General features: G+C 40.0%; 2 protein-coding genes across 3 annotated transcripts; one reads left to right on the top strand and one right to left on the bottom strand.

The window, feature by feature from the left end:
* Positions 1-30,972: 30,972 nt before the first annotated feature.
* MRPL36 (mitochondrial ribosomal protein L36) lies at positions 30,973-31,674 on the bottom strand. Its single transcript, XM_042798233.1, has 2 exons — positions 31,602-31,674; positions 30,973-31,486 (listed from the first exon to the last, which is right to left on the bottom strand). The coding sequence occupies exons 1-2, from the start codon at positions 31,661-31,663 to the stop codon at positions 31,186-31,188; spliced, it is 363 nt and encodes a 120-aa protein (XP_042654167.1). The 5' UTR covers positions 31,664-31,674; the 3' UTR covers positions 30,973-31,185.
* Positions 31,675-31,739: 65 nt separating this feature from the next.
* Positions 31,740-39,010, top strand: NDUFS6 (NADH:ubiquinone oxidoreductase subunit S6). 2 transcript variants are annotated; one of them, XM_042798231.1, is made up of 4 exons: positions 31,740-31,877; positions 32,741-32,794; positions 36,791-36,913; positions 38,864-39,010. In XM_042798231.1, the coding sequence occupies exons 1-4, from the start codon at positions 31,740-31,742 to the stop codon at positions 38,927-38,929; spliced, it is 381 nt and encodes a 126-aa protein (XP_042654165.1). In that variant the 3' UTR covers positions 38,930-39,010. The 2 variants fall into 2 exon arrangements, with proteins under 2 accessions (XP_042654165.1, XP_042654166.1); XM_042798232.1 differs by lacking the exon at positions 32,741-32,794.
* The last annotated feature ends 33,079 nt before the right edge of the window (positions 39,011-72,089 follow it).

Here is a 72,089-nt window from a genome sequence, read left to right as displayed (position 1 = left end):
GCTGATAGAGTTGAGAACGCCCGGTTGTTCCTATGCAACTGGAGTGGGAATCTTTTAAAAAACAGTAGTGGTTACATTTGTAAATTAAGCATGTGCTTACATTTTAATAAGAGTAAATTAAAATGTGCTTACATTTTAATAAGATTTTCTTACTGAACTACAGTACCAACACGCATCTGCTACAGTGTAAATCCTAGTGCAACATCACAGGAGTGATTTCCGTCAGGAACAAGAACATGCAATATAGACATGGGATGAAATAGAGAAACAGAAGGAAAACAACGAGAATGTAGAAATAGCTAAATAAACAGTAGTAAGTATGGTATGATAAAGATATTCCACGTTACATGGAAGCAAACAATATCTTCTACCAAAGTGTCACTGCTAAAACAGGAGATGATGCCTTTTTCAGCTTCATTTCGGTTACTGATAAGGACATTTAAGCAAAATAGAAAACAGAAAGAAAACTTAGTTTAGTGATCACAAGTCAATTCAGTTTTAGCTAAACACAAGGCTAAATATGAACAGATCTGTAGCTAAGTAGGAAGGTAAACCTGAATAAATAAAGGGAACTGGATAGTAAATCCAGGTAGAATGAAGTTTCAGTGTCTTCAACATCAAACCCAAGGTACCAACGTTATTAAAATTTGTTTGAGACAAATGAGAAAGAACTCCAGAGCTAACTGGATGAATAGTAATTTCAAGAAGGTTGTTAAGAACAAGCAGAGACTCAACATGAAGTAGACCTTGCAAAGAATGATAAAACAAAGGACGATAGACTAAATCAGAAGTAAAGTTGCTACACAGTGACTATTTAACCTCTAGATGTAAGACATTTTCAGTTTAGCCTCAAAACTAAGTGAATACTTTGATTCAGTTTCAAATAATGTGATGTTTTAGTGGGAGCAAAGGGAAAATGGAAAATGTTAATAAAATTATTGAAACATTAACAGCTTCAGCTGAGACAGAAATAGCACTTGAGAAACATTATTGCATTCAAGCTGGGGGAGATCAAATAATCTCAAAGAACTGGCAAAGGAAACTTCAGTTAAAGCATCACAAGAGAGATTTTTCAACCATCTTGCAATTAGATGAGGACAAGAATATTGGGGTGTGAACTGGTGTTGGGATGACTGAGAATATGATTGAAAAATAGTGAATGTAGTGCCTGTTTTACAGAATGAAAAAAATGTGACCTAAACCAATTGCTGGCCTGGAAAGCTCATCTCAAGGGTATATTATACTTTATAGGAATTTCTGAAAGAACAGATGAAAAATATAGAAAGAAAATAGAAAATTATATGAAGTGCAATAAGAATGAATCAAAACAATGTGTTGTGGGACTGACTTGTTGCAGTTGATATACAAACAAATGGAGGGAGTAGATTTTGTCAGTTTGATTTGCATTAGTGGACCTGAAGTAGTGCCATGTGAGAAACCTCAAGCAAAATTGAGAAAATGGGAGTTATTGGAGAAAGTGTAAGGGAGATAGAAAGCAAGGAAAATAGGTAAGAAAAGACTGGAATGGGGCAGGGGCAGGTTGAAATATAAGGCTGAGATGTTACTAGTCAGGATCATGAACTTTGGAGTCAACCTTATTTAGTAATAATAGTAATAATATTATTCTGATGACACTGGTACAAAGTCGAAAGTTCCATCAATACTGATGATTTCTGGAATACTACAGGGATGGGCAGTAGACATGGAGAAGGGCTAGTGACATTGCATGTGGACAGACTTTGCAAGACTTTACTTAACGTACTGCAGGTGATTCTTTTCACCTACACCCAGAAGAAACAAACTGAAACTGGATTGGGTGCAGAGAGAGGCTACCAAGAAGACTAGAAAAACAGAAAACTCATCTTTATGGAAAGGACATTGCAGAAGGTTGACTTGTTTATCTAAGTAGATTATAATGCAGAGGAGGTTATGATTGCGATCTATAAAAATATCAAGGGTGTAAACACAGAGAGGGGAAATAAGTATTTAAATTAAAAGGCAATGTTGGCATAAGAAGAAATAGACATAAAAAGATTATAAATGCATTTAGACCTGAAATTAGAAGAAGGTTTCTAAGCATTATCCTAGTTCTTCCAGAGAAGTCATTGCAGTTAAAAAGATCTAACTTTGAAATGAAACCGAATACATTTATTAAATCAGTTTTAGGATACAGTTGTTTACGATATCAAGGGCCAGGGCTCAAGGAAGTTCCTAGTCCTATGTTCCAGTGAATCGTATTTAAATTCTTTTGCAGTTACAGGAACAGTTATGGCTACATTACAGTGTTTATATGCACCTTCCTCTGTGTTTCTAGGAGTATAAGCAGCTGCAACTATTGAGGGACAAAAGTGAACTTTTTTTCCCAGGGTGGGAATAAGACTAAGAAAAAATGCTTTTATTACCAAAGGCATGCAGTCTCTGCCATGCTTTCTGCCGCTGCAGTTTACGAATGTATTTCTTTACCTATGGAATTATTTGTAGTAGAAGTTCGTTCCACATGAAGAAAAAAATGTCTACAAAGTTAAGACTGGACTGGAGAGCACAAATGTAATGTCAGACAGAGACATTTAGTACAGACACACATTTGGTAGAAAGAAGGAACTTCGGGGCCAGTTGTGGATGACGATTCAGTTCCTGTATCTTTTATAGCTAGACCTGTGACACACATAGTATAACAGCCTGTGGAAAAGCACCAGAATGAACTACAGACTCAGGATTATTTGTAGGACCCTGTGTTTGCCTTTCACGCAGTGAAGGTATTGTGAGAAGTTGTGGGGACTATAAAGTCAATATTGGTGGTAAAGGACTATTGAGATGGGTAATCAGTGCATCCTCTGAGATCCAAAGAATAATGGAACAAGAAATGCAAGGGGTAAATTATATCTGTTATCTGGATGACCTTAATTACAGGGAGGAAATCAGAAATATCCTTAAAGAAAACATGGAGAAAGTTCTGAAGAGATTTCAAAATTTACTGGGGAGATTGTATAAATTCAGAATAAGTCCATGACAGCTCAACAGGGTATCTCAGAACCTAGAGAGTTTCTAAGTGGCTATTTTAAGCCACTTTTCAAAATTAATTTCAAATGTATCAGCTTTAATCACTCCAAAATCTGGCTTAATTCCAATACCTCTGGTGCAGACTCACATGGAAGTCAGAGCAATGCAGCACATGTCATTGCCTCCAGAGATGTGGCTTCTACATGTATCTCCTGTGCTGGGGAACCAGCAAGGCTCATCCATCACACAGGGACAAAATTTCAGTTTGCATTTTGGCTTTCTCTTTGGGATAGCAGCTGGGATGTTGTGCCCTTAGCAGTTGTGTGAAGAATTAATTCCAAATTCAGAATTGACCTTAGATTAAGTAGAGTGTTGTTGTTCTGCATTGCAGAAGAAACACCATATCTTTAATCCTTACCTGGCATCAATGTTATATAGCAAGAGCAAGAAATTGAGAGTCTAGGGAATAAAAATGCATAGACTTTCTTTCTTAATTTAGCTATATGGACTTCTGTTGAAATTAATATGCCCACACATGGATACACACAAATCTAGTGTTCTTGCCTACCAGCTTAAATACAAAGATAACTTTACAATGGTATGTTTAGACAACTCATATGATATGATTCTTCCTCTTTCACACTGTTAGGATTTAGGATTTGAAATCAGATTTTCTTCAAAAATCTTAAACAATAATCAGAGATTGACTGGAATTTGTCAATCAATCACACAACACCAAGTGGCAGTTTCCTTCCAAAATAGATAATACAGTTCTTATATATGTAATAGATATTAGAGGGAGAGGATTAATTTGGTAATCCCAAAATGTAAAAAGAAACATTTGGTTAAATGAAAGGTATTGTGGAAGAAGAAAATAAGTAGAAGGAAGTTTTGGTGGATTAATTAATTGAGATTCTATTGCTTGTGTTCATATTATTTTCCTCTTCATATAACTCTTTCTTGAAGAAATAGTTAATCTGAAGATGTTAGTATTGAAAAGATTATGGGGAAGAAATTATAATATGGGGGAATGTGTGATTTTACCACTTGAAAACTGTTTTGGTGTTGTTTCTCCACAGACACCACATCTGTATTTTAATTTCTAGCTGAACTTTCTGGTTAAATTGTTAACGTAGTCCAAGTATGTCTTTGAGGACATCTGAATCATCAGTAATTTTAAAGCCATGTTACTTATTTCAGTATTGAAACTACCTGTGGGCAAATATGAAGAAGAACAGGAATAACCTCCTCTTATACCAATCACAAACTATTGATTCTGCTCAAAATATTTCAGGCACTATTCTTCTAAAGCTTCCATCTCTCAGGGCTACTGTACCTCCCTCCCCCTAAACCATACGCCATGCATTCCCTTCCACTCCTTTGCACGTGCAGAGGTGATCCTTTTTGCAAGCTGATCTGCCAAAAACTGCATCACTGTTTTTGTAAGGTTTTGGCTGGAACTGGATATTCACCTATTTGCATCAGTGCAAGGCACAGGGCAGGAAGGTGCTCTCAGTTCTGCATCAGCACCAGATCTGTTGAAATGTCCATGGTTCAGTTTTTTACTTCAGCAACTGGTCACATTCACACAATTCCCTTCTCTTACTGTGGGGAGTACAGACAAATCTTACACTTAAACACTGTCCTAATCACTAAGAGCAGGAAAAATATTTGGAAAAAGGAGAAAGAACAAATTCTTGATTTCTTTTCTTTACAGCATTTCCTCTTATAGCATAATCAAACATTTTTAAAAGCAAGTGAGAGTGCTGTGAACACTATATATAGTTCCAGTATGGAGGCAAGCACCCTCAATACCAGGCAGTGGAGTCATTCTCGCAGGCTTACTCTTTATCACAGTGATTTCCAGCAAAGTGGAACTGCTCCAATGGGGGACACTGGGAAAGTGGTGCCTCAAAGTGAATTGTTGGCTAATGGTTAAGATGATCTTCAGTCAAGCACAAAACTCAAGCCTGCCTACCTCACACATGTACTACAGCAGCTGGTAATATAAAATGCCTCTTACCTTTCTAAACAGTGCAAATATAACAACTCTTTTTGTTTAGCACCCAAATCCAATGAACAATAGATTATTTGTGAAATCATGGTTGTAATAAGTCTAGGTGGGGAAAAAAGCGTCATGTGACTTTCAACAAAATCAGCAGTGAGCTTTTTTTCTTAAAATGCCTCTTCTTTGTTCTGTTTCTGCTTTAGTGAAAAAGTGGCCGAATAGTGAAAAATTATCAGCTCAAAGGCAACAAAATTAGACGATTAGAAGATTAAAAGATAAAAGCATATCTTTATGTTGGAAATGAATGCAAGTATTTCCAAGGCATAGTCAGAAAAAAAGGATGCAAACTATGAAGAACAGAACACCTATTCCAATTTAAAAGAAAGAATGAGAAACATAGAATATTTTTCCCATTATTACCAAGGGAAGTACCAAAGAAGGTTATCTCAAAACTGGTTCCTTAGAATAACAGGGAGATGTATGAGGTTTTTGCATTCTTCATCGTGTCCTGTGATAGTCAGATTGTGTAGACGTGTTTAGGAGATGGTCTAAATTGATTCCTGCCATCTCAATTATACAGAGGTTAAGAAGGAACTGGTAAGAAGCCAACTCACATCAGTGGAAAGACTTCCACTGACTGCAGTGGTCTTCAGATAAACTCCAAATATTTATTTTAGATAACAAAAAAAAAAAAAAAAAAAAAAAAAAAAAGCTTATTTGGTAGGTGTTTTTGTCAATTTAGGACTATAATGTGTAACATAATGTGTGTAATTTTTTGCACAGTTATACTAATGAAATATTTCCCAAGCTGCGTGCAACCTACCCAAATAAAGACAAGACTCTTGTGTACTCTGTGTGTATAGTGTTTCTCCTGCATGCCCTGCCCTCAGGATGTAAAATCGGTCCCAGGTGTCCAAAATGGCTGCCTGTAACTCTTCACATGGCAGTCACAGTGACCAAGAATAACTGCACTGCTGCTCTTGAGACAAGTATTGGATCTCCCTGGTAAGACAGGTAGTGGTGCAGTTCCATTGCTAGAACTTGGGACCATACAGTACAGATTGATGAAGTAACTGGCGTTTATTCTCAACAAAATTCTAGTGAAAAATAAAATCAGTTACTAGTTCTGCACCATTCACTGTGATCCAAATTGATCTTTTTTTTACTACTTCTTACTGAAAGATGAGAATAAATAAAAACTTTGTTGAATAAATGCAGATTCCAGTAAATAATTCAGTAAGCCATGTTTCAGTCTCATGTGCAACTGCTGTAAGTATCAATATAGGGCCAAATCCTTTTGGCTTTATCTAAGTGAAGCCAATTTCAGTTAGCTTGCTAGAGCTATTTCTCCCAAATTTGCCTCAGAATATACAATAAATGCAAAGTGCAATCTGATTTGAATAAGACATTCTTACTTGGAACTGAAAAACATGAGAAAAAGTGAAAATTCAATTCTTTGAGGGAAGAAAACAAAAATTTTATTTTTAAATTATATTCTTTGATTTAAATTATAGAGTTGTAATTGAGAATTACATTCTTTTACTCTGAAAATGAGTCTCTTTGTCAATTATATAAAGTGGTGCATGTTTTAAAGTGTGTGCTAAGACTTTGTTTCATTGCATTGTATATTTTAAAACCATATCATGTGAGTCTGTTTACGTCACATTTGTTCTCTTTCTCCTGCCTTTTTTGCATAATATATTGGTAAGTAATAAGAAGCAGCACTGTTTATTGAACCAGATACCCATTATTAATTTAACAACTGAATACAAACGCTTCTGGCAATCAGTGCAATAATTCCGTTTCCTTGATTACTTAAGGTTTCCCAGTGGCTTCAGTGGAAGCTTAATCCAACTCTCAGAGGGGAGAAGTGCTGCTTTCTAACACTTGTAAAAAAAAGGAACAAGTATCAGCCTAATTCGATTATCCTGCATGCATTTGCTCCGTCATCTTTTACAGACACACACATCTTTCATGTGGTTTTAGGAAGAGATTAAAACTATTCTCTTTGTCATAATTTTCCTAATATTTTATGACCCAATTGGAATGAGAAATAGATGCAGTAAAGAGGCTACAAGTAATTTTTTTGTAATGAGTTATCAGAGCTCATAGTAAGAGAAAAAAATTCCCATCTTTGTCTTGAAATTATATTACCTACTTTTCAAGCAAGCATTGTATCATTCAAATTGGAGCACTGCATAATGGGGCCTGTAAAGATGTGTACATTTCAAAGCTAACCTGGAGGAGAGGAGTTACACCATAGATTAGTTTGGCCCAATGAGACTCTAGAGGGCAGTCTTGGTATAGTAAAAGAAATATATATTTTTCAGTTATTAGAAACGTCAATCGTGTAGAGTCAGTACAAAATGTTATAACGTAGTTTTAAAAGCACAACTATTTTTAAAGAGGACTTTAACAGAGTTATTTAATTTTATATGAAATGTGAATATTTTTAATGTAAAATAACAACTCACAATGATATAATGTAATAAAAAATTTAGTATATTTTTTATATTGTTAAGTAGGATATCCAGTGGGTATAATGAATGCATCAGAATCAAAAGTAAAAAATATGGTTTGCCTCTCAGTTTTAGCTGGTTCAAGCACTAGTCAATGTATACAATGCATTTCCATCAGCAGTTTAAAACTACAAAGAGTCCACCAGAAGTCCTTCGCTTAAGGAGAGTAGAATAAAATCCAACATACAGTGTAGATGCAAATTTAATGTTGGTTTTTAAAAGATGTGTTTTACTTTATAAGTAATTAATCTTTATACACAAGTTTTGACTATTGTCGGCAGAAATCAAAATTCCGTGCCTTGTAAATTTTTAATTGAGCAATTCTTAGATTGAAAAAATGCATTAGTCACTTTGACTATGTTTAATATTTTAGAAGAAGTTGTTCCGCAAGAAAACAAATCATTGGTAATGAAAAACAACGTGCAGCTTGTAAGTACTTACTGTGCAAACTTTTGAAACGTGTAACCTTTGTTTCTTTGCAGGTAAACAATATTGCAGACTAGTTTTAAAATAGGAACTTACTTCCTGTGTAAGACTTTCATCTGTATATTTCAACACATGTGGAAGGGAAAAGAGCATCATTTTCCCCATTTCATAGAGGGGCATTGCTTTCTCTGTTGGCTACAGTAGTCTGCTCCAAACTAGTCGGTGTAAGAAGGTTAGTCAGGTGGCCGTAGCTCGGCTGCTCCGGGTCGGGCACACGAGGAGGATGAAGGATTGGAAGAGGTGCCAGACAGACGACAAGCCAAGCTGCAATTCCGTAAGCTCCTGCTCATCTGTCCTTCACTCCTCGAGCAATTAAGCTTCCTAGATGCTCCCATCTTTGACCTTGAAAATTTTGAGGAGCAGAGTCTTACTTCTGCCCATTCTCCAAGCAGGTGGGGCTTTTACTGCTCCAGCTCTGCTTCTTTATGTTCATGCTTGAGCTCAGCGGTGAAACTATCTGCTTCTCTGGCCAAGTCACATGGGAGGTTGATCAGCCGTAGTCTGCGGGCCTCTACAGATGGGATTTGGTAGCCAAAACCACAGCTGCATCCAATTAAAACACAGTCAGACAAAAGAAGCCACATTTAAGAAAAAAATATCACCTGGGTACAGACCTTTTTTTAATCTGGAAAGAAGAGCATTCACCTGGTACATGGAAGTTGGATTCAGTTCCCTCTCTGGCCCAGGAGGCTTCAAACCAACATTTTGTGCAAGTTTATTCTTCCTTTTCCAGTGGGATGTCAACCTACACTTAAAAAAAAAAAAAAAAAAAGAGAGAGAAGATTCATAGGGCTAGTTGGAAAAATAGGGAGGAGCTTGAAGAAGGACACAGTGTAGGGATCTCCGTGTTAACCATAGGCAGGCTGGGCTGCTGCACCTGTTAGACCAGGTAAGAAGTATTTGCTGAACAATTCTGCCTTTTCTATGGTGTTATTACAATTTTTAACATTGTAAATCTACCCTTGGCCTATACTGATGCAGTGCACTAAAATAACAGTAATAATGATTTGTTATAGTGGAAGTACAATTCTTTTTCTGCTTGTGGATTTGTCTTTCACCTCTCCCTGAAGGTATGCAGAGAAGCTTTCTCAAGGTATGGGTATTTTTGGTTTGGTATTTGACTTTCAAAACTGGATCCACAGTTCCTGGTGATCAGTGCTAATGGTGTTTTGCAGTCTCTCTGAAACTAGGATTCTTTTTCTCAGAAATTAAAAATATATTAAAAAATCCACCAAACAAACAACTATGCCATTCTTTGCCTACTAGAAAAAGCCTTCAGATTCCTATTGGTGAAAAGGACCCTTACAGAGATTTTCTTCTGATACCCAATTTCTTAATTCAAATTGTCATTGATTTTGTGTAATGCTTGATTAAGATTAATATAAAAGATCAAAATGTTTAAAATAAAAACAAACTTGCAAAGTCTTCTCTGTTCTCAATTTCCTGCAAAGTTTGCTAAAGCATAAACTGTAAGTGTAAGTAACTTCATATATACTTATGGTTTTGAAATACATATATCACATAAAGCTACTAATGCTTCTTTTAAAATGTAATGACTTAAAAAATAATGTAAGTAAGCCTTTTATGTGCAAGTCTGCTCCAGTGAATAAAGAAAAAGATCTGTAGGAATATTTATAATTTCTTCTTAGATAACTAATTGAATTTTTAAAAAATAAAATCCAGGAAAGCAATCTGTGTTTCATGAAAATTTACTTTTCTGTTACAATTCATATAACTATTACTAGTGCTAATAACCCTAACTCTCACAGAAATTTAAATAGTTGAATACTAAAAGCAGCGCTTATTCTAGAGAAATATAGCAGACTGTAGAGTATATGGAAAACGGTTTCCTTTAAACAAAAACTACATTCTCATTATGTAAGTCTGCATTCTTAAAGAATGATAAAAGAGAGCAACTTTGTTCAAATAATAAAAAATATTACTCTAAAAAGATGATGCCTTTATCCAAACCAGAGCTCCTTGCCTTACTCAGTTCACATAACATTTTTGTGAACCACACTATGAATTTTTTACTGACAGTCTCAGTAGCAGTACTACCCGAATTGCACTGCCGTGAAAATTCAAGTGGAAGAATATAAAAATCAGAAGTTATTTTATTTCCTTTTGCGGGGAAACGGCCAACATAGTAAAATGACTGCATTTATCATTCTCAGCCTTAAAATACAGACTTAGAAAGATAGACTGTTGTTGCCTCCCACAAGCTTCCTGTTGATCTTTCCCTGACAAAGGGAGCTCATGGACGGTAAGCAAAACCAGCTGGGGTGATGAGATGGCGGGATAGCATATGGCAAGGGAGGGAAGAGGGGGAGATCCCGAAGCCGGTACCATTGCTGGGCACTTCCAGTGGAGGCACCAAAGCAGAACAGCCATCGTGTCTCACCTGGAGTTTGTTGGGGCTTTCTTGCTGCTCCTCAGACCTGGGTAGAGGGTTTGAGTCAGATGTCAGTCGTCTCCAATTGTTTCAGCTCCTCTGTTAAGACATATCACCTTTATTTATCAGTCTTGGTGGTAGATCTATACCAGCAGCTTAGACACCCAAAACCACCCCAAGAAATATATGTAGTTTGCCTTAGATATACATATAATAATGAGGTTCATAAAATTATTTCACTCGGATGTATCCTCAGTTCTTGTATGTATTTGGTAGGACACACTAATTTCTAATGACAAACTTAATGGAAGTCTCCAGGCCTCTGGGTGCCATAAATCCCTATAGATGGAAACTGAAATGCCCAAATCCTTATCATTCACAGTTTGGGCCTCTCTAGGTGTTCTCCTACCACCTGTCAAAGCACGTGGAAAGGAAAAGCGTATACTCCAATAGTCCCTTAAAGTGGGGGAAAAAAAAAAAAAAAATAGATACACTGGATTAAGGATAAAAATGTGAAAGATATTAATCATGTCTGAAGTAACAGTAGCATTTCTTGAAAGTTTTCAATATTGTAGTAGATCACATCATCTAACAAGCTTCAGATTGCTTAGAATAAAAGCATGTTAAATATATGACAGGGTTTGGCTACCTCATCCTAAAACAGCAGATGCTGTGACATTTTTTTTTTTTTGGTGCTGCATTCCAAACCTTTTGAAGAAGAGTTAGCTATTTGTAGCAAGTGAGACACGATTTCTGATAAGAACATCAGTATCAAACTAAATTAGTACAACAGTAGTAAAAAAATTTATTACAGTGTGTTGATACCAAATGGTAATTGTAAAAGACAATACATAATCAAATGGGTATATTGTCCATTACACATGTTATCTCAATATTGATGGAACTGTAAATAATAAGGTGCCTACATGAAACAACTGGACTTCTTACAAATTTGGGCACAAATTATAATTATATTTTTTGGTTCAGAGAAGTATAATATACTTCATTTGTCATACAATATGTTGGGGAGGGTACAGTGTTGTTTTAAGGGAAAGGGACATGCTCTGTATTAGGAAGCAGCAACTGAGAAGAATTTATATTCAGCTATGAATGACCAATTGAACTTGAACCCTCCTATCCAATGCTGAGGCTAAGAGTATAAATTTTACAGTCCTTCACAGACAGATGTTATCCATATCACTTAGCCCATGTTCCAAACCAAGCAAAAATCAGTTAGCAGCATTAATGCACTGCTGAGACAAAGTCAATACATTTTGTCTTGCTCAAGGCTTTTTGTCTGCTCTTAACAAAGTATGAACTAGACCCATCTAGCCATGAGATGCATTGGAAAGTGGAGCAAAGCTTGCTCATCCTTGTCTAAAAAAATAGAATGTAATGGTACCCTACAGACAGTTAATCTAATTTTGGAGGAGAGATCTACTATTTCAATATTTGTAAAAGAGGAAGAGATACTCAGTAAGTTTAAGAAGGTGCAATATTGAGACCACCCTCCAGCAGACAGCATCTGTTTGCTAGTGTTCCACGGTCTCGGAAGGTATGTTGATAAACCTAAGAGCAGAAATTTCCTCAAACATTGCTTTTGTAAAATCGATGGTGCCCTACGAGGCGGTCAGTCCCTGATTTAGCCTTTTCTCCAATATGAAGCACAGTTCAGCAAAGGCTGCAGCAGTTGCAGATGTTTTTGCAGCTTGCTGGGTTAGGAGCCAGTTCTTCCAAAGACACTGTCAGTATCTCCAGGTTAAGGGCAGGTACAGCTTTGCAGAATTGAGGTGCTGAATGTTGCTTGTGCACACTGTCAGAGTACACTGAATAATTTTAACCACAGTTGTAACTGCTTCAGCCTTTGCAAGAATTTCATCAGGCATAACCTTGAACTCCCAACTTTTTTTCTAGTCTTTATACAAAAATCACATGAATATAGATATGAACACTGTTGACTGTCTCATCTGCCTGTACATATTTACTTCTCTAGGAAGAGGGATCCTGTTTCTTCTCCTTTCAGAGAGGAACAGAAAGATTTCAGAGACCTAGGTCTTGAGAGACAAATGGAAACAGAATATACAATGCACCTGACTTCTATTATACACACACTTGGATACTAACATGGGCTGAAAAAATGGGTGCTTTTAATCAAGGTCATTTATGCAGTTGGGTGTGCAACCTTGTGTTGTGGCAGTGAGTCTAGGATTTCCTCTCCTGAGTGGAATAACTAACAAATAGCTACAGCTGAAAATATTCCAGTATGAATTAAGAGAGATGTAAATCACTGTCAAATTAACAAGGTTGACAAAGTGGTTCAGAAGTTCAGCACTGCTCTCTGAAAGTGTGAAAACACAGTGCAGAGAATACAAATGAAACCTGCAGGACTCCTCTTAAGGGTCATTAATCTTCATACCATGCTAAAGCTCTACTCAAAGATTGTTTACAAAAACTGCAAACAGACATTAGCTTTGATCTGTAGAAAATCTCAAAAATATTTAGATATGTTTTTCTTTAAGATACTGGGGCAAGGGCACCCCCCAGCCATTTAAGGGGCATTTGGGCCTGGGCAAATACAACATGCTAGATCTAAAATGCAAGGGTTACTGCTGGAGCAAAGTTAAGAGACCTCTAGCCAGCTCTGTACAAGGGGAACCTTAGCTGGCAAAGGGCTAAGGACTAATCTTTTCAAGTATAAGGGAACTGTCTCAGGTAATGATTAATTGGGAAGGAGCGGCAATTCTTCTATCATGAACATGCTAGAGGATTAGGTGTCTTGCTCTTCCCTGCAAGGATGGAAGATTATTCGCGGTTGAAAAGACTTGAGTGCTAGCAAGGTCAGCATTATTACTTTTGTTAATCTTGATGTGGTGTGATGTTTCTTATTTAATGCTTGTTATTTGTATATCTTTATGCTGTGTAAAAAAGAGCTGCTGCCTTAACTTCCAATTATGATGTATGACTGAGATAATGTGAATGGGACAACGGGAGTGGGAGTACGGCAGCGCTGATGAGTTCTTCCTTTCTGCCTTCTGCAGCTAAGCAGTTGTCATCTTGTTTATTCTCTAAAATTACTAATTGCCACACTGCAATCACATAAAAGCCAAATGAAAACACCACCCAAGCACTTCCACAATTTTCTTTTGATAGTGCATTCAACATATGCGTGAGTTAGGGCTCAAAGTATTTTAGGGTTTCCCAACAGAGAGTACAGTGCCTCCAAAGGAAGAGGTATTTTTAGAGCCACCAACAGATGATGCTCGTCAGTGGGCATTTATTGGTGACACTCACCACTGTAAACTGTGCCACACCTTAGCGTGTTGGTCCAAGCAGAAATAGTAAAGTATACCTTTCAGGTTTTTTTACAAACAACAGAAGTGTCATAACAAGGCTCACAGCCCTTTTAATAAGGGAAAGTAACTGTCGTTTTGTCACCAAAATGGGTGATATCTTTCCTGTCAAAGTGAACTAAAATGTCTGGACAGGAGACAGTGGTGTAGCCCATAACAAAACATGAAGAAATTAACTTGATAAATTCTATTTTTCTAAAAGCAGCCATAATTATAAGTAACAGTTCACTTCAGTTTCTTAGTTGCTGTCCCAAAATAGTGGACAACCACTGTCATCCTAAACAAATTCTTGTCTTTTTATGTATAAGAGTTTTCAAGCATGTGTACAGGAAATAAAGTGTGCTAAATGGAGAAGTTCTGACCTAGTAATTTTTGAAAGTATATACATATATGTGTATGTATATATGTACACAAATGACGTTTTTTGAACCTGCCCAGAAATCAGCTTTGTTAATTGACAAATTAATCAGCTTTTTAATGCACAAACACGGCTGTTGAACAGTAAAAAAGACACCTGTGGGTATTCCTCATGTTGGTGCCATAGAGAAGCCGGAGGCCTCAAGTACGCAGCAATCAGCACTTCAAGCCTACTGACTGTAAGTGGGATCACAACCTGTTTGATATTCCATTAAATCAAAGAAGGAGCAGCTGATATGTTAATGAGGCCACCTATTATAGACAGAAAAATTTTTCCTTTCCTCTTTGTTTTTAATTACTACTATGGGATCATGATCAGGGAAAATACATGTGCTTCTTTCTGTTCTATCCTGGTACAATCAGTAAGATAATACCTTCTTTTAAGTCTGAAGCAATCAGTTCACCAGGCAAAATAAAGATCTAAATTTTTTACAGTCTTGTTCGAAGCATTTCAACTAAGTACTATATAGGTGGTTGGTTTGCTTTTTTATTCTGCTGTATTAAAATTGTTGCATTTTAGGTTTTAAATGCTGCTATTTTTAGCTCTACTTCTGTTACTTCTACTTTTTCTCTATTTTTAAGTTGTTACTTGTCAGGAATCTTGGTGTTTATCTCTTTGTTTAGCTGCTCTTTGTTATTCTTTTCCAGCATGTTCTCCAAAACCCAGTTGAACTCAAGACTTAGACAACATTTCAATAATAACTGCTGGAATTTTACATTTAATTAAAATATATCTGTGTCAAATACATTCAGAAATTTCTTGCAGTTCCACTCTAGGCAGAAAATCTGCTGAATGCTAGTTGAGGATAATTTAATTGTTGTAGGGAAAAAAGATGCTATGGAACAGGCAAAGGGGACAAAACAGATGAAAGCATCCTGTGTGTATTTTATCCTCTGCATTGGAGAAGTGCCAGCACATCATACAGCAGATACTAGAGAGAGAATAGGGAGATACAGCTACAGAAATCATTCTGTTCACAGGCAGGCCCATGCAGATACCACCTGTGCTGAGGGATGCTGTGCTGTTCCTCTTGGCAGCTCCTCAGCTAGGGCCAGCACAGAGGAGTGCTCGGCTCCCAAAACACACAGAAGGGCATTGGTCCATGGATGTCCACCCTGCTGACACGAGGGTGCCAGTGATGGCTGGAAGAGGCTATAAGAAATTAAGAGAGCAGGCTGGCTGAAGTGGGAAGACCATTTTGCGCTGCATGCTGCTGCCGGCTGACCGCTTCCAGACCCTCTCATAACAAATGCAGAGACTTCATCTTCCAGGCAAAAGAAGGAAAGCACAAACCAGGGCTTAGTTTCCCTCCATTTTGGGGAAGGAGTTATTCTGCACAACAGTTGAGGCAGCTACTGGGCTTTCTGCTGCACACCTTGATGATATCCGCCAGGTCAAGCTGGCCAAGCCATTGCTGTAGTTCCCCTGCTGAAGTCCGGTGGAGAGGGCACTTTGAAGAAGGACTCTCACTGATGGCTCTTGGTTTCCCAGTGACTCAGTGTGACCAGGACTGCCTGAAGGGACTACTTCCCTCTCGGGCCGAGCCCTTGGAGGTGCTCTCTTGGGTGGTCACTAGGAAATCCCTGGGTACTGACCGTGGATCTTCAGCCCAGGGCACGTCATATTCCTGACCAAGTCCTCGGGAAACTGTGTGCCCCTTCTCCCGGGTAGTTGGGCTGTGCTCACTCTGCAGCTGAAGGCCAGCCTTCATGAGCCGATCAGGTGCCAGATATGACTTCTCAGCATGATTTTTAAGAGTATATAGAAGTCATTTCACTACAGCATGGATCCAGTTTGGGGAATGTGGTCCATTCAGACCAAACCTGTACTTTCTCGACCACAACTGTTTTGATGATCTGTGCTGCTTCCAAGATCTTCTCTAATTGACGCATCAGGATCATTTGTCATTTGGCCATCTAACCTTTGACCAAAAGAAAATGATAGACAGGCTGAACCACGACTATTTATGAACATCTCCTCAGTCTCCAAGGGCTCTGCTATTATCATCATCTCTTAAATCCATCACAGGGTGGATTTCCCAAACTTTCCAAACTGCCCCTGCTTTTAATCAAGACTTCCTCAGATCCTGGAAATCTTTTTCTGTGATCAGGTCCACTACAACAACTGAGCCAGGAAATTAAAGATTTCAAACAAAAAGTAAATTCTTCAGTGTAATGAAGTAGAACATTTTGGTATCAGAAACAAGGGTACATAAAATTCCTAATAATACTTAAGCAAAAATTATACAGCTAATTCTTGAATATTTTTTTTTTCCATTTTCATGTATTGGTTTTGGCTCTATTTTAATGAGAAGGAGTGGGAAATAGGAAGAAAAGAGGAAATTTCTAATACTTTAATTTCAGAGATCTGTTGCTGAGATACTTTTCCTTAGATGAGTTTTATTTTTCTTAACTGTGGAGTCATAAGATTTGGGGTCAGTCAAGTTTCTGAAGGAAGAGAATTCCACATTAAGAAGACTCATCTTTCTTTTTGCTTGAGAAAGGTTTTTAATGCTTCTGTACTGTCGGCTATAAAATATGGAGCAAAAGAGTGGGAACATTTAACATACTGGAGCTGAAACTAAAACCTGGACAATGAAGCATGAAATGAAGTATGCTTGATATCACAGAGAAACAGAATTAGCAAATAGGTAAGACAGAGAAAGTATGTGAAGGAACAATCTTTATGAATAAATGGACACTAAGATGATTGTATCTTGAAGAGGACAAAATTAAAGATGGAATGCGTTTATGAAGAAATAGGTTAAAGCATACGTAATCATCAGAACACTTAAGGATGTGTCATAAAAATCTCTCTTCTACTCTGAAATATTTCAAAAGTGATACATGACTGGATTTCCTGAAGAAAACTGAGTGCTTCAGAGGTGTAGGACTTTGAAATATTATAAAGCAAATAAAAATTACATTCATTATCCTGTGCTGTTTGATAGTATTATATACTTGCCTCTTTTGAAGGAAGGGTGCTCTTCTGTTTCCAGTGACAAGCTTTCTTAAGGAGAAAGCATAACAACAAGAGAAACATAAAGAGTTTCTATAACCTTGTAATCACACATGTCATACACAATGTACTATTTTCCCTCTTTATAGCAGAAATTCTCAGAAACACTATACAGTAGATGCTTCAAATTATGTTTTCTGTGACAGAAGTTAATTCTAAAGTAAGTATTCCCTGAAAGAGAAACAGAGAGAACATTTTTACATGTCTATCATTTGTCCTTAGAGGACACAAAACAAATATGTTTTTTAAAGCTTGACACTGGTATTATTCTGTGTGGCCTCCGGCTATATGCTTTTTCCAGTTTGTAGAATTGAAGGGATAAGAAAACAGCTTTGCATTAAGAGGAACACATTGTACAGGTTAATCATAACCATGCAGAAATCAAAATGCTGCCAACAAAATAATGGCGTACTAGTGCCAAGGGAGTCACCAGGATGACTGTGAGGGAAGCTGTGGGAGAATAACAACTCCTTTGCATGTGGGGAAGTATTTCAGGCATGTGCTTCTAAATTAATTATTGATGTGGCTGAAACAGAAGTTTTTACTACTGTCGACAATAGCAAATACTCGTAAAAATTTAATTGGCTAAAAGTTAATTTCAGTGTTCCTCAATCATGAAATGCATTAATTGAGGAGAGCCTTTTTTAAGATGTTTAAATTTTAAAAGGAAATAAAGCAAAAAAGCAGAATCAGGCAGGGGAATTTAACAAATGTAAAAATGTTGACAGAAGTGAGAGTCATTACTTAGTCAATATTGTATCAATTAACCAAATTAACCATAGTCCCTGATGAGAACTACGTAGAAGGGCAAAATTTCCTAGTTTGTCTGACTCATTCACATTATACGTTCTGTGTGTACATTAGTGTATACAAATCAGACAAACTAAAAGGCAGTGCCACATAAAATGTGGAAGAATTAGACAAAACAGTGTTTGTAAGTATTTTAAATGCTCTAAATCCATTAAACAATAAATAAATCATAAGCTGTACTGGTGACAGTTGCTACTTTTGAAGGAGAGTGGCTAGCCTGCTCCCAGCTATAAGCTTTCCTTAGGCTGCAACAAGAACATTGGAGAACCACTTGCCTATACTCTAAACAAATAGCATCCCAAGCCATTGGTAGAAGTACTTACAGATTTTCTGTTTAACTAGTTAAAGTATAACTATAAAAAATAAAAACAGTGAACATGAACAAATTCTTTGTTAAGATGTGTGGCATCAAGATGGGACTGACATAACTGCAATAATAGTCTTTTTAGGTAACATTGACACTGAGTTTTTAATTCATCATAGTTGAATAGCATAGTATAGCCATATTTAAATAATTGAAATAGAAAACTACATATCTTATTGGGGGCACAAAGACTGTAAAATATTTTCTCTTCACTTACTGAGTTTATGTTTTTAGCCCTGAGCATGTAACATCTCTAAACCTCTGAGAAGCTGTTGTGGAAAGAATCTGTTCAGAGGAGACAACATAAAAGATAACAGCATGCAATTTTATCACTGGACTAACAGGACAGCCTTTACTTCCCTTTGAATATAGGGGAACCCTGGAAAAGTTCATATATTTTCTAGGCCTGCCAAGTGTCTGAAAACAGCAATAAACTCACAGAAATACCCCAGAAGGCCACACATCCTTCAAATTCCTCACACAAGAAACTGTGCAGAAAAGCTTCCTTTGACACTGGTGTGGAAACCATGGAGAAGCCTAAGAGAAAGCATTCACAACACTATGAGATTCACTGTAACTTCCATATTTTCACTTTCCGGACAGCAACGAGAGTAAAACACTTCAGAGAGCAATAATGATGGCACACAAGCTCATTTGATGTTGGTGTGTCACCACTGTTTATTACATATGGTAGCATCCGACAGAAGAATATGTAAAATTGATTTTAGTTAGTAATTTTAATATTAATGGTCATAGATAGGGGGCATTTCTTAAAAGCTAACAATCCTATCATCTTCTTACCAAATTTTCTCTGCTAAAAAGAAAATTTAAAATGTAATTAATTGGTAAGGGCCAGCTTTTAGCTCTGAGCTATAATTATTCATGAAGAAAATTGTTTGGATTAAACTGTACAGGAAATTGTCCTAAAATCATTTCAGCTATGAGGTTTACATAGATAAAAGACAGCCGCCTCTAGTGCTGTATTTGTCTGTGACAACTATGGTCACCTAATAGGTGCCACAAAGCTCCTTCCCACTGTAGCTTATTCAAATTGATTAATGCAATGTACTACACTAAATTTGCCCAAAGTATACCTAGATCACAGATGGGTACAAGTCTCGTTTGCTTTCATCTGATGGTTTGGAGGCTTGCACATATATTTATTTGTAAGAGAGTTAAAAAATTCAAACAACGTAACAAACTACAAAAGAAGAATCAATGGACAATCTTTTGTTTGTACAGTTTTACCGGTACCGATAACACAAAATCACTATAACTAGGTCTAATCAATAATATTATGCATTGAAACTAACTACATACAGTGTGATGTTTGGATTTTGTAGGAGCAAATTTTTCTTATGAAAAAGGATACAATATATATAGCCAGTGGCAAAAGCGTTAGGCAGTATGTGTTCCTGTTTAACTGAGGCTGGATTACTTATTAAAAGAAAAGTCTTCTAAAGGAGCTTATTTGTACAGAAGCTCAAGATTTGGTCTGAAAAGGCTGCTTCATGGGTTAATGTATTCACCTATAAATAAAAGCAGTGACAGCTCTCCTGTCAGTACATGCTGATGGACGGTTCCTTTTCCACCATTACAGCCTTGTGAATGTGGGAAAATTAATTTAAGTGGTAGTTAATTTCTAATGAATTCCACTCAAGCGGTTAATATGGTCCCTTGATGTTATGGTAACCTTCATGGATCATTGCATTATGTAAATAAATTCTACTTTATGCTGGTTTATTAAAAAAAAAAGGAAGATTGGTGAGTCCAGTCAAACCTTCACATATAAAAACATTCATAAAATTTCTTAAGAAAACACTAAAAATAGACTGTTGAAGAGGAGTACACTTGATATCCTACAAAGCATACCATTCATCTTTATAAGACATCTAATTTTTATATAATTTTGGCAGGATCATCTATTATTGGGAGCTGGGAATAAGACTTTTGGAAAGGAAACCCTCTTCACTCAAAATTGTATTAGAAATGCAGCTTGTGTGTCCTTGAGGGACTCTCCGAGCCCTTAGATCAGCTGTTTTGCACAGGCATGAATCACTGGACAAGTTTCACATATCCCAGCTTCCACCTTATTCCCTCTTCTGGGGAGAGACCTCTGACAGGCTGTGCTCTGCGGAGAACGTATACATGGCATCTTACTCCTCAAAGTCACTCAGCTTCTTCCCACTTACTTTGACAGGGTTTAGATCAGGCCTGTGCTATTTTACTGAAATTCTAAAATACTAAAAAAGAGTGTACAGCATTTATTTTCAAATATAAATGTGTTTCAGTATCCAAATTCATGGACGTGTACCTTTTGAAAGGTAATGAATGGTTCTTTTTACTGTGGCATACATACACGGAGGATGCTTGAAGGATATAAACCCCCTTGTGTAAGCACAGAGACTTCTGTGGTGTAGGCGCTTGGTGAGACACCTGGAGTTTTTGACGCCCCTTGTGGTATGTGTAGAAACTAAACTTTTCTCGTCCTCATGAGGAATTAAGTATTTTAAAGGCATGTTGTTTTCCCTTGTGAAAAGATGACCCCTTATATATGTCTAAACTCGGGATGGGGGGGGTTGGGTGGGGGAGCGTGGAACGGGGCGGGAAAACAGCACAATAGCCCAACACATAAGCTGTTGTTCAGTGTTTTGGTAGCCTTACACAATCAAACCACTTGCTGACAGACAACTATTAGTGTCTCTCTCGAGGCATAAATACATTACAGCAGCTCATCCAGGTAACTTTTGACCAGGAGACTTTAAAGAGCTGACTCAGGATAGTTTTGGCCTATTGATTCAATATATTTTTTAAAATACTGAAATAGCAGCAGTTCAAAGTAAGTACCGCAAGCTTGTAAACTGAATTCCGCAGTGTAAAAGGGGTTTGATATGGAACAAAAATAATGACATGAAAATAAACAGAAAACAGATTTCAATTAAATATGATGTAGCACATGTACATCCTGTAAAATGAAAGTATCTTTCTTTGACTTTTTCTAAAGGAGGAAAATATAGTAGATCTAATCTACCAGGACTTCAGGAAAACATGTGACAGTGCAATTATGCTGTTAATTAAAACAGAGAAAAGGAGGATTACCTAATGAATGTTAAGGTTGGTAAGGAAGTGACTAAAAGTGAGGTGTTAGACGGGTGTCCCAAAACCCCAAACACTGAGAAGAGAAGCTAGTTGCATGTTCCTTCTGGCCTAGCACAAAAAGTGGGATGTTCAGTCAAATGTGCAGGAAGGTAGCAGTAAGAAACCAATATGGGAGAAAATCAAAATATTGTATAGGAAGGATAAAATCACCCATGAACTGAAGAAATGTAGGCTGCTGGCTACTTGTAGGACCAAAACCTGTGCATACTGGTATCTCAAGTAAAGATGCTGAGGCACCAGTGTATGCCGGACCATAAGTTGTTCAAAAGCAATCCTAAAATACCTAGGGTTAGGTGTGTTTCCAAGAAACAGAGGTAGACATTCATCTGTCATACTGGCAAAACCAGAAATATTTGGGAGGACAGAATTATATAAAACATTTCAGGAAAGATTAACTCAGAAGGCATATGGTGTAGCCAATAATGTCTAAGAATGTATGAGAGGAAATGCTTGTAGGCAGAGGCAATATCTTTTATTAGACAATTGAGACAGTTGGAAAAAAAGCTGGTAAGCTTCAGGCATACGTGAGAATGACTTGTATACCCAAAAGCTTTCCTATTTTTTTTCTAACTAGATCAGTGATCTAATAAAATATATTACCTCTCCTTACAAACCTTATCTCACAAATTCAAAAGTTACACAAAAGGGCTATTAGGATGATGAGAGGAACAGAAACTCTGCTTCATGAAAAAAGACTAAAATGACTTGTTTAGCTTAGGAAAACAAAGATTGAGAAAGGACATGATATCTGCCTAGAAATAAATATCAAGCAGGTAAATTCCCCAGGAATAGAAGTGCTATTTAGCATAAAAGATAATGTTGGCATAAGTATAAACAAGTCCTGAATAAATGTAGAGCTGGAGTTAGAAGATGTTTAGGAAGAGGAGGGAAATTCTAGGCTATCTTTCAGAGTGGTGTTAGCAAAAGACACTTAATTTTCAACGTAGAACTTAATTAATTTATATAAATAATTATATTGAGTAGTTGCCAGAATAGCAGGGAACTGGAGTTTATGTGTATAAATATATATTGGCTTTATGACTTTTTCCAGTGATCACCATTTTTCCCATGAACTGGCCTAGAGCTGATTTTGACCATACTACTCATAGGCAGCATCTCTTAACGCTACAACTACGTAATGCTTATGGAGACTCTGAATTCTGTTCATAGGCCTTCACACCAGTGATGTCTACCTTGTCCTCTACCAAAGCTCTACCACCACTGCTCTCTGACCTGCTGCTCATGCCATATACAGTCATTGTCTGATCCATGCTTAGCACCCAACTGCATGCTCTCTGTGAGTCTTAATGTGGGATGCTTTTAGCTTTGTCCTCCACTTGTTCAAGCAGCATCAATGCATGCACTCAAAACTCACCAGAAAGGATCTTCCATCATAATCTCCTTGTCTTTCCTTGCCTATTTTCCCTCCTGACCCTTATTTGAACATCACGTTAGGAATCTTAGGTTCCTTATAACAAGTGTTTCCTTATTATGTGCCCAAGACAATGAGATGGGTGATTTGCAGCCTTCCATGTTTGTGCTTTTGTTGGGTGATGCTGAGGACGTATGCTGTGTGCAGAAGGCCACAGTATGAAGTAGTGCGAGATATCAAGGCCAGCTGGAGTACTACCAGGGACCCGGGATGGGCTAGAGGAACCAGCCAGGCTGTATGTGAGAATAAACTAGACTAGTCTAGACACTGAGCTGTTTCTGGCTTTTGTCTGAAGAAAGCAAGCATTCTGTCCATCATGCATGCATGGCAGATGATCGAGTCAGCAAGATGCAGGAGCAAAACCAGATTGATTCGAACTGACTCATGAGATGTTTTATGTTTCAAAACTTAAAAAAAAAATCCTAATATATGTATATGAATTAGCAACTGCCTGAGTAACAGATGTCAGAACATAACTGTAAATGGGAACCATCATGAAATTTGAATGTCTTTCACTTGTCCTAGTACCCCTGAAACCAGCAATAGATCCTCTGTGTTTTTATTAGTGATTCAGGAGTAATACAGATCAAACACTGATAAATTCAGGGTAATAAAAATTAGCAAAGGTAACAATGATAATGAGGTCATGGGGAACATTTTCTGCTGCTCAACACACTGAACCTACTCAAAACAATTTTGTTTTGTTACATTCAAACATAGTCATACATCTAGCAATCAGGTATTGCAGCTACACCTGCAGAACAGAGGGCTGTAAAGGGTTAAGCAGTATAAACCCTTTACTGGTCATAGAAAACTTACAACAAACATGAACTTTTTAAGGAAAACTGTAGCAATAATGTGATCTTATGATGAAGGAATGTCGTGGTTTGAGCCTGGTTGGCAGCCAACCACCACGCAGCCACTCTCTCTCCCTTCTCTTCCGGCAATAAGAAGGGACAGAGAGCCAGGCTTGGGGTTCGAGATAGGACTGAAAGGGGGATTCTTCCCCATCCATGGTCACGAGTAAAAGGCAGACTCGTTAGGGGAAGAAAAAAAGAACACACATTTATTACAGACACTAACAACATGTAACAGAGTAGGACATTGAGAAGCATTGCCACATCTTGAGAACACCTTCCCCCCAGCCCTCCCTTCTTCCCGGGCTCAGCTCTGCTCCCAATATCTCTACCTCCTCCCCCAGTGGCGCAGGGGCAGGGAATGGGGGGTGCAGTCAGTGCTGCCACTTCTTCTGTCTTCAGGTGGGGGGAGCTTCTGGAACTTCTTCCCCTGCTCCATCGTGGTCCCCCTCTCACAGGAGACAGTCCTCCAAAAACTTCCTCTGATTTAGTCCCTCCCACGGGCCGCAGCGTTCCCCACACTGCTCCGTCATGGGTCACTAACTTCCTCCGACTGGATTCTCTCCCACGGCTGCAGCTCTTCCCGAGCTGCTCCGGCGTGGGACTCCCCCGCGTGCTGCAATCCTCCCAGCACTGAATTACAGCAGCGGGGCTGCCTTTTCCCACAAGACCCCGGCCTTCTTTGGGCACAGAACCTTGATGAACCAGGTGGAAGCCACAGGCCATAAATCGGTGTCTGCTCCACCGTAGATCTCCATGGGTGGCGGGGGGGGGGGGGGGCGCCCTGCCGTCTCCCCACAGGATACAGGGGCGTTTCTGCTCCTGCACACCTCCCCCCTCCTTTCTTCCTCTGTTCCTCCACTGACCTTGGTGTTCATGCAGCTGCAGCAACTCCTCCTCACCAGTCCCACTGCTCGTCACCACGTCCCTTCTTAAATACGTTCTCGCAGAGGTGCAGCTGATGGGCTCAGTTTTGGTGCAGAAGTGGAGCTGACTTGGAGCTGGGGGAGCTTCGAGAAGCTTCTCACAGGGGTCCGCCCATATAGCCCCCTCCCCTGCCACCAAAAAACCCCACCACTCACTTAAACCCAGGACAAGGAAGCAGAAGATTGGTGAGTGCAAAATTCAGGAGTATTTTAACCTCTGTGTTCAGCATTGCTAAGGCTGATTCTGCCTACAGTTCCTGTGTCTGTATTTTTAAAAAGAAATGGGGAGAGGATACAGAAAATAGAAATATACAAAAGCTAGAAAAAAATATTTTATAGTGAGAAACCTAAAATAATTAATCTGATTATCTTCTCAAAAGACTAAAGGGTGACTCCAATTTAGTGACTCAGTACTTTCTGAAGAAAACAATACAGGACTCTTAACAATGAAAGGCACGACAAAATTCAGTAACTCCAAATTAAAGCAAATGAGCTCGCATTTTTGACAGTGAAGTGACAGCATATTGGAACAGACTCATATCTGCATGACTGGCTGCTCACCTATCCCCTATAGTCTCTGGCTGCAGCCCTGTTTTAGGCTTCATGCCTTTACCTCTGGTAGGACAGAATTCTTCTGTCTTCAGATCTAGCCCTGAGTTACCTTTTCATATTTAATATATTGTCCTTCACTTAAATAAATCAAATAAGTTCCCTTAATGTGACTATGCAACTGGCGATCAGGATGAATGACCAGACAACTATCTTAAAACCAGCTTGTTACCAAATAGCAGAATGAGCCTTCAAAGCAAACTCAAAATACTTGGCACACAATCTACACACAGTGGTTCTTATCTAAAGCCTGAACTTCCTATGAAAGTGGCCTATTTTAGATAACTTAGTCACTGCTTTTATGAAGAGTATCTTCCTAGGTTATTTCCTTTATCGTGATGAGTCCTTTTTTAAATTGTATAGACTCTGAGACTGTTTGTTCCCAGCCTTTCCTCATTCAGGCACTGTCCATTAACAATCTTCAATCATGCACAACAGACAGGCTTACATTATTCCCTGCTTGTTCCTTTGCTTACTCGCATTCAGTAAATGGAATCAATGTATTTTTAGATCAAACGACTTGACAAAGTTCACTTTATTTTCCTTTTTCCCAATGTGGTGCATAAAAACATGTGGCTTCTTGAAAAATACTGCTCTCTTTAAACACTGTATTCACATTTACACACCACAGATTTCAAAGTCTGATGCACAAGCTTCTAGGTGAAATGGTGAATTTTCCATTTCTGGAGGCAGGTGGATAACTCCAGCAAGTGACAGCTTCATCTTGGGTGCCAATATTCTCCCTGCACCCACTTTCATCATTTTTAGATCAGGTTCAATGTCTTCACTGTGATGAAGCTCTTATAAAGATTGCTGCCTCCACTACGAGTGGGATATGGAGCAATAACGAAACTGCTGCAGTTTATCTCCCAGAGGTATAGAAGTAAAACACCACCACTTACCTAAATAAACTGGGCTGTAAAGTGTGACAGTTCAATAACAGCTTCGTGGGCAGCTCAGCTGTTCCTACAGGAAGACAAATTCAGTCCTGGAGAGCAGAGGAGACTGGACAGGGGAGGGCATGGCCCCCATAGGTGTAGTGAGTTAAACTGCCTGGGCTTGTCAGAAAGAGCCCAGCCCCTTCTCAGCCTCTCAGACCAACACATTCAGTCCTGTCCCCGTCCCCCCCTAATTTAAGATACTGGTACAGATTTCAAGATTAATAATCTGATGAGCTGCAATGGAATGAACGCACATGTTAATGTATATTCAGCCTTATTAAACTGAATGGGACTACTGCATCCTTAATTTTCACCTTAAAAGTAATTTGACAGTTTTCAGCAGTGTATATCAAGGTATGCCCACCCTTGCTGATTCAGAACCTTAGAATATGGTGACTCTGCAGATACACATAAACTGGCTTTGATAATGAAACCTAATATCAGGTGCATAGAGCTCACTGAAACCACAGAAGGGCCTTGGCACTACAGAGAAGATACTCTGAACAGCATCTGAAATAGCATATTGTGTCCATTTGCACCATTAAACAAATAAGAGGAAGTGGCCCGCTTCTCACTTTCTTCTTCCTTGTTTAAGAGTATTTTTGTTTTTATTTTTCTTGTAGAATAATACTTCCAACTTTTGATTTTCCTTTGCCTCATCCTAGACTTATGGATATTACAGGACAGAAGAGTCACCTACTTCACTGCTACACATAGAGGAAAGTTTCCAATTGTTAATACTTTGTAAAGGCATTAGCAATTTCTCATAAGGTTTGCTCTTGTGCCTATTATTATTATTTTTTTTTTGCTTACATACATGGTATGATAAAATAATTGGAAAAGCAAGATGGTATCTACAGAATCAAAACCAAGCTATTACTTTAACTGAGTCTGGAAAACTGACTGTGGTGGTATCAGAATCTGGAAGAGTCACCTGTCAGTCAGGTAACCTCAGCACGTACCGCCTCAATCCGAGCAGACACAGCTCCCCCAGTACTTCCCAAAGACTTCCCCCTCACCTGTCATTATCGAAGAGCTATTGTCCTGAATTCAGCAACCAATACTGTAATTCCCATACACACAACCACAAAGTCTGACAGTCATTAATATACATGAGCTCCAAGATTTATCCTCCAGTTGATCCTAAATACATCTCTACCTGTTGCGTATGAGGAATCTGACAGTCTCACTCCTTAGAACACTTCCAAGGAGTTAAGCAAATTCAGTCACTCACAACTGTAAAAGATTTTCATAACTGTATGATGGAGTCAGTCACAGGAGACATCAGTTGTCACGCTCCTACTCCACTGCAGGGATTTAAGAATGAATTTCTGGAAGGGGTAACCTAGACACAAAATCACCAGGAAAAACAGAAGCTGAGAATATAATTGGAGCCTGAATCTTATTTCAGTTTTCAGTGTATGAATTCTTCTCCCTGTGTTATTGCATCCTATTTACCCCCTAAACCATTTTACATCCAGCTGCACCCTCCTTATAATTCCCCTCCCTTTCATCTTCTGCCCACACAACATCTGTGGAGGGGGGTGAGATAAAAAAGAAAACACATACAACTATGGAACCAATATAGATTGGTATTTTTAGTATTCCAGGAATAGATTTTTGGCCTGTGTAGCTTAAGTGGCAGTTGTGTAACCCATTCTTTGAAAACAGCTCTTTTAAGTAGCACAACGTTCAGAAAGTCTATAATGAAGGATGTGAACCCTTAGCTACCAACCACTAGGCTGGCTGACATTATTTCAGCTTCTGATTTTGTAGCCATTGTAAACGAATGTGCCACCACCAGCTCCAGTCACCTTCCTCATGTCACCCAAATTACAGAAAGCTATAGAATGTGATTTTTTTTGGAACACCTCTGTAACAGTTTGTGGACATTAACTAGAAAAAGGATACTTAGAAGTGTGAGATTTCAGTACTCCTGCCTAACAGATGGAGAAATTGAAACAAAGGCAAAATCACTCTTTCAAGATTGTACAGCAAGTCAGTGGCAGAGTACAATTACAATTCAGAGCCTTCTAGTTTCTAATCCTATAATCCTCCTTCCAAAATCTACTAGCAACAACCGAATATGCTGTTTCAGTGATGGCCGTGAATGCTCAATTCTTTTGAACGCTCCACCCCAGGTATCACAAACTGATCATTCAGATGACAACACATGAATAATTTACAGTCATATTAAACATCTGAATTCAAATTACTTCACATCCCAAGCTTCTGACTAGCAGCACTAAATTCAACGTCTTTAATTGTGAAATAATTTTTCCTAATTTTAAGTTGTTGAAATAGGCTGCCGGCTCAGCACTGTATAAAAACTTAAGTCTTAGGCTAAAGGGTGAGATGAAAACATAGTAATTTGTGCTCCCCTCTGCTGTACAGTAATCCTGCCCTTAAATTTCACTCCCTGTTGTTGAACACGGACTGAATTTAACAACCACCAGCCTGGAATGAGTAAATCTGTCCCCGAGTCTCAGACACTACTGCATTCAAAAAGTCTGTCCGGAGATCGACTGCTGCTCCTAGCCCCGGCAACTCGTACTCACAGGTGTCTCTCTCTGCCATCCGATGTTGCTCTCAGCAAGCGAGCCCTGGTTTGAACACCTCCCCAGTGACCCACCAGCACAATTTGTCCTGTACCTGAGAGCTGCCCTTTTTTCTGACAGAACCAAGTGGCTGGGTGAACTGAGTGGTATGGAATAAGACCAGCTGCCAATCATCTTGCCTAAACAAAATACCTGCAGGCCCTCCCTTCCTCTGATGGCCAACTCATTCAGTCCACAGCTCAGTCCTTGCACAGCCCACATCCTCCAGGAAAGTGGGTGGGCCTAGAAATCACTGGGTTTTCTGGACTTTCGGACAGTGTTTACCTTAAAGGTGTACTAATAGCTACTCTCACAAGGTATCAAGAGGGTTCACAACACACAGGCCTTTTCTTCTGCTGGAACAAAACACACAGCGCGCACCTAGAAACATGTACCATTCCCTCTAGTCTGAGAATGAGAGCTTTCAAAATCTCCAGCTGCTTAGACTGCTTCACTGGCAAAGCATGTTAAAGGTGTAAAACTTTTCCAATAAATTTCTTTGCTTACATTTTATTAATGTGCACAAGCTACAGGTATTAGAAAAGTAGTTGTTCTTATTTGCGTGTGCCTAAATTTCAACCAAACCTTTTTGAAGTACAGCAAGTTTTCCTCTACTTCAAGGTTCCTTGGTTTTGAGGAGGCTTTTACATTTTGAATCAGTCTGTCTCTGTTTAGTTAGATGAAGCTAGCTGTTTCTCTCCCCCTTCATTGCCATGAACTTGTTTGATGTCCCCTAAAAAACAGATGTGCATGCTAACTAACCTGCTCCTCTCTCTCCAAACCCACATTTCTGGAGAGGAGATAGATGAATGAAAAGACAAACTGCACAACACATGGGAACCAGTCAGCAACTATTGCCCTTGCTTTGCCTAGCCACAGCTTTCCAGGCTTAGCTGCTCACTGTCTACCAAGCACCTAATTAAAAAAAAAAAAAAAAAAAAAAAAAAGTAATTATAAAAGTTACAGCCATTTTAAAGTTGTGGGCTTATAACTGGACAGAAAAGTTCTTCAAGTCATCATGTTACAGCAACTTCAAACACCGTGCTCAACCAACTTCTAAGTTGGGGACACACACAATACTCTGACAAACTTGTAACAGTAACTTTGATAGCTGTCCAAAAGTTCAGTTTGGTACCTTGAGAACTAGGGGTTCACGGGAAGACTGAACACTCCTGCCTCAAGCACAGCCATATTCAGAAGCACGAGGAACACCTTTGGGGTTGGTAGCAATTTTGGCAGTCTAATTGTAATCCATGGTTACCAGTCCATTAAAGCTTGCATTTAACAGTATGCTTGGCTACATGACATCCGAGGTGTTAACTGTTCCCAGTCATTTTCCCCACACCTCTATTAGGAGAGCGTTATTTCAAGGGACACAGGAAAAGTTGTCTATAAAAAAAAAAAAAAAGGATCATACTAAAGCCTCACTGATTTAGGTGAGTGAGCCTACAGCTTTGCAGAATCTTAAGGCAAATTATCTGGAATCTGAAATTACTATTTTTATCTTCTTTGCTGTAAACACTTACAGAAAATGGTTTACAAACACCACCTAAAAGGCAACGATTCCTACATACTGCCTTTTTATTTGGGTTAAGGCTCAAGAAAGTGGAGAATAGTAGGTACACCAGAAACATCAGAGGGCACTTCTCAGAAGGAAGATGAGGCTAAGAACGCTTCCAAATACACTGTGAATGATCGATGTATCATTAAATAATGATTTCAGACACAGAAACTTAAAGAAAAAAAAAAGTGTTGATTACTTTATACTGATTAAAACACCACCATCACTGCTCAAAAGCCACAGTGGTAATCAGGCAGGGTTATTTGCATTGGCATTACTGAAGCTACATGGGATGTTTGCTGCAACTCACAATACGTTTTTACCTCACCTACGAGCCAAGCCAAAAGCTAGAACGTTATCTTTCGATGTAAGGTATTTATTTGCCACTTAGGAGCCCACTTGAGTTCAAAACTTTCAGTTCTAACAGCTTTCAGTATCTAGCGTTTGGGGTTTTTTTGTTTGTTTGTTTGTTTTGTTTTAAGAAAGTCTCATAGTATGTTGCAATAAATGCACAATCAGCAGCGCTCATTTTCATTTCGCTTTAATTAAAACACAAGCGCACCTCCGAGGCGGGCGGTCCGGCTTCGCCCCCTCACTAACTTCACAGCGAGGCGATTCCGCGCCAGGCGTCGCGGCCAAGGTGACGAGAGGTCCCGAGCGCCGCGGCCTCCCGGCTCAGCCCTCAGCACCCCGGGTCTGGAGGGGCTCCGGGGGGCTCCCGGCGCCCCGGCCGCGGGGCTACAGCTTCCGCTGCTTGTGCCGGGGGTTGGTCTTGCAGTAGACGTAGAGCCGCCCGCGCCGCCGGACGAAGAAGCAGTCCTTGCAGCGCCTCTTCAGCGACGTTTTCGTCTTCAGCCCCGCCAGGATCAGCTGCCCGGGCGGCGGGGGCCCGGCCAGCAGGCAGCGGGGGGCGGCCGCCCCCCACCACCGCGGCAGGGCCCGGCCCGCCGGCGCGGCCAGCGAGCAGAAGGGCGAGCGGCCCAGAGACCGGAGGGGCCCGGCGGCGGCCCTGGCCAGGAAGGACAGCATGCTCCGCGCCCTGCGGGGACAGCGCACCGGTGAGGGCACCGGTGAGGGCACCGGTGAGGGCACCCGTCCCGTCCCGTCCCGCTCCGCTCCCGCCGGCCCCCCCCGAGTGGGCGCCGGGCACTGACCGACACCAGCGCTGCTCCGCGCCCCTTGCCCGCCGCTCCGCGCCTCGGCCAGCACCGCGCATGCGCGCGCGGCGCGGCGGAAAAGCGCGAGGGCGGCGAAGGGCGGGGCGAGTGCGTGTGTCACGTGTCCGTTTCAAGATGGCGGCGCCCGCCGCGACCTTTCGCTGCTTGCGGCCGCTGTGTCGCTCGCTGCGGTCCCGCCCGGTGGCGGCTGCTGTCCGGCCTTATGGCGTGCGGGTCTCCGCTACCGGCGAGTTGGTGACGCATACGGGGCAGGTGACCGCGGGGTGGGGGCTGCGGGGGGAGGAGGCAGGGGCCGGCGCCGCCCGGGGAGGTCGGTTGCGGGAGGTCGGTTGCGGGAGGTCGGTTGCGGGAGGTCGGTTGCGGGAGGTCGGTTGCGGGAGGTCGGTTGCGGGAGGTCGGTTGCGGGAGGTCGGTTGCGGGAGGTCGGTTGCGGTAGGCCCCTCCGTCTGGCGCGCCCTGTGGGGAATTAACGCCCTGAAGCGGTACCCAGGCCAGGGGTACGCGCGGTGTCAAAGCGGAGGCGGTTAAGGAGGAGCGGGGCGATGAGCCGTTGCCGGGGGCCGCGGCCTGGGGCAGGCGGGGGGTGCCGTGGGGTCCGTGCCCGGGGGCTCCCCTCTCTCCGCCCCGCGGCGTGGGAGCGGGGCAGCGTGCGGAGGAGGGAGGTTTGCGCGGTGCCTGGCGGAGAGGTGGAAGAGGCATGGCTGGTGGAGCCAGCGTGGGAAGGTTCTTCGTGGGATTACCTAACTCGAACATCGATAAATGTGAAACTTGATTTTTCTAGGTTAGTTCACCTTCCAGATGGCAGTGTGGCATCAAGGAACACTGTCATAAGCAATGAGCATTATCTTTGTGGTTAGGGCTAAGGCTTCTGTTTACTGGCTTTAAACACACCACGCACACCCCTTTTCTGCTTTTCAGCCTAAAATGTATTCTCCTGTGCGAGAGAAGTAGAAACTTACTTTTTCTGTGCAGTATGTGCTTGTAAGATGATGGCAATGCTTGAAGCTGAGGACAAGATTTAAACTATTTAGTTGTGACAGTGTTGTAAGCTTTTTTTGTTCTTTTTTTTCTGGTTATTCCTTTTTAAATAAGATCAGGTTTATTTTATACTTTAGGTATATGAAGAAAAGGATTATAGAAGAGTTAGATTTGCTGGACGACAAAAGGAGGTAACTGATTCTACTTTTACTCATGGGAGAGGGAGTGGTTTGTGGAGTGTTTTTATACTTTATATTGATATCCTCAACTTGATTGTCATTAAACAATCAACAAACCAACTAAACCCAAAAATCAAAACCAACCAAACAAGAAACCACCTGTCAAAAACAAATTGTTTTGGATTTTTGGGTTTCAGTGGTTTTTTTCTCTACAGTGAAAAGTCTTCTTTTAAGACAGCTTACAGTAACTTCTGTGTACTTCCCTACTTTTGTCAAATTTGCAAAATTCAAGGCTTGCCTTGCACCTGTTCAGTGCTTACATTTAGGCTGTGGAAGTTGTAGGCATTTGAGCATCTTAAACTTTTACCACTTTTTGTTCTAAGCATGTGTTTTCTTAAAACTTTAAGCATGTTTTTAGTGCCATTTGTGTTCAGAAAAATCCCATCATTAAAAGCTCTGCTGACCTGGGCATCTATATATCTGCTAAAATGCGTGTTTTGGAGCTTAATTTGCTTCTGCATAGTTAAAATCTTGATCTTTACCCAAACCAAGTTTTTAAGTAGGCCATTTCCAGATCCTGGGAAGCATTTGCTGAAACAGTGATGTAACAAATAAAACTAAAATTTAGAGTAGCCTGAAATAATGAAGCCTCAAAGGCAAAGTCTAGTAACACCAACATCAGTTAAATGTGCTACTTTGTGAATTATCTTGTGGGACTGTTGCTGCTCCTTATCAATAGAATGGGTATGTGAAATTTTGAGTCCTTTAGCACTGAGCTGTCTCTAATGATTGAGCAGCACAGCTCCATGAAGGATCTGCTGGTGTTTGGGAGAGAAACAAAATTGTTTCAGATAAATTGTGTTGCTCAGTTCTTGAGCATCTGATTAGTGCCTTAGTGTTAATATTATAAATGTGTATGTTTAGTAGAGGCATTAAATATCAGGTGTGGTAGATTTTTAATGTAGTTGTGTGTAATTACTCCCTTCCTAAATTAACCTGAAGCAATTTATGCTGATTTTGGAGTTTTTCATATTGAGTTTACCTCACTGTATCATGGTTACACTTTAGCTTGTGCTGTGTGGCAAAAATGGGGATTCTACATGGGAAGTGGTTAAATGAAAATGTCACTTAAAATGCTAACGTAGTTTACTTCTGGGAGGATAGTGGCAAAGTAGGTCTCTTCCATATGCAATGCCTGCTTCTGTGCTACTTCTGTAACTCTGTAGGAAATACTCCTTAAGCCAAATTCTCCATAGGGCACTGGTCCCTCTGATGTGCCTCTGCCAGCAGCTGATTTTTAGACTGTGGTGAGGAACATCCAGGGTTTTCAGTTCAGCTCAATTTTTCCTTCTCCAGCAAAGGACAAGCACTAAGTTTGCTGAGCAAGTTTTAATGTTAGATTTCAGTTGTGAAATTGAAACAAAATTTACATGTTAAATATGAAAACAATCCTCATCTGTGCTCATTAATGGGATCTCTTTCCAGGGGCTTCGCTATTATCCTCCAGAGTGTTTCAGCTGCTAGTATCAGGGTTTCACGGCAGTGTCTGTAGTCTGAATGGTGTCTTTTTTTGTGAAGCTAAAGCCAGCCTGTGAAGTTGGTGACTACTTTCTTGGTTGCTTCTTCTCTTTGCCTTCAGTACGCTCCAGATGGTCAAGTCTGGCTTGTGATTGGCCCGGTGCAGCCTCGGCAGCTTTTTTGTCTGGGGGTGCAGCTTCTGGATGCAGGTGCCCTCAGTGAGGATGTCTGGGCCCACACCTGGGTGCTGCACGTGGCCTCTCTGGGTGGTGGCCAGGCCTGGGGACATGGCCCAGAGTGTGTGGCTATTTTCCCTTTAGTTCTACGAGCCCAATTGTTAATGAAATCCACGTGTTTCAGCTAAAATCATTGTTCCCTGTGCTGGATCTGCAGAACCAGAGAATTAGTACACTCTGTCAGGGGCATAAAGCAAGTAGCTCTGAGAAAACTGAGCATGGCAACTGTTAAACTCTATCTGCTGCAGTCTGACTAGGATCATCCTGCCCTCATACAGTTACTAAGGTACTACAGGACCTAATTCAACACCGCTGTTTCTGCTTTGGCTGTTTCTGTTGGGCTGGTGCAGCAGCTGAAGCTGCGAGAGCTGACCTCGGAGTTGGTCCTGCCTTTCCTCTGGATGATTGGACCTGGGTCAATTCCAAGTTTTTACCTCTTAGCCTCCCAGACCATGTACTGGTACAGGCGAGTAGGTGGAAAGAGGCAGCAATGGGATTGTCAAACTGGCACTATGACCAGGAAGAAAATTGCTCACTGAATTATGCATTGGGCAAGGAGCATTTGGATGTGCTGAGGGAAACAGCCCTGTCCTGCTAACTACTGCTGTGCTTCAATTAAAGGGACATGATGTAACTGAAACCACTACTTTTTTCCCCCCTCACAGTTTTTCTGTCTCTTTTTTTTTTTTTTTTTTTTTTTCTGGCATGCTTTCCCTGCAAATTCCTAGATTCACTTGCTTAATAGGCTGAACCACAGACAAATCATAGCTGTACAGTGGATGAGAGGTTCTGGTTTCTTCCCTCTCCCCACAAATACCTTTGTGGTTGAGAAATGTTGGGAGGAGTGGAGTTCTGTTTCTGGTCTTGAAGCAGAGGTGCATCATGGTGCTATCTCCCTCTTTCTTTAGCATGAAATAAAGGATGCACAATTTTGAGCATTATTAAAAGCAGCAGTAAAAATTCTTGCAGGCTGGCAAAGATTACATGAGACTTGTGGACATAGGACACAGGCAGTGAGGTTCTTGATATTGCCAATTTGCTTCAATACTGAAAGCTAATTTTTCATTAACTTTATTTAGCTATCATCATCTTTAGGTAAAGAAAAATCTAGTTGTTGGCAAAACTTGACTTTTCTACTGCTATACCAAGAATGCAAATTCTCGGGAGATTTAATTGGGGGCTTGGTGAAAGATCCTAAGTTGTTGTGTACTAGAAATATATAAAAATACCATTGTAGTCCTTCGGGATTCTTTCAATGGACTCTTGGCTATCTTTTTCCTAAGAATCTCATTTTCATTCAAATACCAGCATGTTTATGAACCGTATACACAAGGTACCTTTTTTGGCTGTGCATGTGATTTTATATTCTTGCGTATATAACAATGCCTTTGAAAAAAAGCTGGCCCCTCTCGGAGCGTATTTACCTGAGGCGTTGGGCTGGTTGTCTGCTCGGTGCTGGTGCAGACTGGGTTGGAAGAGGCTGGTGTGGATGAGGGAGGAAAGCGCTGTGGCCGGGTGCTGTGGGTCCTGCTGAGGCGCAAGTTGCTGCATCGCAGGCCTGTCCGGAGGTGGATACGTTTGCCAGGCCACGCAGACGTGCACTAGGAAAAAGCCCGACTTGGTCAGCGATGTGCATATTCAGGAAGTGTGTATAAGATGGGATTACAGAGTGGCCTAGTAACATTTAGAGGTTTTTCTGTTTTCTAATGCATAACGATTTGCCTTGCTGACTGTTATGTACCACGCTCATGTTTTCCTGAGGTTCCTGTGCAGTGATAGAATAAGGTGCATGGTAAGAGGCTCTGAATTACCAGCAGTTGTTTTATCTCACTCCTGACCTTACTTGTCCCACCATTATTTTTGAGTTTATCAGCAGTGGGCCTTTTGCAGTGTTATCCTGTAGTCACTAAAGCACGATACGGAGGCAATGTCAGTTAAATATCTTCTGTTCTTGGCTGCTTGGCTGCTGTGTTCCCGCTCACCTCTGCTGAATCTGCTTAAGGTCATGTTGTAAACCTGAGCACTGATGTGGCCTGTGTATCAGGGGAATGGGTTTACTTTTGCAGAGTTTAACATGCTTAGTTCACTGATCTGGCTTGTAGCACAGCCTAAGAGTTGGTGGAGGAGGTGGGAGTAAACACAAGCAGGAACTTCTCAAAATGGCTATAGTGGAACTGCGTGGGGAGGTGGTAAATAGCAATTGCTTTCTGTCTGAGTGGGGAAGGTATTTGAAAGCTTCCCTTTTTTCTTACAGGTGAACAAGAATTTTGCCATTGATTTGATAGCAGAGCAGCCTGTGAGTGAAGTTGAAAGCAGAGTGGTATCATGCGATGGTGGTGGTGGAGCTTTGGGACATCCTAAAGTATACATAAACTTGGTAATATCTTTTGATCTGCGTATGTGTTTTGCCTGTCAGTTGTTTGTCAGATCATTTAGTTTTTGGCATGTTAATTTAACAAAGTAAAAGGATTAACCAACTGGGGTGTTAATTTTACTTGGTGCCTATTGTAAAATTAAAATTTCTACTCAGAGCTAGAGGGTTTCCATTTGAAGATCCCAGGCATTTCTTGCTCTTGATTTTGATTTGTTTGATGGGACAATCTTCCCTTTTTTTTTTGGTTTTAAATAGATTAACTATGATGTAATATGAACAAGCGGTGCCTTGTGAGCAAAAAATAATATGCTAGCTGTGTTCTGAGAAATTTCTTCAAATTATTTAAATGCTACTATGTAGATTGAGGATACATTTGCAGTATTCTTAGGAATATGCAATTCATTTTGAATTCTGCATGGTCAAGAAAGGGGGGGGGGGGGGGGGGAGAAACACACCAAAAACCTCTTTTACTCCTTGGGAATCTTGGTGTTTCTGAAGATTGAGGGTTTCCATCATGGTCAGAGAATCAGTGCACAATAAATGTCTTATTATCTTCGTGCTTCCCTGACAGTAGTGATAGTTTCCAGTGCGTTGTGTTCCTATTCTAGAGAGTAGTACTGTCATATGACCTCAGTGGACTCAAGGATGACCTGTTGCTTAGGTACTGTTCTCAGGCAGACTGTGACTGCAGATGTCTTAAAATCTTTGCTTTCTCACTTAAACTTGGACGTTTGCTCAATACCCAAAAGAATGGTGGGCGAGAGCTGGTGTCCTTTAGTGTCAGTGTTGTTGTAACTCCTCGGTGTAATCACCAGAATTTCTGTTTTGAACAAAGTAAACACTTTATAATGATTGACTTTGAACAATGTTAAATTAAATGCTTGGAGGTTATAATTCATAAAACTTGGGAAGCTTGTATTCTTCAGTCTTCAGTTAACTTCTGTAGCACACTGCTGATTGGCTGCACTTACATTGATTTGTTTGATCTGCGCCATGCTCTTCTTGAGGAATGCTTTAGTTTTTGTGATTTTTTTTTTTTTTTTTTTTTTTATCTTTTTGTGTTAACAATCAAATTGCAAGACATCTGTGGTTTAGTTCTTGAAAGCTAATGTCTGCAAAGAGAGAATGGTGTTAGACCAGCTTGTTTCCCCTAGCCCTAGCACTTAAAATACAGGCTTTTGGGGGTGGAGGGTAGTCTGGATTTTTCACTTTTAATCCTGTATTAAGGAAAGGGAACCATGAATTTACTTCATTTCATGACTGCAAATAGTCAGGTTGCTAAATAACAGAAGATCCCATAGTGTTTATTTAACTGTCTTGTCTTTTGTCATGCTGAAGAGGACTACAACAATGGCTTGCAGTAGTCACACTTCTAAATTTAAAAAAAATTATATGTATCTTTTGGAGAGAAGAATAAAATTTTGCACAGTAGTTACTGCTACTTTTCACTGAAATGTTTTCTTTCAGAATATCTCCTGGAATCATACTGAAATTTCTTCCTTCCTGCAACTAACTGTCAGACTACGTTAGTAGCCAAAATTCCTGTCTAGATATAAATTGGAAATGCCAAATCATATTATGTATTAAAATAATTATGAAATTATCTTTTTAAAATATTGGAATGGGTATGGCTGAACTGACTTAGATGACCGGTTCGGTAAGAAGATCCTTTATTGCTGAAGAGGTACCGCTTGGCTTGATTCTAAAATTATATTGTTGAGATTAGGCCTGCTAGCTCAAAGGCTGGCAGAAGGGAAGCTGCCTAGGTTACAGAAATCAAGCATGAACCTCATACCACTGTTCTTACTTCCAGTGTTTCAAATAAGATTAAACTCTGTACCTCAGCTATAGTGGTCTGTTTTAAGATGGCACATATAAAGAAGAGAAAATTTGTGATTTCTGAAAGTTTTGTAAAGTGAAACTAGCAGCTGTTGTATTTTTATATTTTTGCAGGACAAAGATACAAAGACCGGAACGTGTGGCTACTGTGGACTTCAGTTTAAACAGAAACATCACTGAAAGGTTATTCCTGTGTGCTTGCAGATTACTCTTCAGATGTTAATGTTTAACTATAAATAAAGAATATATTTGGAAACCCAAGATTAGTGTTTGTGTTTATCTTAACTATGGAAAGTCCAGTCTGTACCTCGGCAGACTTCTCGCAGGCTTGGAAGTAGCATTTAGCTGCGGCGTAGGTTTGGTTTGTACTGGGTAGATTTATATTCTTTTCAACACCGAATTAGATGTAAATGTTTGCTGGGGTATTAATTATCCTGGATGTTTGGCATTGTTTGACACTTAATTTATTCATGGCCTAGTATCTATAGCTAGATTCACAAATGGAAGCACAAAAATACTATGATACTCAGCATTGGAACACTTACTCCTGGAAGCAAGACTGTTAGCCCTGAATTAAGTAACTACACTTGTTACTTGCTTAAAAGAAACAGCCAGTGCCTGAGAGAGGTAATCAGTGTGAGCTGGAGAACTACTTAAGTTGGCACACATGAAAGGTGAGGACATAAGCATTTGTCTTCCAGTTGAGAGGATGGGAGTTATAAATATCTGATTCTGCTTGGGATTCACGCCCTTGAAATCTCTTTAGGAACCGGGTCTTGTCAGATTCAAAGTACAGATTACTTCATTACAGGTAGCAGCTTCTGCTACTTTAATACTAGTAATCTGACAATGAGAGCATTCACCTATGTGTGACACCACCTCGGCTGTGTGAGCCTGGTTGTGAGATGTCATCTACCTTCTTGCTTAATTTCACTTATGTAGCATTCCTTCATATAAGCATGACTCTCAAACAGAGTGTGTGTCTGGAGGAGGAGGAGGAAGGTCTGAGCTTTTTGTCTTCGTTCCGGAGAGCAATTTAATCTGTTGTTGGTGACTTTTTTTTTTTTTTTTTTATTAAATTTAAATGCTGGTGATGGAACATGGTCCCATGTAGTAATTGCTGTTTGGCCAAAGTTTAATGGGGTGCGATTCTAAACCTGCTGTTTATATAACTTTGGTTAAATTGATGTGGTATCAAATTGAACCAAATTATGTGGGCTTTGAACTGCTGAACGTGCTTGTGTCAATTTATAGATGAAGTTGAACCAACACAGTCAGGCTTAAAGCAAGGTCTGAACTGTTCTGTCTGTAGAAGTTGTGTGTTTAGAGGCTATACTGCAGTTACTCACATGCATGTACACCCCTCCTTTTTTTTCATTCATTCTACCTGTAAGAGCTTAACCTCCCTTTCTGTCTCTTCCCCTTCTTTCTCCTTCCCTTTCTTTTTCTCCTTTCCATTACTGCTGGTTTCAGTGATCATTTGACCTTCAAGTCATTCTTTGTAATGACTTAGATTTAGGAAGTAATATTAGAGTTATGCATTGTAAATTCAGTGTAGGTTACTGAGCACTGACTTTTTTATAAATCTGGGTCTAACTGAGGCTAGATGGCTGTTAGGGTTGTAGTTTTGTAATGCTAGGGAGGGCAGTGGCCAAGTTCAAGACTTAATGTATGTTGTGTTTTAAGTAGCACCTGAACCTGTACGAAGATGTCAAAAGATCCTTTCATAAAACCCAGCAACTTGCATTCAACCTATCTAACCTTACGCAAATGATCTGTCAACTGAGCATAAATGTGACATTATAAATGGTCTTCTGGTAAGTCCATCTCATGCTCTAAATATAAAACAATTACCTGAACTTGCAATGTCTGTCTTTAAGCATAAATCTGTTTGCTTTTTAGTCTGGCTCTCTACCAGTTTGTAGAGCATCTTGGCTGGCACAATTCTCTCGTGCAATCTTCCATGCAAAGAGACCTGAAACACGTAATCATACGTGGTTCTCTTCATTGGACTTTTGATTATCTTATGAATAATATATCTGCTTGGATCACTTATGCGCATAATGAATTTACAATGTTTAAATTGGCATGGCATCTGCTGAGGACCCAGACAAATCCCATCTCACTGGTCTCAACTATGGAATGCTGTTCTTGGATGTTCTCTCTAAAGCACTTGTGATATGTGAAGCTGTTGACACTAGTGAAACAAAGAAGGTCTCTTACGTTGCTTGAGTGATCTTCATAGGAAAACTTCAGACTTGGCTCCTTATTGTTTCCTGTGTGCTAAGTTTATATATTTAGTTGTGAATGGCTGTTTATATGAAGCCTTGTACTTTAAGCCATACCATTCACATACCTGTGGAAAGGCCAACGTTGATCTGCAAGAAAAAGAAGTGAGGGAAAGCAGAAACTTTTACTATGGTGGTCACAAGCAGGTACATGTGAAAGTGGATCTATATGGATACACTAAAACACATCAGCATTAAAGCAAGGGCTACTAAAGCAAGGACAGACTAAAACATATAAATACCAAATCAGCATTACAGTTCTTGGGCAACAAATCCAGACTAGAAAGCAATACAGAATAAAACTGTCAGACTTAAATTCTATCAATCACTGTTTTGTTCTTTGTGGATAATTCATCTCAGGATGGAACTATAGTCGCTTACTCTAATTACTAGAGTCATGACAGAGTATAAGCCATACTCTCATGTGTAAGTCATACTCTGTTGCTGTGGAAGTTTGAAGTATTCCTCATTCATGTGTAGCTTGCCTTAACAACTGTATCTTGCCTTTACCTACTAAAATCAGATAGGCTCTTTTCCCTTTACTGCCACATATATTAAGCTTTTCTTGGTGAAAATCACTATATATTTGAACTTCTAAAACAAATAAGGACCACCCATTCTTTTCCCCGTATTACTTGGTAGCTCTCTGTCCTCTAATTAAAAAGTAACTAAAATGAGTTTACAAGGCAAGTCCTGTTTGTTCACAAGAGCACTACTATGACTATGGCATAATACACAAGTGCACCTTGTTTAAAATTTCTTCAGTCATAAGGCATCTGATTGTGCTCTGGAACTTGTTCTTGTAACAGGCTTCTCCAAGTCAGCAAATAGTATTCTTATACTTCTTACTCTCTGACCTGCCAGTAATACTTGCAGTTTTTATTTAATGCTATTGCAAGTATCAGATAAAATGCAGCATACTGTAATAGCAATAGAAATGTTTGATTCTGTAGTATCCACATTGTTGGCATTCTTTGGTGTTTCCCTGTTACTGGACTACATTGTTTTGAGGGGCAACTCAGTCTTTCTTTGGTGGTCTCAGAGTATATAATCTAAATTTAAAGCCTGTGATCCTTGAGGAGCATGTGTGACAACTCGGTCTTGCCAATGGAGATTAGTCAGGGAAAAATGCTCCTGCATTGACCTTGTCACAAAGTTGATGGTGCAAATTATCATGCATCTCCCCCTCCAAAGGTTCATCAGGTCTTGTGTAGCTAGTGAAGAATAGCAGTTTGTTTTCATAATCAGAGGCGATATATTAGAGCTAAAAAAGAGTAGAATTAAAAACATGACGTGTATCGTTGCTGTAAATGTCACTCTGATGTGGACGATCACCCTTTCACGTGCTTTTATTTTTGTTGAGCATTGCCCAGGGCTGGTAGCCTGTGCAACAAGCTATCTGTTGAAGACATCCCATGCTCAGGTGGTGGCTGCTTTCACTGCAGGCTTTCCAGATCCCAAATAATCTTCTACTGACCGATTGCAGCAGGGGGTTGCAAGTGGAACATGATAATTATCTGTTTTTCCATACACAAAGCAGCTCATGGAGCTCAGATGGCTTTGAGATGTGGTGAATTTAACTGACAGTCACTGGAACTTATTTTTCTGCACCTGAAAGTTATGCAGTCATTATTGATTATTCCAGGTTTGCATTGCCATCCAGTCACTTGATACTCATTTCACCATCCAAAATCCTCAGCATTCAGGTGTCAAAAATTAAGCTGACAAAGCAAAAATTCTTCCACGTGGAAGAACAGATTTTGGTAGTGCAATAGAGGAACCAGCAATGTAATCTATGCAATATGGAAATGATGTGATGGAGCACTGGGAACATTGCCTTAGAGCTTCCTTCTTTTTTTATTTATTTTTTTTTAATAAAATAACAAATATTATAATATTGTGATAACAAATGCCGTGAGAATATACATAACTGCACTTATCCATACATCTGCTGATACAACATCCTGCTTTAGGATGTCTTCCCCATCATCCTGCTGTGCACAAGTTTTTACTGACATACTGGCAACCATATGCCAGGACAAATGCTATCAACAGCACTTTCTAGTGGAGATGTCATTGAAGTGAGTGCTAGAATGCAAGTAAAAAGTTCTTATCCCTAAGCAGTGTAAGCAGTGTGAATCCAGTCGTGAAATGAAAATATACTTACACACTATGGAATTTGTAAAACTAGCTGCAGTTTTGTAGGTATTTTCTCACCTTTTTTTAATGATTGGCTTTGGATGTATGTTCTCTAAATTTTTTAACTTTCTTCCTGTTTGCATTCTTGTCTTCTTTCATGTTTGTTTTTTTTTTTTTTTTTTTTTTTTTTTTTTTTTTGCCTCCCTCCTCCCCAATCTCTTTATTAAAGACTAGGTCTTCGACAAAGCAATGGTTAACTTATAATAAATCTGTCTCTTTGGAACAGCCTCTTATGCTTCTCTCCTGCTTCAGTAAGAGTGCCTAACTCAAAATCCTGTTCTTTCTAAAACTGTGTCACTTGTTCTAAGGCAAAAATTAAAGTGATGTAAGTAGGCAAGCATTTGGCTAGGCTTTCTCTTAATGTTGTGTGGATCATGAAATCTAGGCTGCTTTCACTATGGTCAGTAATAATTAAAATGAGATCTCTTTATTTTGGACTGATTACTAACATAGGAGAAAGATCTAAGAGACTTTATAGTACAGCATCCTGGTAAAATATTGCATAAACTCTACTTTTTTTTTTGCATGTTTCGCATGGGTAGTGATGCTGTACAGGAAAATAATTTCTTTGGCAGCATATGAGTAAATATGGAAAGCGTATCAGATAAGGTGCTAAGGATAGACATCTTGGGTAATATAAAGTTGCTTTCAATTTAAAATTTTAAGATAATGGAATGCCATTATCCTTGTTGTATAATGAAGGCACATTGGAAGTACAGCAGTGTGATTGAAGAGTGGTATCAGCCTGACCTAATGGTTACCTGGAGAGCCTGGGCCTAAGAGAAGTTAGACACTGGAAATGAAAGATCGTCAGAAGGAAAAAGGTTTTCTTCCATAAGCATGTTCCATGTGTCAAGGATTCCACTGTTGTCCCCAACAGTCCAGGTCCCTTGATGAGGGAAGAGGGCACTGGGGGAAATTTGAAATGAAGCATCATAAAGGCTGAAGTTGGCAGAGAGGTTGGAGCAGTTGCCCTCTTGATCGACTCCAGAGCTGTAAATCCTGCAGAGCTGCAGGCTCCTGCAGAGCACTCACAGGAGCAGCACACCTGGAGTGATGACTGGACCTGCTCCAAGTTCAGTTTGTGCCAACTCTGAAAAACAAGCTGAGCGACATGCAGTGGAGGGATACAGGGGTTAATTTTAGAATGTAATGTCTACTAGTCACTCATAACCATGAGCATTGGGATCAAGGCTATTGCCTGTCTACCTGTGGGAGAAGATTCTTAGCTAATATTGTTGATTTACTAATTTATAAACTTTCTTGAGTTTATTTGATTCTTGTTCCTTTTTCACAGGTATGTTTTGGAGGTTTATAATACTTGGACTTGGTGCCTATGAATTGGATGTGGTAAAATCTGGTATTTTCAGATCTGGTAACTGAGTTTCCTAGATTTCTGGATGGGAGTTCAAGTTGGCTTTGTTTATACTTGAGAAGGATGGGTTGCTTGGGTTTTTGGGAAGGAACAATGAGGTATGTGAGCTGTCTAGTCTTATTTCTAGCAGCCCTCAGCAGAAGAATTACTGACATTATCTGTACACATGTGTGATGCAATGCAGTCCACAGTTGTGGTCTCCAGCTATGAACACTGGATGTCAAGCCAGAACACATACTTGGGTTTATGTTGCTTGGCTTGTGCTCCTCAATGACCTTCCTGTAACCAAATCAAAGAAGTGTGGGGTCAGGAGAAAGAATGGGATTAAGGTACAGCTGGATCTTGCAATGATTTGGGTTCAGGGCTTTGGAGTCTGGGGAGGTTTCAAAGTCCTGGGGCTGACAAGTAGCCTGCAGGCCTGGTTCCTGAATCACAGCAACAGCTCCTGGTAGCATAGCCAGAAATTACCGTGATTTGTTTGTGTGTAATAAAGCTGTGCCAGTAAAACACTGTTCAACTTATTTGTAGAAGGCCTGGAAAAGGGACTAGAAAGTGAAATGACAGATCTTCCTTGTCAATTTATTTGAGATAGTAAAGAGGATGTTATTCTGAAGAATTACCAGAGGAGCTTTTTAGACTGGCTGGGAAACACACCCCCCCACACACATCTCCCTGACCTCCCCCTCCAACACTTCCCCAGCAACTGAAATGTGGTGTAGCTAACTGTAAAGTGTTGGATGTGAGCTTAGCTTCACATATAAAATTATGAATCTGAGCTATTATCAACTATCTGAGCTGAAGCAGACAAGAGTGAGATTCTGGGTTATCATATTTCCATTAAAAAAAAAAATCAGCTCAAAGCTCATTAGCAGTTACAACATTAAATCTATATCAGGGATTATTATGAAAACAATCGCCTGAAACAGAAAACACTTATGCTGCTGCCTAAACTTATTTTTTTACCCACACCTTGTATTTTCTGTACAGTTTTGGTCCTATTTAAGAAAAAAAAAAAAAGAAAAAGGAAGGTATATTAGAATGGGAAAAAGCTTAGTGAAAGGCAAACAAGATAAAGGTTTCTGAAGAAGGAAGGACAGGTTGAGTAGTCGGGGACTCTCTTAGTCTGTCTAGGGTTATGATAGAGGTCTACAAAATCCTGAATGGTAGGGAAAAGGTGGATTGACTGTTTTAAAGTCCAATTCACAGATATTTGTAAAATTCAAAAATAATGATGAGCTGGTTCTTTAGGGATTATTTAGTCAACTTAAAAAATTAAAAAAAAAAAAAAAAAAGTTGGGTGTGCTATATGGAAATTTTACTTGTTGGCTTAGAGCCAGGCCTAAAGGAGGTGACATGGATTAGCTGTCCTCTGAACACAGGGATAAATTTCTATTAGAGCTATAAAATTAAGTAGTATGTATTTTGTAAAAAGCTGAAGAAAACAGAAGAGAACAAGGGCAATATCATGCATAACTAAGGCTGATAAAAAGCACAGAATTACTTTAGCATTGGAAAGAATCTTGACAGATGTACTGGTCTAATGTGAGAGGGATATGGTGAAATTGTTAAGTAATGTAAAAAGATAGGAAAATGAAAAGATGTATGTGTTATATTATGTAACTGTATAATAGGAAGTCAATGAAATAATTTCCAGTAATAGGCACTCAAGGGGTTGCTCTTTGGTAGCTGCTAAATTTAGACATATTTAAATTGGCGTGTCCAGATAATTAGTTTCAACAGGGCTGTCCAATGAGCTTCCTGGATCATTAATGCTGATTTTTGATAAGCTTTGAAATACTAGAGAAAGAGCACAAAAATGGCTAATGTGCCAACAGTCAAAGAGGGTAAAAGGCATGACCTGGATAATTATATGTCTGTCAGCTTGACATCACTTCTGGGCAAAATAATAAGGGACCTAATTAATAATGAATTAAAGAAGTGTTGTATAATTAGTGCCAATCAACATGAGTTATAGGAAAACCAGACCATGTCAAGCTAGCATGATGTATTTTTGATGAAATTAGAAGTAGTGCTTGATAAAGCTGAAAGTGTTAATGTATTATCCTCTGATTTCTGTAGAGATTAGATTCAGTAGTCCATATTTTGATTCAGAAATTAAAGTCTCACGCAATCAACCAGCAACACTTCATGTTTTACATGTATTAAAGGGTAGCTAATTCTGAGGTGTGAAAATGTCAGTGCAAAATGAGACTCATCTCTGAAAGGGTGCATTCCTCTTGGACTCTTGATGGCATCCTTTCTCAGCCCTATGGCACCTAGCTTCTTATAAGTGTCCTAAAAAAACCATGTAATCGCTACTGGTGGTTTGCAGAGGATTGAAAGGTTGAAGCATTGTTAAGTAAGGAAGAGGATTTGGCAATGATGCTGTTTGCTGTCACTTACCCAACCAAAGCTGGCACCAAGCTGAACGTGTTTCAGTGCAATAAACTATACAGGAAAAATAAAATGCTGTCCATATTTATTTTAAAAACTCTGTGAAGTGATAACTGTAACAGCCTGAGTTGCAGTTTATACTGTGTGAGTAGCAGCCTTAATAACTTTACATAACAGGAAACACTGACTATTACATTTGGCTGGAGGAGTTCATTCATCAGATCACTATGAATTTCCAGTTCAATTCCATGTCTTAAATAACTTTTATGAACTTTCGGAGAATAAATAGAGGTGTACTGAGTAGGCATATCTTTCTGAATCTCATGTGAGTGCATTTGTTACTTCAGTACTGTGTTCAGTTTGAGGTCTGTAGCTCATTAATTGATGTGGCTAAATTAGAGAAAGTTCAGAGAAAGCCATGGCACTAATTACAAGAGTAGAAAATGTCTTGTGTGGTGAAAGACCTAACAAGCTTCATCTTTGCACTTCTTCATAAATGAGGTTAAAGAATGACTTGATCAGAGTTTACCAGTACAAATGCAAGGAACAAAACCTTGATAATGGGATCTTTAGTCTGGCTGAAAAGGGTAAGGTCTAGTGGCTGGAAGCTATAGACAAACAGATTCAGACCAAGGGAAAGGGGGCTTCACAGTGTGAGTGATTTACCAAGGACTGCAGTAGGATTCTGCAGCATTCCTTACTCTATTTTTAAGGTTGATATTTTCTAAAATGTGGATCAGTTGAAACAAGGCTAGAATCTGGAAACCATTATGGACTGTGTTACAAAAGTAATTAGATCGTTGCAGTGGTCCATTCTCAATCTGTAGAAATTAAATATGTATCAGGCCAGAGACACTGGTTCCATTGAACAGTGGTGCTGTTAAAAATGTCTTCCAGACCTTGTTGATTTGAACTTTGTTTTCCCAAGAAAATACGCTAGTAGTCTGAGTGATGGGGACTTGAATGCTGCTGTTGCAAGAGAATCTTTGGCTTTGTAGCAATGTGGAAAAAGATCAAACCTGACATCCTGAAGTTTATCATGATGAGGAATTGTCATCATCTGCTCAGTGCCTAATAAAGCCAGAAAAACTAAAATAATAAAAGAACTCAGTACTTTAGGACAAGGACAATTAGTGGACTTCAATTCTGTTCTTACTTCAGTTAAGAGAACATAGTGAAATCTGCACTACTTTTGGGGCTGAAAATTAAAAAGGTTTGTTTCCATTTAATCTTAAATCCCAGCTTCCAAAGGTTACCATGATTTTATTTTTGTCAATATGTTTTTTTGTGGTGCTCTTGATACTATACCAGGTTCTGGAATGAAGAGGCTTAACTTTTCTAAGCTTTGTTTACCCTCTCAAATGCTGCTCTGGATTATAGTGGCTTCTCAGGTTTTCCATAGCTTTGATGAAGTAGCTAGTGTTCAGCATGTTCTGTGTTGGATAATATCATCTTCCTCAAGACCAGTCATGGAATAAAGTGTTTACTGTTTGATCATGAGATGTCTGATGTTTCTGCCAATTAGCATAAATTAGACTGTCATCATATTGAGACAATTTGGGGGAGCCTAAGACAATATTAAGGGAATCTGTACATGTCAGTGAAACATCTATCGTTATTAATGCTAAGAGTAATTGGAAGGATTTTTAAATTATTTTAAAAAACAAAACAAACACATGACAAAAAACCCCAAACAATAATCCTTGATAGTGGTCTACATTAAAGAGATAAAAGTACCAGAAGTATTCAAAGGAGATAAAATATTTAACATATAATGTCCTGTGATTGGAAAACATCTGATACTTAAATTGAACAATGGTGAAATATGTTCTGTTCCAACAGTAAATGGAAATGATGTTAGGCATATACTCCCAGTAAAAACCTTTAGACTTGAAGGACTAGGTAACTTTGAAAACAATTGGCTGAAGAGCTTTCACCGTGACTGATATTGACAGATCTACCTTCTTGGAACACAGGTAAGCCTTCAGAAAACTGCAAGAAAGCTAGTATGGTAATATTTAAAGGTGCTGTCAACGGCAGCATTTTGCTGCTCATTCTTATTGTTTCCTACTCCATTAAAAGAAAGAGTGACTAGTGCCTGCTATTTTACCTCCATGAAGGCTTTTATATATTGTATCCTATAACCTTTGTTTTCTTTTGCTAAGATGCACAGAATGAGTTTGGGGTGTTTTTGTTACTCAACACTCAGCAATTTCTTAACACCTTAAAATATGATTAGCTACAGTGAATATAACTTAGCATTAAGCACATTACTGCAGCATGCAGAAAGAAAATAGTGGGGAAAGAATCCCCTTTGTATACAAGTGAACACGTTCACCTTCTTGGACAGCATAGTGCTTGAAGTTTATGCAGACTTGGTTGTCTGCTGTGCCCTCTAGATCCTCACTCACTGCAGTTCCTATGCTATAGATTTTTTTTTCTGTATGCTAGTTCTGTTCCTGACTATGTGACCTTGCACTTGATTGTATGAAATTTCATTGAGCTTAGATGAGCTCAGCTGAGTGGTTCAAATCACTTTGTAAGCAGTTCTATCTCTGTCCTTTTTTTAGTCCTCTGCAAATATTTGCATAACCAGACATGGTTTCGTATTTCTTTCTAATTCCTGGATAACATTTTTTCTTGGTGTCAGGCCTCACCTAATGAGAAACATCCTTGTTTTACAAGGATTTCCTCATTTGGAACAACTTTTTTGAAATCTGCCACCTAGCTACTTCTAATTTCATCTAATGATAGAAATGTAACAATAGTGTAAAACATTTTCTTAATGTACTCAAAACATTTACTGGCCTTATATCTTTCACAATATACTTCTTGTGTGTGTGTGTGGTTGTCCTCTGTTCTTTAAGTTTTGATTAATTTATGTAGAACATTTTCTGTATTCCCTATTTTCTATTTTTTTTATCTTTTATTTCAGTTTTGTTATGATCATATGCATCAATAGTTTATGTAGTTATTTGTGACTATGATCTGCTATTTCCTCTTAAAGCAGGCTCTTATGCAAAGTTCTTAGATGACCGAAAAGTGCTGAAAATTTCATAATAACAGTAATTTTTTTTCTGTGATCGTTTTCTATGAAAATATTGGGATGTGTGTGTTTGTGGTGGAGGGATGAATACCCAAACCAGGATTTATTTATTTATTTTATTTATTCATCATGAGTGAAACCCCTCATTTTCCAGCTTGTGATTGAGCTTTTCAGTTCTGAAGTCCTATCTGAATACTTGAAAAATATGCTGCAAAGCAGAAGTATTTTGGGAAAAACAAAGTCCCATTCCATTATGATTTTTTTTTTCAACCATTCCCTCATAATTTAAGAGGGGTTTTTCCAACAGTTCTAGTAACACTTCTTTTTATTATTTAATGAACAAAAAAATGTGTGGTTTCTTGAGGTTGCTACAGTTGTTCACTTTATTTAGTGAAGTTAATCACTTCCACATTTGAAGTTGTTGTGAACTCCGTAACTGACTGTATTGCTGTGGGAACAGAAAAAAATACTTGGAAATTAGATGTGTGAATCAAGACACCTGGTCTATTGTGCTGTACCCATTCAAATCAAAGAGGAAGAAGCATGTCAAACTTGCTGTCTTGAAACTGCCTGTGCCTCATCCAAGGTCAGAATTATGAATAACCTGACTTTTGATGACTATGTGGTCACAATCTAAGAAATGTTTTCTTCTTCTTTCAAAAAGGAAATAAACTTTCATACTCAGCGCTCAAATTTTTGTGTCACTAAAACAGATGATCTTACCAGCCAATGATGGTTTCTTGGCAAGGTAGCTTATCGATATTTTGGGGAATTTCCATTTCATTCTCGTATTTATTACTTTTGTATAGTATCCTCTTTTTTTCATTTTTTACATGACCTGACAAAAATTGGTATGTTTGGAAGCTGAAAAGAAGCTGATATTATAAATCTAGTACGATCTGAATGCTACTTTTTTTTTCCTACGCTTCTGTATTTCACAGACTCCATCTGCTTGCCTACCACCCTTTGGGCCATTCCCTACGACGACAGGTACGCAGGCAATACGTAACGGTTTACCTGTTACCTCTCCAGTTTATTTTGTGTAACTGGGGGCTCTGCTGGTGCCTGGTTGCCCGTGAGGGGTGCCCCTGCTCCGGGTGAGTGAGGGGCGCGTTGGCTCGGGCCTCACCGACGAGGGGGCCCGGCTGAAGCCAGCCCGGCGGTGCGACCCCTGAGGGCTCTGCTAGGCCTAAGGAGCCGAGGCCACCTCTTACCAGGGGCTCACAGTGCCAGCCTGAGCTGGGACTAGACAAAACTAAAACTGCTACACCTGCACGTACACCAAAGGGGGAGAGGTTGACTACAAGTCAATCACTTTATGCAATAAAAATCCATAGCTCCCACCCCGGGTCCACTGAGCTCTCCTGTAGGGCAGCAGGCTGCGTGGCGGTGATCTCCCCCCTCAGCAGGGATGCCTCTCAAGGCTACTCCTCGAGGCTCAGACACCCCAGACCCAGAATCTGATATCTATAATGAGGTAAGCAATATTTTACATTAGGCCTAAAAGTATACTGTATGCTAGTGACATTTATCTATATTCAGCTATAGCTTAACTAATAGAAGTATAGTAAGTAGTAGAGTGTTTCACCACTGTCTAAATCACTTTCAATTATTGCTAAATCACCATTTGATTTTCATTCAATCATCGATTAATTGCCATTTGATCATCATTTGATCATTAATGAAACACTTTTGAGCTAACCCCATAATGATGATTTCTCTTAATAATTCACCTGTGACAGAGCTCTGTAAGCAAATTAATGCTAAATGAAGTGGGAACCAATGTCCGTAGTCAAGTGAAACCGGTGTGGGAATACATGTTGCGTAGAAATATTTCAGTCTGAAGCTTTCATGGGGTTTGGAGTTGGTAGACTTGTTAAGGTTCTGTACATCAACCTCTGAAGAAATAACCTATATGAATCATATTTGTGGAGATAGGAAAAAAAAATAACATAAGTTTTAGGAAGTACCTTTTATTTCACTTTGCTCTCTCTCTCTCTCTCTCTCTCTCATCCATAAATTATTCTACTCTCCAGACTATGGTTTGGTGGAGGGTATTTTTCTGGTCCAGGGATCATCTAATGTAAAACAAACAATGTAAGGAAGCGTGCACTGGGATCCTAAACCATTTTGCATCTAGCTGAGTGTCATAGTCTCTTAAGCTAGTGTCGGCTTTCCTCCTGCATGGTTTCTTTGAGTGCATGGATCTCTGCTGATTTGGTTGGATGATGGCAAAATGTTAGCAGAAGGATGGATATGGCTGCTTTCTTACAGTAAGAGTACTTTGTTGAATAGGGTGTGCATAGTAACGCAAGGGCTGACATTGCAAACTGTCAAGTACTAAACACAGGCATCAGAGCTTTGATTCCTTGGCAAATATTCTAACAATTTGGCTATTATTCCAGTTAGTGTAATGACGACTGAGGTAGAAATACAAGAGGTGTTTTTTGGACTCTGAATCCAAACACACACACACCTTCCCCTCCTCACTTCTCTTTTGTCTGTCTTCAGCTCTAATGATTTAGCTCACTGGCTGTTGTCAAGCCATCTTTTGTTATATAGAAAATATTAGCATTATGATTTCTGGTCTTGGAGCTGGGCATTGGATTTTCATGTGCTGTAATTATGTAATTACCATGTTCCTCTGTATCCTGGCCTAGTTTTCCAAATAAAGTCTTATGTCAAAAAAAGTAGAGAAAAATCTTTTTCTTCCTTTCCTTTATGACTATTTGATATCATTTAAAAGGTGGAGCTGGAGTGTATGCAACAAAACCAAACTGGTCAGTATGAGAGTCTAAGATTAGGTTATTTTCTTTGTATCCCTACTTACTACTTTCTGTACCATCTTCACCAAGTCATATTTATTGCATGAGGATTTCACTATATGGATATTTGTAAGATATTTTTACAAGCATAAAGATAGCATTCCATGTTGGTAAATCCCAATTTAGTTACAAAACAAACATGATGAAGTAGGTTCTTCATTATGAAGGATGGATGAAAAAAGCTTTATGTCATTCAAGTGAAAATATGTATGTGTGTATTAGGCAGTTGGAAAAAGTTGGGGGGGGGGGGGGAGGGAACACCAACAAACGCACAATGATTTAATATTTTTTTTGGTTGCTTGCCAGTGAAGCCAAGGAAAGTCACATTGTCAGCTCATTACCCTGAACTCCATGGTAGTATCTGAAGTGCTTCATGTATCATTCATTACAGCAGGTAGAGGAACAGTGAAATGTGGTTCACTTGAGCAGTAAACTCCTTTAGGACTGTTTGGTTAAGTGACTTAATGGCTTATTCTTAATGTTCTGTTCTTTTATCTTGAGACCTCATAACTCAAAATGACCAAAAATAATTCAAATTCTTCTTGGCAGCAGGTCACCTGTGAAATATTTTCTGTCCAACTTTATTAGTTTTGAATACAAAATGCCAAGAAAAATGTGTGTGCGTGTCTGGGTATATGAAAGACTTACATATATATACATCTTCTGTGTACAACTATGGCTCCTATATATCTTCTATATGCTTCTGTGGCTTTTTATAATGGCAACAAGTTAAAAGTATTTTAAACCATATAAACTCTACCTCATTATAATCTCCTCCATTTTAAAAGCACTTAAGTCTTGACATCAGCCCCTGATATGCGACATAAAAGCAAAACCAAAGGAGAATTAGAGGCAGTGGGACTTAGTGGGATAGGGCAAGAAGTAGTGAAGAAAAGATGAGAGCTAGTGAGTATTTGGGGAAAAGAGGGGAATTCAGAGGCAGCAAACTTTAGTCTAAATTTTTGTCTGATTTTTTTTTTTTTCCTTAGTACAGAAAACATATATGCATGGTATATGGAGGAAATTTTAGGAAACGTTCAATACTAGGTACAAATAGAAGAACTTAGAAACTCTATTTAAAAATAAAATGCCTCAGAACTGCCTAGAAGGATAATTGTATTCATTCTTCATACATCTTTTAAATTACATTATCAGAAAAGATAAACGAACAGTCAAAATTAACATTTTATGTAAATAGAATTTGCTCAGAAAAAATCCTTTCTTAGGTAAATTGCAGTTATGTCCAGATATAGAAAAAGCAGCAAGTTCAAGGGTAGTGGTGTCCTGGGCTATGACTGAGTTAATAGTTCCTCTCTGTAAGATTCTGGTATAACTATATGTAGACCAAAACAGATTAAATACAAGTTTGACAAAAGTGAATCCTGGAAAAACATACATAAGGTGATGAATAGCAAATAGGTGTTAAGTAACTATTTTTTAGCTTTTGATTTTTATTAAGCCAAGCAAAATGAAACCTATTTATTAGCATTGTATAGTCTACCTAATAAGAGCAGTGAATGGGAGAGGTACCAGACAGCTGCTAGAATCAGAGCAGGAGGTACTGCTGCATTTCTCAAATCTGACTCAGAGCCTGACTGTAAGACTGCTATTCTCCTCTTGTGCTCCTCTCCCTCAAAACAGAAACCATTCTCACATAATACTAAAGAAAGTGTCCTATTTACCTTTTTAAAAACTCACCAAAACAAAAACACAGTGAATTTGCTTTGAAGCTGGTCGTCTTAGAGCCTATATATTTCTAAGAGTCTATTATCTGTTTTAAATATATTAAGTAATTTATTTTAATAACGAAAGCTTAAACAGAAAGTCTAGCTGTGAATTAGCCAAAAAAAAATATTTTGCCACCATTAACAAATAGCTTGCTCTTTAAAAATTCTTGGTGTTTGGCAAAAAAGCAATTACATTGTCAGAGAGAAAGAGGGATCTTTTTCTTTCCTGCAGAAGCACGTCTTCAGATTTTGGCAAATTTGTAAATCCAGGAAATAATGCTTTTGCAGCAGGCTGGGAGCTTGTTAATGGCTGGCTTCTAATTTTTGGAGTGTTCCAGCCATACCTACCTTAAGCTTTGAGCTCTCTGAGCCTACTCTGTCATACCCAAACACCTCTGCAATTATGATTACCAACAGGACACAAGCTTAACAAAGAGGCCATGACGTGAAAATGTTAAGAACAGAATCCAGATGAAAATATTTTAAAGACAAAGTTAGGCTCACAACAAAAATATGAACAGGGTGGGAGAAGCTATGAATTACTTTGTCTTGTAGTACTGGACAGACTGATTTCTTACAGCAACCCATGACTGTCCAATACAAAGCTTCCCAGGCCTCCTGAAGCAGTCAATATTGGTCCATGGTCAAAACAGAATTTTAGCTGAACTGTGCTGTGAATCTCATTAAAACATACCTTTGGCCTAGAGGGACATGCAGTGGTCTTGGGGAGAAATTTTGGTTTTGCTGCTTCTGCTCACAGGTGACATCATAGCATGAATTAGTCTTTCAGGCTTCATGTTTTTCCCAGCTGGGACAACATCCTAAAATTCTTCACATGTGGTCAGAGAGAGCACTGAGGGTTGGATCAGTGAGAAATGTCAGATCTGTCACTTTGTTGTTAGTACACTAAGGGGAAAGAAAAAGATGGTGGTTTTGTGGGGATCTGTTACCATCTCATGGCTGCCTTCCTTTGTTTGCTTTAGGCATATTGTATGGAATAATGCATGCAGCCTTATTAACAGTGATATGTAGCCTAGAAGATAAGGGGAGAGAAAAAGGGTAATTAGCCTGCTAAGAGAAAAAGTTAATATGATGACTTGTTGGCAAATCTATATAGATTGTTTTGTGTGTGGTAGCTTTTTAAAAATTACCTCGTTCTATGTGATTGAAGCATACTGCTTAGTATTTCCAGGGATTGCTGTAAAGAAGGTTCAAATGTAATTCTTTTGGTAGTCTTATTCATTTATTTATTAAAAGTAAATGCAGGGAGACTCTATCTGTCAGTTCCTAAGATGAATTTCCTTAGAGCATGCTGGCTTGACCACACATATTTCCTTTCAAATAATTTATAACATGTTCTTTCTTTTATTTTAGCTTGCATCTCTGTCTCCTTATTAAGGAGGGTCTCATTAAACGTGTGGTCACAATTTATATTTGCTTGATTCTTCACAAAAAAAGGAAATTTGTGGTTTCTTTAGACTTAACTGTGTTCTTAGCTAGCTGCTGCTTTTTTCCTATCAGTCAATGAGCCAAAACACCCTTTTACTTTCTGATTTATTTTCAGTACAGCTCTAGGACTGCTTGTTGTTGCCTTTAACGTTCAGTGTTAACCAAATCTTGCTTTGTGCCTTATTTTTCTGATACTCCCCTGCCATGCTTATGCTGTTGTTTTATGTTTACTTTTCATTATGTGCCCCCAATACCACTTCTTGTGTAAATCCTTTCATGGGCCAGACTGTTCACTGATGATTTCTGTAAATGCTGTATTTCTACCAAAGGCTCTTAACAGAGATTTTCATGCAATGTAGCCATGTTTGCTCAGGTGTAAAATATTTCTTAAAGACTTTTTTGGGGGGTTGCATTTTCCATTTTTACATTTCTTGACTGCCTTGTGAAAGGTAGAATAGAAGGTCCTGATAGATCTTCAGTATATCCTTTACAATGCAAAGGAGAATTGATAAATATCCTATATTTTGGGTGTGTTGGGTTTGTGTGTATGGTGAGGATTTTTGGTAGCAGGGGTGGAGGGAGGCAGTTACAGAGGTGGCTCCTGTGAGAAGTTCTCAAAGCTCCCCTGTCTCCAAGTCAGACCTGACTCTGGCCAAGGCCAAGCCAATTAGCGATGGTGGCTGCACCTCTGTGGTCATGTATTTAAGAAGGGGAACCTGAGGGGAGGAATTGGAGTTGTGAGGAGGATTTGTGAGGGAGACACCCATGCAAACACCAAGGTTGGTGGAATAAAGGAAGAGAAAGGGAAGAAGGTACACCAGAGCAGACTGCCTTGCAGTCCGTGGTGAGAGGGCAAGGCCTCCCTGCCCTGTCACCCCCAGAGGTCACTGATAGAGCAGATGCCCACCTGCAGCCTGTGGAGGAGCCCATGCTGGAGCAGGTGGCTGTGACTGAAGAAGATCGGGACTCTGTGGGAAGCCTCCACTGGTGTCATTCAGCATTGAGAGGATTGCAACATGCGGGAGGGACTCACCCTGGAGCAGCTCAGGAAGAGTTGCAGCCTGTGGGAAGGACTCTTATCAAAGAGAATTCGTGGAGGACTGTCTGCCATGAAAGGGACCCCACGCTGGAGCAGGGGAAGAGTGCGAGGAGTCCTTCCTCTGAGGAGGAAGGAGCAGCAGGAGACAACATGTGAGGGACTGGAGGAGGTAGAGAAAAATCAGGAACAAAGCTGAGGTGGGAAAGAAGGGAGTGGTGGGGGAAAGGTGTTTTTAAGATGTGGTTAAACTTTTCACTGTCCTACTCTCTCTGTTAAGTGTTGTTGTTGCTAGTGTTTGAATTAAATTGATGTTCTTTGTCTTCTCCTAATGAGTCTGTCTTTTGCCCGTGACCATAATGGGTGAGTCTCCCTGGCCTTATCTCTATTCCCCAGCCTTTTGCTTTATTTTCTCCTTTGAATTCCTGATGGGGAAGGGGTGAGCAAGCAGTTGAATGGTGCTCAGTTGCCCTCTGGGTTCAAACCACAACACTGGGATCTCTGTTTCTCAACATTTTAAGAGATGCTTTTAAGTGAAGAAATTACACACTGCTATTGTATGTGTGAAATATAGCTCTCTATATTTTTCAAGTGGAAAGGCCTTTGGTTGTAGAAGTGCCTTTTTATTTGTCCTGGCAAATTTCATTCTTATACAGTGGTAAAATTTGGATTCCCCTTGCATTTGCTCTTCATAGGGATATCCAGTTTGTGAAAAACTGATGAGCATATGAAGAATCTAGGTTGTGCTACTGCCAAGGCAGTAACAGATGCTGCTGCAGCAGCCAGAACTGCAACCACGATGGCTACTTCTGTGCTGAAAATGCTGATGTGTAGTGGGGCTTGGAGGTAGTGCCTTCTGCTGCTACAGTTGTACACACTACTGTCAAGTTTTGCTGGTTGTTTTCTTTAAGCTTCAAGCAAACAAAGAATAAATCTTAGCTTTTTTTTTTTTTTTTTTTTTTTTGGTAAGAATTATATTAGAATATTTCTGTTGTAATTTTCAGCACTCACAATCTAGAGCTGAGCTTACAATCATATGCACATGCTTCTTGTGTCTCTTTTCTGGACCTGCATTTTGCTTCTGAATTACATGGTCATATGCAATTTTTACCCCTTGTCAATCTTGCCGCATTTAGAGTCCAGAGTAGAAACATCAGGGGGCTGAAAGCTGGTTGTGTGAGCAACAGTGGAATTGCTTTTTAATTATTTCACTTTTTCAATATCAACCTCCTGGTATAGTCCCTTGCATATAACTTCATGTGGTTTATTATGTGTCTCTTGTTTATCTGTTTGTTAGGTTAGTGATTCCAGTCATGGAATCACAGAATGATTTGGGTTGAAAGGGACCTTTAAAGATCATCTAGTTCCAATCCTCCTGCAAAGGCAGGGACATCTTCCACTAGTTTAGGTTGCTCAAAGCCCCATCCAACCTGACTTTAAACACTTCCAGGTATGGGGGAATCCACAGCTGCTCTGGGCAACCTGTTCTAGTGTCTCACCAATCTACTCATAAAAAATTTCTTCCTTATATCAAATCTAAACCCACCCTCTTTCAATTTGAAACAGCCCTTACCCTTAAATACATCAATCATTAAAGTGATGTAAAACAATCATTTCGGATCATTTAAAGGACAATTTAAATTTTTGTCTTGAACTTGGTAGTTACAGGTCCAGGTAGGAAAATTCTGTATTTTTTCCATGCTATTTCCTACATAACCAATTTAATTTTTAAAAACTACAGTTCAGATCTTTTATATCTTTGGAAACAGGAAATTCCTAGGGCTCGGTGGCTTTTCTGATGATAATTGTACTGGTCTAGTTAGAAAACTTTTATCCAATTACAGCCTAAAAAACACGGAATGTAAGGCATTACCAAAACACAAGGTGGGCATGGAGATGGAAAGTTTCCAGAAGGAGCTTCTTACTCAGAGAGCAGGATGACACAGGAGTGCAGACAGAGTTGTTAAAGTGCCAAACAAGAGAGGATGAAAGCATTTTCTCTTCTGTTGTTGTTTATTGTCCAGTTATGACAGTGCGGAGTCTGGGCTGCCAGTAGGGAGCCAGCCGTGTGTGCCTGCGACGCTGCTGGAGCCATCTCATGTGAGGGAGTCTGGATGGCTGGGGTACTTTCCAGGTGATCCGTGTGTCAGGTGGGCGCGCTGCCATCAATGATTCTTCTCGAGGTGGATCCACCTCCATGGGCTCCACATCACCCTTCAGTGGGCTGTCAGGCCTGGGCCTCACACCGTGCCTCAGCAGACAGACACGCCAGGGCCCCATGCTGCTCCCCTGTGCGTCCAGAGCTGAGCGCTGGATGATGTTGGTTGCATGAGTACAGGCAATGGCTCTCATGTCACAAGTGGTCATGTTGTTGTTCCTCTTCCTCCTCCTCTGCTGACTGCCCTTCTTCAGCCTCCTGGGAGGTGCCTTCCTCTTCGGTGCTTGCAGGAACTGTGTCTGTGCTGTCCCATGCAAAAGTGGGCAGCCACCCACCTTGCTGCTCTGGCTGCTCCCTGGCAGGCACACATGCCTGGGCTCCATGCTTTTCCCTGCTGGGCCTACAGCCAAGCGCCACATCCCATCGATCAGAGAAGTGAGGTCAATCGTGCCCATGGCATGAGGGGTGACACTGTTCTTCCTCCTCCTCCGCCTCTGCTTACTCCTCCTGGAAGGTGCCTTCCTCCTGACTGGTTGCAGGAAGCAGCTCTGTAGCTCCCCATACCAAGGTGGGCAGCCACCTGCCTTGCTGCTCCAGCTCCAATTCCTTTCAAGCATGCTTGGCCTCCAAGGGCCTGGAAGCTCAGGCAGCTGCAGGAGCCCCTATTTCTGTAGGGCCAGAACAAAAGGCCATGACGTAACTGGTGACAGTAGCAGGCCATTGTGATGGCAGTTGTGACTGTAGCTGATGCGTGTGGCCAATTGTGACAGGTTTGGGTCTGGAGGGCCTGTGACCTGAAAGATGCTCAAATGTGGGAAAAGTAGGAGGGTTGCTAAGTGTGGGGGCTAAGGGTTCCTTTTCCTGGGTCTCGCTCCTGTTTGCCATGGTGCTTGCCCAAGAGAAAGGCTGCCCCTTGGGCACAGGGACTGCCTCCACCTCCCTTCATGAGCCCTGGGCTCCAGCCCCCTCCTCTTCCCATGCCTGCGTTTCTCTTGATGAGATAGTGCCAACCACTTTCCAGGAGGTTTGGGGGTCCTCAGTGACTCCTCCCACTGACCTGGCACCCTGCAAGTGGCACCCCCCTGTGCTTGACAGTGGCTGTAATGGGGCAAAGCACCCAGACATTCCACTGCTGGGAAAGGGAGGCCCAGCAAGCCTCCACAAGGTCTGCCAGTACTCCATGAAGGAGTTGTTGATTGTCAAGTGTGGTGTAATCCCTTCTTTCCCATCCTATGGCTCTGGACCTAGATCATGAGGAGGTGTCATCTCTCCTGCACAGAGCCTTGAGGGAGAGGGGAGGAGAAGACCTGTACATTCAACTCATGCATACAGATCATTTATAAAAAAGTTAAAGAGCACTGGCCCTAAAATTGAGCCCTGGGGAACCCCACTAGTGACTGGCCACCAGCCTGATGGAACCCCATTTACTATCGAGCTCAACCTGTCAGCCAGTTGTTCACCTAACATATTATGGACTTGTCTAGCTGTATGCTGGACATTTTGTCCAGAAGGATACTTTGAGAGACAGTAGCAAAAGTGTTGCAATAATCCAAAAATCCCCTACATCTACTGGCTTCCCTTGGTCAACTTGATGGGTGACCCTGTCATAAAAAGAAATTAACTTAGTTAAGCAGGACTTGCCCCTCATGAACCAGTGATGGCTATGACCAATGACTGCATTGTCTCTCAAGTAGTTTTCAGTAACTCCCAGAATAACCTTCTCCATAATTTTATCTGGCACTGAAGTGAGACTGACAGGCCTATAATTACCAGGGTCTGTCTTCTTACCCTTCTTGAAAGCTGGAACAGCATTTCGCAGCTTGCCGTTGACTGGGACTGCTCCAAACTCCCGGGACCATTGAAAAATAATGGAGAGATATCCTGTCATAACATCGGACAGCTCTTTCAGTATCCTGGGCCAAATCCTATCGGACCCCATAGACTTAGGTGCATCCAGCTGGAGCAACAAGTCTCAAAGTTCAGAGTCAACTGGGAGTTTATTATCCCCCCAGTCACAGTCTTCCAACGCAGGGCTCTGGGGTCTCAGGGTCCTTCATTGTTGTTAAAGACAGAGGTGGAGAAGGCATTAAACATCTCTGCTTTGTCTACAACCCTGTTTGTGAGGTGACTGACCTCATCAAGCAACAGACCAATGATATCTCTGGTGTTCTTTTTGCTGTGAACATATTTTAAAAAGCCCTTCCTGTTGTACTTCACAGTACTGCTCAGCTTGAACTCTAATGGAGCCTTGGCTGCATGAAATTTTTCCTTACCAGGGCAAACAGCATGTCTGCAGTCCTGCCGTGTCACCTGTCCTTGCTTCCAATGTCCATACACTTTTCTTTCACACTTAAGTTCTAGAAGATGATCCATGCTCAGCCAACCTGGCCTTCTGGCCCACCTGCTTGATTTCCCACACTTTGGAATTGCCTGCTCCTGTGCTCCTAAGAGATGGCTCTTAAAAATTGACCAGCATTCATGGACCCTCAATACCTTCAAAAGCAGATTCCCAGGGCACGTGATGAACTAGTTCCTCCAGCAGCCTGAAGTCTGCTCTTCCCATGTCCAGGGTGAAAGTTTTGCTGATGGTTTTTCTTCTATTGCCAACAACCTGAAACTCAACTATTTGATGCTCACTGTGACTAAGACAGCCACCAATCACCACTTTGTCCATGAGACCTTCTCTGTTTACAAATGACAAATCTAGGAGGGCACTTTTCCTAGTCGGGTCCTCTAGTACCTGCACCAAGAAGTTACCTTCAACATGCTTCAGCAATTTCCTGGACCTGTTGGTGCCTGCTGTATGATATTCCCAGTTAATGCCTGGGAAGTTCAAATCGCCCATTAGGATGGACAGTCAGAGCAGCTGATCTAGAGATATCCCTTAGTTCCTCAGAGAATAATGCATTGCTGTCATCATCTTGGCTGTGTGGTTGATAGTAAACTCCCACAACAATATCCACTTTGTTTGGTTCCTACTTCATCCTTACCGAAAGTCTCTCAACCACGTCATTGCTTCTTTTCATTTGTTGCAAGAGGCTTAGCCAACTATTTTGTGTGCAAACCAGGGAAACTGTAATCAGTAGTCCATAAAGTTCTAGAAGATACAATAGAAAATTATGATAATTTTTGATTCAAGAAAAGTCCTTCATACAAGCAGAGTCTTTGAAGATCATTATTTCCAAGCTAAAGAGTCCTTTTTCTGGGCTTGGGGTTTTTTTTGCTCGCTTCTGTTTGGTTTTGGACTTTTGTTTGGTTTTGGACTTTTCTTAAGGGATGAGTCTGGTAAACTAATTTTTGAACAGAAGTTTCAGAGACTATAGAGCAATTTGTTAAATTAGATGTAAAAGCCTGCTTCAACAAGGGTTCACTCCAAAGTTTTAAAGGAACACCAGTAAGTTGCTGAACTAATAATTCTCATATTTACTATATCATCTAAGCTAGCATTGGTGGCAGAGAGGTGGAAGATAAGTAATGCAGTACGCATCTTTTGAAGGAGCTCCAGGGACGTTCAGCTGGTTCCATTGCTACAGGCATCTGGAGTAACAAATTTGTTGTGTGGTCCTCTTGTATACTAATAACTGCCCAGGAGACAGTGGAAAAATTATGTAAATAAGAGGTAGGTCTTTGTGAGAGGATACATCAGGAATCTGTAATAGCATTCAGCATATGCATGCATCATCTGGAAAAGAAAATAAAAACTATTGTGAAAAAAATATGATACAAAATTATTTAAGGCAGTAACAAGAGTCGAAGAATTTTAAGATACAGTTTAACTGAATCTAATGGTTTAGGAATTCAATACTGGTAAATGTAAAATTATGCAGATGAGGGAGGAATCTATGCAAGGAAGAACACAGAAGTTGTGGATAATTCTGTTAAAAATTTGATTATATGCTTACTGATGCTAAGTAGGTAAATCTAAAAATTATTAATGAAGGAATAGGAAAGAAAACTGAAAAATCATTATGACCTTGTATAATATATGATGCACTTGTCTCTGGAGTACTGCCAGCAATTATTGTTAACTCCCCGCTCCCCTCTGAAAAGATGTAATAAACCTAGAGGAAGTAGAGAGTAAGACATAAAACCGTATGATGGGACAGACCAAAGACCTAGTAACCTGCCTCTGACATCTGAGAATAGTGGGTGCCCAAGAAATATGCTAGGCTATGTGTAGTGATGATTCACTCACACAGCTCAGGGATTTCCTGGTGTCATATCTTTGTAATTAGTAGCACTAGACAGATTTTTTTTTTTTCTCACTTTATTCAATCCATTTTTGAACCTGTGTAAACTTAGAGCATCTGCAGAGCCCTGAATCAAGGCATCTCGCAGCAGCACTGATCAGAGGTATAGAAGTTCTGCATGAAGCAAAATTTAACAGACTGTGAGTCTTGCTTAGAAGAAAGGTGACTGAGAGAGAACATGATACAGGGCTACAGAAGAAGAAGACAATCAACTGGTTTTTATGGAAGATAACTGAAAAAAGAGGGATGGGAACAAAGCTAAAAAGTCCAAAGCAAATAAACAAAAGAGGGATACCAGTGAAGTCCTCCCAGCAGTGCCTGACACTTTGTAATCATCCAAGGAGGCAACAAGTGGTGTTCAGTGGTGCTTTTCCAGGAAACATGAGCCAGTAGCCACACTAACTTGTTAGATTACATCTTAAAAGAAAGGGGTGCAAGTCCTTTGTGAGTCTGGCCTTCCCCTAGACAGAAACCAGTTCCTCCAAATGTGCTCTAGAATTTAGAAGCAAATCACTGAATTTTTCAGTGGAATAATGCAGCTGGTAAAGGGAGTCCTGGTATTGTCAGTGAAGGCTCAGACCCTTTGACACCATGTTCTAACCAGTATACTGTCTGTAACTTGTAATGGCAGAAGAGTAGGTAGCGGAGCGTGAGGTTGGTACAGACCACTGTGAGGGCTGGGCTGGGAGATGAGTATCCTGGGGCAGATGGATAGTAAGATTTAAAGATTTCCCATGTGCTGAAAGGGACGAAGATCACCCAACAACCGGATTCCCCTCCTCCCTCACGTCTAGCAGGGTTCCTTCAGTGCCAGGGACAAAACCATATTTCTCCACCTTGTGGAGAGAGTTGCCATGGCCAAGGGTCCTATCTCTAATTGCCATACGTACGTTTTGAAATGTGATAAACTGGCAACCAGGAGACCACAGATGCAGGGTCAGGATGGCGTTTCTAGATGGTATGCTAAGAGATATGGCTGCAGATACGGGCTCTGCCAGGCAGCAACATGACACACTTAATGCACACTGATGCCCCCATGTTCACAGGGAGACCAAGAATAAATAGGTCCACAGGCAACAGCAGGAGGGTGGAGTCATGTGCTGGGTCTTTTAGCCAGAGCTTGTGTCCTTGCTTTCCCCATCAGCCCGTTCTGTTGGATGAGGGGACTGGATGAAGCACGGTGGTGGAGTCATCAGAAGATCTTGGCTTGTCCAAATTTTTTTCTTTGAACTGTCTGTGGTGGTGGTGGTGATCCTGATAGCTGCAATGGAGAGAATGCAGCCCAAGTGCTTCTGTTTGCAGGAGAGGTCATAACCACATTTTGGTAGGACCTGCTATGTGTTGCAAGACAGAAAGCAAAAGAAAACTGCTAAAGTAGGGAGAAAAGGCATGTGGAATAAAGGTGTGAGGTGTAAGGCATTCATGCTAGAGAGGGAACATACATACAGTAGAAATTAAGGAAGAGGGAGGGAAAATGAAGGAAAAATGTCACAGTTATCAATGTCTATATAATGACAGAGGCTTGGGCTCCCAGTAAGAGGTAGAGGGGCAGCAGTATGGACATTCTTGTGTCCTTTTAGGAGTTGCTTTGGGCAAACAGAGTACAGGTATATGTACAGGTTGGGAAAGGCTTTGCCTGTGTGGCCAAGTAATAGAATGGTTGTAGCTTTATATTAAGAACAAATAAAATGTTGTTCAGATTTCCTGCTTCAGAAAATGCTTAAAAAGAGAACAAAAATATGATTTTGTCCATGCAATATAAAATACAGTCATAAAGTAGGAAGCTGAAGTGATGAAGTTTGCCTTAATGTACTGTTTTGATTTGGTATATCTGGCGAGAATTAGTAGTTTCTTGAATGTGAAATTACTTTAATGTAAAAAATGGCATATTACCCCTTTAGAAAGAAGTCTAACAAGCCATTTTTGCATGCCAGCAAGGAATAAAGTGGAGCTACATTAGACAGATGTTGGTGTGTAGTTTATCTGGTCACTGGTGATGTTAACAAACCACTTATGAGTGCAGTCTCAGTATTAGTCTAGAATCATGAGGGGTTAAACTCAAAATCAGAAAAAAATTCAGAGAAGAGATTAAGAAAATGAACACAACAGAGGTGAAATAGTAATTCTGCATGGAAAGCCAGCTGCAGACTTTCTTTGTTAATATTAGAAAAAATGGGCAAACATGAGTCATGTAAAAGTAGCAGAAAAATATTTTCACACACAATGTATAGTGAACTAGTGAAAGTGATCAGTCTGTATTACAGAATTAAAGGTAAAAGATATTTTTTATAGAAGCTACTCTTCATTCAGAAATTGTTTTATCTGTAAAATGCAAATGCTTATATTTAGTCTGGGTAAGTATATATTCGAGAACTTTTTTCCTTGTTTTACTTTTGTGTTGCCTTTTCACCTCTTCCCCAGAGCTGGTAGTTCCCTGAATCCCTGCTAGATGGCATGGCAAGCCACCACAACAATAATAATGTGGTAAGGCAGATGTACTAGTATGTTCTGCACAGTAGCCAAGTCAACTGCTCAACCAACATTATTCCCTTCACTTTTTCTTCATATTTTTCATCATGTTTTCTTACTTATATATGGGAAATCACAACTAGGCTTTTAGTTTCTTAAATATTAAAGCAGTGTTAAACAGATGTAAAGTTTGTCTTTCTCCTATATGGATGAAAGGAGATGAAATCAATAGTGCTTGTAGCTGTATTTCAGAAAGCACACTTGAATTCTAATAGATGTTCTCACTGCTTTTCCCATCTTTCCTGCTGTAAAAACACTATGATCCAAGCTCTAGCAGCATGCCATTCCCTCATACGCAGCTGCAGGTGAAACTTTCTCCTTGGTCCCATAAGACCTTGTGAATCAATATACACTGTCCTGCTGCACATCTCTTTGGCTTCACAAAAACCATGCTGGGATGAAGGCATGATGTTTGAATGCTGGCACTAACAAAGCAAAAATTCAGTTTTGCCTTCAGTGTTTTTCTCCCTCTGAGCGCTTTAAAAGCCTGATTCAGAAAGCCTGGATCTCCTGTCACTTCTGTTAGGGTTGAATTAAGAGCAATTCCAAATAACTCACTGGGGTGACACAGTTGTAGCTGCTGTTAGCAAAAGCACAATTGGAGTGCAAATGATTTACATGGGACCATTTTCAAAATTACAGTTTTGAATGGATTTTATAAAGCAATGTTTTAATTACTGCTGCCTTACATAGTAATTACTTTTAAAACAAACATGATGGATGCAACAGGGAGGGACCAACGATAGATGGTATGGACATGGATGGGCTAGGGGCATGTTATCTGTAATAGAATTCAGTCAATATTTGCAGGTGCCAATTTACAGAAAGGGATAAGGGCACAGTAGTCCCCATCTCCAGCTCCCTGCAGCAGCACTGGGAGCCTGAGTATCCACAGCAGAGCATTTTTGTTTCTCCTCAGCATCTTGGTCACAGGGGGCAGATGCAGATTGCTGAAGAGAATCTGTGACACCATGCAGCAGCTGGCAAGTGGGAGCCTTGTTCTGGCTAGTGTATGGTGGGACAAGAAGGATCGTTCCCCAATATGTGATCAGATGTGAAAGGGGTAAAGCTCATCCTCTGTCCTTCACCTCTCCCAGTCACGTGGGGACCGCACTGGCCCCTGCTGTGGCTTGACTTGGCAAAGCGCTCAGACACTAAAGAGAGAGGCTACAGTATTAAAATAGATTAATGTGTAAAGATGTCATGTAAAAAAAAAAAAAAAAAAAAAATCCATGCTCTCTTTTGACCGGAGCGTAACAAAAAAAGCTTTTCTACACTGTAGAGTTAGTAATTCTGCACACACAGAAGATGCACAGATCTAGTGAGTCTGTTAGAAATAGCACTAAGTGTATCAGTTCTAATCTCATTTGTTTTCTGAAAGAAAAGGTAAGTATTAACAGACTCTTGTGATAAACAAATTCTCTTGCACTGCATTTCTGGAAGCATCTAGCTATGGAAAACTGTGGGGAAACACCTGCCTAGTATAGTAAAACCAGCCTATTTAAAGCCTGCACAAATAATTTCCACAGTGTTAGTGCTGAAAGTATTACAGAGAACGTGAGTAATGGATATGAAAATATGGTATTACATTGTAGAAAATGCCCTGGAGAGGCAATACGTGATTATAGAGTCTGAAGAATCTTTTGTGTGAGTCTTAATGTGAAATCTTTATGTTGTTTGGGTCAGTGACAAGGGCTGTGCAATGACACCTGAAGGGAAAAGAGCATAGAGACAGTATATTGATTATTGATACTGTCTTTCATTAGAAAACTGTGTGAAACAATGTATATAACTCCACAGGTAATCCTGTAGATAACAAGGCCTAGATGTGCAAAGAGAGTTAAGTATGCATGCATTCCTTTTGGTGCATAACTCTAGCCTTAAGGAACTAGCAAGATTGTTAAAGCCCTAGTTCAGTGACTAATGGGTATGCACGAACACATACCCACAGCCAACCTGGTCAGGATCCTTCTTCATAATGATCTCAGATGAATTCCTGCCAGATTCAGCCTCCCCAGCTTAGCCAAAGGAATAGTCTTCAAGGGCTACCTTGCAGTGACTATGGCTATTCTCTGCACCTCTTCTCAGATTCATTACTCTGTGTAATTCGGAGGAAAGACTTGAACCCAGCTCTTCATCTGTGCTAGAGAGTGCTGCAACCTCTTGGCTGTCAGATATTCAGAGGGGAGGGGAAGAGGGAGGGGAGCTGTCTCCTGTTAAACTCTTCCAGTATATACAAATAATGACAATTCATTACAGCAGAGACAGAGATTGATGACATAGGCATGTAATTAGGGCTATCACCTGGGAAGTGGGAGAGTCAGGTTCTGGTCCATGCTCCAATGAATATTTAATTATTAACATGAGATGGAACAGCTCTGTCAAGCCTGGGAAGTCTGCACCTGCAATTCTTCAATGGTTTTCTGCTGCAGGCGGTCTCCTGGCCAGTAGGAGAACTGAGTTGAGCTCCTTGTTTCCAAATTAATAGGTATCGCAGAGCAGACCTTTCACCTCCTAACTGAGAGCATTCACCACTGAACAGTGTTAAAAGATGGCAAAGATTTCAGTAGCTTTTATTTATTTTGTGAGAGGTCATGTGTCTTAGGCATTTAATTTGAAAAGAGATTGTAAATTGTTAGCCAACCTCCAGGAGGGGTTCCCTTGCATTCCACCACGGTGGATAGAAGTGAGGTGTGATGGGACCCAGCTTGTGCATCCTATAATTTCTGTGAACTTCTAAAGAGGAAAAAAGAAAACAGACAGAAAATCTTTTTAATCCTTTCCCAGCCAAGTAACTGGAGAATCAAAATCTTGTGATGCAAGGTTTAGTTTCAACAAAATCTCTGGAGAAATTCCATTTTCTAGTAAGAATGGAGTGAAACGAGAGCTACAGCCCCAGGCACTCCAAGGAGGTCAAGCTAAGGAATACTCAACGAGGAGAAGATTCAATTGCCTAAACAAGGGTGTCAAGTATCACTTTTGGGATTGGCTCTGACATTTTAAGACTGCCTGGCCTCCACTTGCTGTTTTGCAAGGGAGTAGATCTCCCTGAAGTCCTACCTCAGACCTGCCAGCCCCATGCAGATGTTGTGGGTGCCCCAGGGCATCTCAGATAGCAAGAGGTGACAGTGTTTAGGCAACTGAATCCCACCCATCCTGTCTGGCACACAGGATACCTCTGGCCTCTGAAAGCAGTGCAATTCCTCTTGTCATTCTGTCTCACCAGCAAGACCAGTGGCTACTAATGTGACAATCTATCTCAATCTACACGGTGGTTAAAATTGTTCTGTTGTTGCAGAGGAAGGAGCAAAAAATAAATCAATTTGAAAACCATTGTCAGCACATAACTGGTCCAGTAACACTTCACTGATACAAAGCATCACACTTTCCTTTTTACTGCTCATAAAGAAACTTCACAGTCTACAGTAAAACTTTTAGTGTGTGGTTTTTAAAGGCTGACTGCATTTTAATAGGTTTGTATTGGAAATACATAATTTTCTTTGCTATTAGTATTTTCCTTACTGGTTTTATCAATACTTCTGTAATTAATTTTATAAGGTTATGATGTAGTAAAAAAAGAAAAAAAAATCTGAAAAATTCAGTTCTAAGAGATAAAAAAAGACTGAAATATATAGGTAACTTCTTATTGGAAAATAATAAGAACAAGACAAGATGACAATGGGGAAGGATACAGATCAGGGGCATTCTGCAAGATGATGTATAAATACAATGTATGCCAACAGCAAGCAGTTTCTGTTCTCGAAGACATGCAGCTTTGTATTTTGTACCATTCTGATTTCTAATTCATCTTGATTGTCTTATATTTGAAATGCTTTTTGCCCTTAATATAAGCATATTTAGTAAAATTTGCTATTTCACTAGAATTCAGAGTCTAGGATTGATGACCTTGAGTGACATACATCTGGCTATGAAATACATTTTATTTTTAAAATATTAATTGCAATATAAGGACATCCTCCCTCCTGCTTGCTTTTACTTATACTTATTGAGAACCAGAAAAAAAAAAAAAAAATAATCACAGTTCGCACTGATACAAAAGGCAAGACTGACTGACTGAACCTTTTTGTGAACAATGTCCTACAAAGCGCTCTATTTTATGGGTAGTTTCTATTCAGTGTGAACATGGATTCAACATTGATTTTTTTAAGAAGTTGTGTGGAACTACTTGGTACCAGTCATTCCTCTTGGAAATATCAGCCAAGCCTTCAGACTTGTGTGCCAGATCTCTTTTGACTGCATCTGTTGGCTGATGAGCTAGTTCCAGTCTGAGGCTAATGCTGAGCACAAACCTTGCTCATCCTCCTCAGGATCATTTTCAACCTTTGTGTGTCAATTTGTATTCCAAAATGCTACATAGAGTGTCAGCTAGTTGTGCTGTAGAAGAAAGCCAAGTCTGGATACAAGCTGGCATAAGCTTACACTCAAGTGCTGTTCTACAATCCGTATAGCTCTGACAGCTCAAGCCTTGCCTGCCCTCATGCTCTTGCTATTACAGCACTACTTTGGAAACTGGCTTTCCTTTCCAAGCAGCCATGTGTGCACCAGGTTATCTAGAGGGCTCCAGTCTGGGGCACTAAAGGAAAGAGAGTATCTAATAATGTCTTGAAAAAACATTTTCTGATACAGAACTTTACTGCTAACAGAGAACCTAAGTGCAAGGCAGGAGGCTTAGAAAGCTCACTGACTAGTTGGCAAGATAATAGTGGTGCATTATGGATGACTGCTGGCCACTTCTGGGGTCAGTAGAATAAAAGAGGTTGGTGCGAGTGGGTAGCCACATCATGGCAAGTTTCTGACATTAGAAGAGTAGAAGGCTAGTTTTGGTGGAGGCCAGCTACCGAGAAGCCATGGGGCTACTCAGGTAATGAGACAAAGACAACCTTCTCCCAGTGACCTAGATCGAAACAAAAAAAAAGGAGAGCAGCACCCTGAGTTTTGGATGAGACTCTGGATGGAGTGTGCCAACAGTGCAAGTCCCAGTAAACTGTAGGACCACTTCATGGCAGTGACCATTAACATTTACCTTAGCAAGGATGAAGTAGTGATGATGGGGGCCAGTCCAAGAGCTTTTTCCTGCCTTCTGAGAAGAATGTCAGCTACAGTAGGGTGTCCTCTTGACACTGGCACTGAATGGAGGAGCTGGAGTAAGCAGCATGGTAATTTTGTTAATCTGAAGCTTGGAATCAGCTTTGTTACATTTGCCAAAATATTCTCTTCCAGCAACTAGGATAAAATGATCTGATTCCACATGGGCAATTTCAGACTGAAATGTTAGAAGATTGGCAGAAATTATTCTTACTGAAAAAGACTTTTATAATGGGGAGAATTTTGCATCTTAAAGGAAATGCCCCTCCTCTGCTTATTTAATTAACAGTGATAACATTAAACAAATCAGCTATAGGCTGTGAAACTAAAATACTGTAGAGGGCCCTAAATCCTCATACAAATTCAACTTTTCTTATTATTGTATAGTGTATTGTTTAATAAGGGAGTAAGGGTCCAGGCAAGTCATAGATTCTGGAGTCAATGCGGAGATGGGAATTCTTTCTGGGAGCAACAGGATAAAAACTGATTTTTTTTCTGAAAAGAAATTAGAATCTTTAATCAGTGATTTGGAACATAAGGAAATATAATTCTGTAAGCTAATAATTGATCATTTAGTCAGTTTGGGGAACCGTTCAATAGTGACTAAGTAGGAAATAATATATTCAGAGAATCTTTTCTTCTTGCTCCTCTTTTTTTTTTTTTTTTTTTTACATGCAGAGACATTACTGTGCTCTGCAAACTCTACCAGTAGTGATAACAAGTCAGTATTTAGGTTTCAGAATACACCCACAAACTGTGGAGGAAAACTAGAAAAGGAAGAAAAAAAGAGCTTGGATGCAAGGCTTTTCTGTTTGTCTCCTGGTTTTGCACAATGGAACCTCTTTGTGCAATTGTGCATTTTTAGTGGAAATAACAGTAAAGGAAAGAATGCAGCTTTGAGAGCCAAACTTTAGTCCAATATAATTTTACATAAGCAGGCAATATTTTTTTCTTTATT

Source organism: Tyto alba, unplaced genomic scaffold, assembly GCF_018691265.1.
Source record: "Tyto alba isolate M040663 unplaced genomic scaffold, T.alba_DEE_v4.0 Super-Scaffold_27, whole genome shotgun sequence".
Taxonomy (NCBI): domain Eukaryota; kingdom Metazoa; phylum Chordata; class Aves; order Strigiformes; family Tytonidae; genus Tyto; species Tyto alba.
This window is presented reverse-complemented; position numbering and strand designations above follow the sequence as displayed.

Bases quoted from the DNA above. Each gene is read 5' to 3' on its own strand.
- MRPL36 (XM_042798233.1), bottom strand. From the start codon at position 31,663: ATGCGCGGTGCTGGCCGAGGCGCGGAGCGGCGGGCAAGGGGCGCGGAG. The intron at 31,487-31,601 runs GTCAGTGCCCGG...CTGTCCCCGCAG, and splicing joins GCGGAGCAGCGCTGGTGTCG to GGCGCGGAGCATGCTGTCCT.
- NDUFS6 (XM_042798231.1), top strand. From the start codon at position 31,740: ATGGCGGCGCCCGCCGCGACCTTTCGCTGCTTGCGGCCGCTGTGTCGC. The intron at 32,795-36,790 runs GTAACTGATTCT...TTTTTCTTACAG, and splicing joins TTGCTGGACGACAAAAGGAG to GTGAACAAGAATTTTGCCAT. The intron at 36,914-38,863 runs GTAATATCTTTT...ATATTTTTGCAG, and splicing joins CTAAAGTATACATAAACTTG to GACAAAGATACAAAGACCGG.